The 67,628-nt window shown below is 53.9% G+C and overlaps 4 protein-coding genes, 1 non-coding gene and 1 pseudogene across 18 annotated transcripts; 5 read left to right on the forward strand and 1 right to left on the reverse strand.

Moving 5' to 3' along the window:
• Positions 1–4,969: 4,969 nt before the first annotated feature.
• LOC128564139 (small nucleolar RNA SNORA70) lies at positions 4,970–5,103 on the reverse strand. The gene has a single exon (XR_008374011.1). It is a non-coding gene; the product is annotated as a small nucleolar RNA SNORA70 (small nucleolar RNA).
• Positions 5,104–11,521: 6,418 nt separating this feature from the next.
• GPIHBP1 (glycosylphosphatidylinositol anchored high density lipoprotein binding protein 1) lies at positions 11,522–13,825 on the forward strand. Of its 3 annotated transcripts, none has more exons than XM_053559403.1 (4): positions 11,522–11,781; positions 12,225–12,347; positions 13,223–13,328; positions 13,605–13,825. In XM_053559403.1, the coding sequence occupies exons 1-4, from the start codon at positions 11,730–11,732 to the stop codon at positions 13,795–13,797; spliced, it is 474 nt and encodes a 157-aa protein (XP_053415378.1). In that variant the 5' UTR covers positions 11,522–11,729; the 3' UTR covers positions 13,798–13,825. The 3 variants fall into 3 exon arrangements, with proteins under 3 accessions (XP_053415378.1, XP_053415376.1, XP_053415377.1); XM_053559401.1 differs by having other exon boundaries at positions 11,630–11,781; positions 12,225–12,359; positions 13,215–13,328; positions 13,474–13,825; XM_053559402.1 differs by having other exon boundaries at positions 11,639–11,781; positions 13,215–13,328; positions 13,474–13,825.
• Positions 13,826–24,547: 10,722 nt separating this feature from the next.
• Positions 24,548–44,192, forward strand: ZFP41 (ZFP41 zinc finger protein). 9 transcript variants are annotated; one of them, XR_008373879.1, is made up of 5 exons: positions 24,971–25,915; positions 26,302–26,649; positions 28,226–29,834; positions 40,423–40,653; positions 43,921–44,192. XR_008373879.1 is itself a non-coding variant. In XM_053559203.1 (4 exons), exon 4 carries the CDS (start codon positions 28,401–28,403, stop codon positions 28,995–28,997), a length of 597 nt encoding a protein of 198 aa, XP_053415178.1. In that variant the 5' UTR covers positions 24,548–24,938; positions 25,437–25,915; positions 26,302–26,649; positions 28,226–28,400; the 3' UTR covers positions 28,998–32,483. The 9 variants fall into 9 exon arrangements, 4 of the variants coding, with proteins under 4 accessions (XP_053415178.1, XP_053415176.1, XP_053415179.1 ...); XM_053559203.1 differs by lacking the exons at positions 40,423–40,653; positions 43,921–44,192 and adding an exon at positions 24,548–24,938 and having other exon boundaries at positions 25,437–25,915; positions 28,226–32,483; XR_008373876.1 differs by lacking the exon at positions 43,921–44,192 and having other exon boundaries at positions 40,423–40,704.
• On the forward strand, positions 35,232–36,147 carry LOC128563751 (REST corepressor 3-like; annotated as a pseudogene).
• Positions 44,193–44,296: 104 nt separating the features above from the next.
• On the forward strand, positions 44,297–56,285 carry GLI4 (GLI family zinc finger 4). 3 transcript variants are annotated; one of them, XM_053559198.1, is made up of 5 exons: positions 45,058–45,091; positions 45,792–45,892; positions 46,708–46,869; positions 51,979–52,077; positions 53,457–56,285. In XM_053559198.1, the coding sequence occupies exons 3-5, from the start codon at positions 46,746–46,748 to the stop codon at positions 54,338–54,340; spliced, it is 1,107 nt and encodes a 368-aa protein (XP_053415173.1). In that variant the 5' UTR covers positions 45,058–45,091; positions 45,792–45,892; positions 46,708–46,745; the 3' UTR covers positions 54,341–56,285. The 3 variants fall into 3 exon arrangements, with proteins under 3 accessions (XP_053415172.1, XP_053415173.1, XP_053415174.1); XM_053559199.1 differs by lacking the exon at positions 45,058–45,091 and adding an exon at positions 45,113–45,684; XM_053559197.1 differs by lacking the exon at positions 45,792–45,892 and having other exon boundaries at positions 44,297–45,091.
• A 7,121-nt stretch (positions 56,286–63,406) lies between these two features.
• On the forward strand, positions 63,407–67,262 carry ZNF696 (zinc finger protein 696). 2 transcript variants are annotated; one of them, XM_053559609.1, is made up of 4 exons: positions 63,407–63,602; positions 63,795–63,917; positions 65,050–65,153; positions 66,065–67,262. In XM_053559609.1, the coding sequence occupies exons 3-4, from the start codon at positions 65,138–65,140 to the stop codon at positions 67,174–67,176; spliced, it is 1,128 nt and encodes a 375-aa protein (XP_053415584.1). In that variant the 5' UTR covers positions 63,407–63,602; positions 63,795–63,917; positions 65,050–65,137; the 3' UTR covers positions 67,177–67,262. The 2 variants fall into 2 exon arrangements, with proteins under 2 accessions (XP_053415584.1, XP_053415585.1); XM_053559610.1 differs by lacking the exon at positions 63,795–63,917.
• The last annotated feature ends 366 nt before the right edge of the window (positions 67,263–67,628 follow it).

Genomic DNA, 67,628 nt, shown 5'->3' on the forward strand with positions numbered 1-67,628 from the left:
AGCTTTTTTACTATCCCCTCAGGTCTTCCTGGGTTCCAAACTTCTATTTATCTCTATAAACTCCTGCCTCTTTCTCTCCTTGTGGTTTGCATGCTTTGTTTGAATGTCAATAAAGGATTGGTACTAGCTCTTTCTGGTATTTTTCAGTCAAAAGGTCCTTTTCATTGCCTTTTGCTCCAAAATTAAGTTGAATTGCTTGTCCACGTGTTTGAGAAAAAGCAGAATTGTGTAACAATTAGTGGCCAAGAAGCCGGCTCCAAACAAAGGGCAAAGTGGCAAAGGGAAACCAGGGCAATTACCCAAGGAAAGAATGGTCCTAAACCCTAGGCTAAATTTCAGTCTCTCTTTTTTTTTTATAGAGACAGAGTCTCACTTTATTGCCCTCTGTAGAGTACTATAGCATCACAGCTCACAGCAATCTCCAACTCCTGGGCTTAGGCGATTCTCTTGCCTCAGCCTCCTGAATAGCTGGGACTACAGGCGCCCGCCACAACGCCCGGCTATTTTTTTGTTGCAGTTTGGCTGGGGCCAGGTTTGAACTCGCCACCCTTAGTATATGGGGCTGGCGCCCTACCCACTGAGCCACAGGCACCACCCTAAATTTCAGTCTCTTAAAAAGAAAAAAAGGAAAGAAAGAAAATCTTTAAAATGAAGTGGCACCTGTGACTCAGTGGGTAGGACGCCAGCCCCATATACCAAGGGTGGCGGGTTCAAACCCGGCCCCTGCCAAACTGCAACAAAAAATAGCCAGGCATTGTGGTGGGCGCCTGTAGTCCCAGCTACTCAGAAGGCTGAGGGAGGAGAATCGCCTAAGCCCAGGAGTTGGAGGTTGCTGTAAGCTGTGACACCACAGCACTCTACTGAGGGCAATAAAGTGAGAATTTGTCTCAAAAAAAAAAACTTTTAAAATGAAGAAAGGGCAAAAAAGAAAAAAGAAAAAAAATGAAGAAAGGGCTTGGTGGTTATTGCACCAGCCACATACACCCAGGCTGACGGATTCGAACCCAGCCCAGGTCAGCTAAACAACAATGACAACTGCAACAAGAAAATAGCTGGCATTGTGGCGGGGCACCTGTAGTCCAAGCTACTTGGGAAGCTGAGGCAAGAGAATCACTTAAGCCCAAGAGTTTGAGGTTGCTGTGAGCTGTGATGCCACAGCCCTCTACCAAGGGTGACAGTGAGACTCTGTCCAAAAATAAATAAATATGAAGAAAGGGGGCCAGATGCAGTGGCTCACACCTGTAATCCTAGCACTCTGGGTGACCACTGAAAGGTTATGGAGCAAAATATAAAAGATTATTCTGAGGCGCAAGACAAAAGAAAAATGAAGGCCCTGTTTGTGCAATTAAAATGGCTTTATTCCACCCAGGTGAAGGTGGGGTGAGATTTCCAACCAGGAGGAAATTCACACATGGATAATGGTGAACTGGGGGCAGGGGGGTTAAAGGTCAGGAAGGTGACATTAAGGGGTCGGGACATTCCCTTTCCTGTGTTGGACATCTGTTTTAAGGGTAGGGGTCAGCCCATTTACCTTTCCCAAGTGGGACATCTGGTGGGGTAGGGTAGGGGGTTGACCCATTCAGCTTTCTTAGGTGGGACATCCGGTGGAATAGGGTAGGGGGTTGATTCTTTTGGCAGATCCACCCTGTTTGGGCAAGGTTTGACCCTATCATTCCAATCTTTTTTGTCTATTATAAGGAGGTGGGATGATAGGTGTGGTAGCTCTTTGACTAATTCCTGCAGGAGGAGGGGCTGTATGGCCTGCCTGTAAAGAGAATGGGAAGGAGGAGGGGACTGGGGTAAGGGAGTGGCATTTACAGGAATTCTTTGGCTTTTTCAGTCTGAACTGGTTGGTATCCACTAAGGCAAGAATATGAGGAGCTATTTTCTGGTGAGTGGTTAATAAATCAAGACATAGGGTGGAGGGCTACTGGTTCAAAACTGAGAATGAGAAAAAAATCATAATTAGTGACCTTATCAGATAATAACCAAAGAGGAAGATGGGCAGTGAGAGGCAGGAACCAGCTGGAGTTGCCACGGCCACCAGCAATCCTTAGAGGATATCTAATAACCATTACCAAGATCTCTGCCCATTTTTAGAGGATTTTTACTAGGTGGCAACATGGATGAAGTTGCTCCTGTGTTTGTTAGAAGAGAAAAGATCAGCTGACCTTCTACAAGCAAAAATACCTAGAGCTCAATTTCCAGGATGGCGTCCAGGAAGCATTCTGATTTTCCAGGGGTAGTCCATCTTTTGCAGGTAGGCTCAGGAGGGAATTTCAGTCACGTTCTAAGAGTGTCTACACCACATCTTCAGAAAGTCCTGGGCAGCCAGACCTCTGCAGGCTGGACACCGTTTGGCAGGGGTGGATTTGGGGCACTGCTTTGCCTAGAAGCCTGGTTTGCTGCACTTTAAGCAGGATCCTAAGGAAGATTTTGGTTTGGGGGGATACCTTGTGGAGTTTTAAGAAGCAGCCAGCTTTGCTTAGTGCCAGAAGACAATACTGGAGCCACACCTTGAAGGCCAGATCAATGAGATGTCACTGGGAGGTCTGAGGGCCCTGGGGAAATTCCACCATTTTTTTTTCTACCGTGTTTGGTGGAGGGCGGGTAGGGGGCAGTGGAGAGAGGGATGCTGTATTGTTTAAGGGAAGGATATGGACATGGGGGTTGGAGGACAATGAGAATGGGTGACTGACGAGAGGTTACAGATGGAAGAGAGGTATCCCACACAGAGAAACTTCCCGGGTGTTCTGATCAAGAGAATGCAGGGATTGTAGGAGGGGGCGTTGGAGAGGAGCGATAGGGGCTATGGAAGGGTCTCAGGAGAAGCCAGGAGAATCTGAGAGGGTTCACAGGATAAACACATGGAAGGAATGTTTCAGAGTATGAGAAATGCCTGGATATAAGGGATCTCTGACCATTTGCTTAATTTTTGACAGTAATTATTGAGATCAGTGAGAGTTGAGAGATTGAAAGTGCCCTGTTGAGGCCACTGCAAGCCACTGTCAAGCTTGTCCGTAGACCAGGCAGTATCACAGAAAAAAAGGAGATGTTTTGGTTTGAGGTCAGGATAGAGCTTTAGAGGCTTGAGATTAGTCAAAAGGCAGTTTAGAAGTGAAGAAGAGGGAATGTGTGACTCTGGAGGTAAAAGGCAGCTTAGAGGTGAATAAGGGAGAATCTCTGTCAGAGTAGTGCCCATATCAGAAACTGGAGGTAGGCAAGAAATGAGATTGAAAGGCAGATTGTAGGCTGTGTGCCCATAGCTCAGTAGCCACATGCACTGGGGCTGGTGGGTTCAAACCCAGCCAGGGCCTGCTAAACAAACAAAAAAATAGCCAAGCACTGTGGCAGGTGCCTGTAGTCCCAGCTACTAGGGAGGGTGAGACAAGAGAATCACCTGAGTCCAAGAGTTTGAGGTTGCTGTGAGCTGTGATGCCATGGCACTTTACCAAGGGCGAAAAAGTGAACTCTGTCTCAAGGGAAAAAAAGAGAGAGAGAATGTAGGAGGAAGAAGAAGAAAGTCAGACCAAGTGGAAAAAATGGTGATCCAGGCCGGGTGTGGTGGCTCACACCTGTAGTCCCAGCGCTATGGGAGGCCGAGGCAGGTGGATTGTCTGAGCTCAGAGGTTTGAGACCAGTATGAGCAGCAGTGAGCCAGAGTAAGACCCCGTCTCTACTAACAACATCAAAAACAGTCAGACGTGGTGGTGGGCGTCTGTAATCCCAGCTACTGGGGAGGCAATGGGAAAGAGCACCGCCAGAGGAAGAAGAAAATAAACAAAGAAAAAGAATACTTCAAACGAAGAAGAATGAACAAGCAAGCTGAAATTAAAAATAAAAATAAAATGGTGATCCAGACCTCTGGGAGAGCACTGGACGGTGAGCTTGCCTATCAAAAATGGTCCAATCCACAGTAGAGCAATGGACGAGCCTGGCTTGTTAAGGCTGGCGGTGGGAGATTACCCAGACTCTCTGAGTACCGACATTGGTCAAAAAAGGGGCTGGCCTCTGCACAGGACCTTAACCAGCCAGAGGGGTCTAGGCCCACAGTAGGGCACTAGAGGGGTGAGGCTGGGGAACAAACCGGAGCCCAGGCCTACAAGAGAGTGTCCCCAAACACCAGGCAGCACCACCTGCTGGGCAAGCCAGCCCCTGTCCAGAATGCAAGGGGGACCACTAGAGGGCAGCCTGTCCTCAGAGGCGAAGGCCTCCTGGGGCAGTGACCCCATCAGCCCCCAAACTGGACAGAGGGTGCCCAGGGCAGATTCTTAAGGCTCCAGCTTGTGTCATCACCCCTCAAGAGACCCAGGTTTGCCTCATAGTGGAGGGCCAGAAGACAGAATTTCTTCTGGACACTGGAGCAACCTTTTCTGTACTCCTCTCTAACCCTGGTCTTCTATCCCCCAAATCTGAAAGCCAGTAACCAAATTCTTCTCTCATCCTTTAGGCTGCAATTGGAGTGACTGGCTATTCTCTCATGCCTTCCTAATCATGCCTGAAAGTCCTGCTCCCATTTTAGAAAGGGACATACTAACTAAAGCAGAAACAGGAGTAAGATTTATTCTTGGTAGGCGCAATTGATATGCAACACACTGTAAGTGCTCATGAGTGCAGGGCCCACCACTTGTCCAGGGGGCCACAACTGAGGGTGTATTTGACCCCACAGCCATCTGGGATGAGCCACTTCTCGGCCACCATGTCTTCAAATTCAACTGAGTTAAACTTGGTAAAACCCCATTTCTTGGAGATGCAAATCTTCTGACAGCCAGGGAACTTGAACTTGGTCCTGTGAAGGGCCTCAATCACATGCTCCTTGTTCTGTAGTTTGGTGCAGATGGACATAATGATTTGGCCAATATGAACCCGGCCACAGTGCCCTGGGGCTTTCCCAAGGCACCAGACATACCTGTCTGGAGCCTAGATTAGGAACAGCACAAGGTCTAACACATGAACATGTATTGGAAAGGAATGTCTCCAAGGTCCCTTAGAGCAACCTACACCACCAACAGGCTGCAAACACTACCAAGGAGGCTGCTGTTTGCAGCCACTGCACACCAGTCCCCTATGAGGAAAGGAGCGGGAACAACCATATATATGAATATAGGACAAGAACCTATACTATGCTTTCCCTTATTAGAGACAGAAATTAACCCAAAAGTATAGGCTAGCAAGGGACAGGTAGAAAGAGCAACATATGCTCAACTAGTCCAAATTAAGTTTAAAAATCCCGCCATCTATCCCAATCAAAAACAATACCCTTGGCCAAGCCTGGTGGCTCACACCTATAATCCTAGCACTCTGGGAGGCCGAGGAGGGTGGACTGCCTGAGCTCACAGGCTCCAGACCAGCCTGAGCAAGAGCAAGACCCTGTCTCTAAAACTAGCTGGGCGTTGTGGCAAGCACCTATAGTCCCAGCTACTTGGGAAGCTGAGGCAAGAGAATAAATTGAGCCCAAGACTTTGAGGCTGTTGTGAGCTATGAGGCTCACAAAGGTGACCAACTGAGACTATCTCAAAAAAAAAAAAAAAAGCACACAATACCCTCTAAAAGCAGAGCTAGTCCCCATAATACAGAATCTAAAGTGACAGAAATTATTAATACCTTGCAACAGTCCATGTAACACTCCTAAGAGTGCCAAAGCCAAATGGGACTTGGAGACTAGTACAAGACCTCCGCGTTATAAATGAAGCAGTCATTCCTCTCCATCCTGTAGTTCCCAATCTGTATATTTTATTATCTCAAATCCCTGAAAGAGCTTCCTGTGTCACAGTCCTGGACTTAAAAGATGCCTTCTTCTAAGCCCAAGTGCCCATTGACCCACGAATGGACTAGCAAATTGTGGTACATGTATACCATGGAATATTATGCAGCCTTAAAGAAAGATGGAGACTTTAACTCTTTCATATTTACATGGATGGAGATGGAACATATTCTTCTTAGCAAAGTATCTTAGGAATAGAAGAAAAAGTATCCAATGTACTCAGCCCTACTATGAAGCTAAATTATAGCTTTCACATGAAGACTATAACCCAACTATAGCACAAGACTATGAGGAAAGGGCCAAGGAAGGGGAAGGGAGGGGGGAGGTTAGGGTAGAGAGAGAGTAACAGGTGGGGCCACACCTACGGTGCATATTAGAATAGGTACAGGCGGGGCGGCGCCTGTGGCTCAGTTGGTAAAGGCACCGGCCCCATATACCGAGGGTGGCAGGTTCAAACCCGGCCCCGGCTGAACTGCAACCAAAAAATAGCTGGGCGTTGTGGCGGGCGCCTGTAGTCCCAGCTACTCGGGAGGCTAAGGCAAGAGAATCGCTGAAGCCCAGGAGTTGGAGGTTGCTGTGAGCTGTGTGATGCCACGGCACTCTACCGAGGGCTATAAAGTGAAACTCTGTCTCTACAAAAAAAAAAAAAGATGGGCGGCGCCTGTGGCTCAGTGGGTAAGGCGCCGGCCCCATATGCCGAGGGTGACGGGTTCAAACCCAGCCCGGGCCAAACTGCAACCAAAAAATAGCCGGACGTTGTGGTGTGCGCCTGTAGTCCCAGCTGCTCGGGAGGCTGAGGCAAGAGAATCGCTTAAGCCCAGGAGTTGGAGGATGCTGTGAGCTGTGTGAGGCCACGGCACTCTACCGAGGGCCATAAAGCGAGACTCTGTCTCTACAAAAAAAAAAAAAGAATAGGTACAGGCGAAACTTACTAAAGGCAGAATACAAATGTCTACATACGATAACTAAGAAAATGCCATGCAGGCTACGTTGAACAGTTTGATGAGAATATTTCAGATTGTATATGAAACCCGCACATTGTACCCCTTGATTGCACTAACGTACACAGCTATGATTTAACAATAAAAATAAAAATAAAAAGATGCCTTCTTCTGCATTCCTCTTCATGAGAATTCCCAATACCTTTTTCTTTTGAAGACCCCTCTGACTCTAACACCCAGCTTACATGGACTGTATTACCCCAGGGATTTAGGGACAGCCCTCACTTATTTGGACAAGCCTTAACCCAAGACTTGAGTCACTTCTCATGCCCCACAGTGACCCTTATTCAGTATGTAGATGACATTCTTTTGTGAGCACCAGATGCAGAGAAATGCCACAACGATACTCAAGCCCTACTAAACTGTCTAGCTGATTGCGGGTACAAAGTTTCCAAGGCTAAAGGCCAATTATGTGTGCCTGAAGTGCACTATTTGGGTCTCCAACTTTCACAGGGAAAGAAAGCCTTGGGTAAAGAAAGAATAGAACCTATATTGGCTCACCCTAAACCTTGGACTCTCAGACAGGCTTCTGCAGACTCTGGATTCCTGGATATAGTGAAATAGCTAGTCCACTCTATTTTTTTTTTTTCTTTTTTTGAGACAGAGCTCCAAGCTGTCACCCTGGGTAGAGTGCTGTGGCATCACAGCTCATAGCAACCTCCAACTCCTGGGCTCAAGAAATTCTCCTGCCTCCACCTCCCAAGTAGCTGTGACTACAGGCACCCACCACAACGCCCGGCCATTTTTATTTATTAATTTTTTTTTTTTTTGGTTGCAGCCGTCATTGTTGTTTGGTGGGCCCAGGCTGGATTTGAACCTGCCAGCTTAGGTGTATGTGGCTGGCGCCTTAGCCTCTTGAGCCACAGGCGCTGAGCCTCCACTCTATTTTTTAATTAAAAATGCTCAAAAAGCATTTTTTTTTTTAGATGCCTGGTCACTCTATAATGGGAACTAGAGGTAGATGAGGCATTCCAACAGCTGAAAAATGCCCTTTTACAGCCCCTGCTTTAAGTCTTCCTACAGGAAAACAATTTAATCTATACGTTACAGAACAGAATGGAATTGCACTAGGAGTGTTGACCCAATGCTAGGGTCCAGTTTTGCAACCTGTAGCTTATCTTCCTAAAGCAATTGACACCATGGCCAAAGGGATGGCCACACTGTGAGTTGTAGCAGCTGTGGCCCTCTTAACCCCAGAGACTATTGAACTAACTTTTGGAAGAGACCCAATTACCCCAACTTGGGAGGGTCCCTTTCCCGTTATCTTGTCGTCTACAGCTGTTAAAGTTATGGGACTAGATTCCTGGATACATCATTCACGAGTGAAATCCTGTAACCCACCACCTCCTACAGAAGCAGACAATGAAGGGAATCAACCACAGTCCACCTACACTTGCGAGCCTAAAGATCTGAAGTTATTATTTAGACTCCAGCAAGAGATAGCATCACCAGGCCACAAACAGTGAAAAGGGTTCCAGCCCAAGACCTGACTCTGTTGTGGACCCCCAGATCATCCTTCATCTGGAGAAACTCTAACTGTCCCCTTCTATTGACATAGGGTTCCCCCAATCAAGCCTGGGCAAGAGACCCCAGGTTCCTGAGCCCGGGCAATTTCACGAAGAGAATACCTTAACATTTTGCCCCAAACTAGAAGGATCGATCCAGATTTCCCTTTACTGTGAACCCTGGATGGCCCTCCCCTGAGGAACTTTAACTGCTCCCTATCACCATCCATCTTCAGCAGGAAGCAGTTTGGAGCAGTCAGCACCCCTTTTCCCTAACGGCAGTTAGAGCTTCTATTCTGAGAGGGAGGATGCACACAGAATTCCCCCATAGGGATTTCTCCATTATCTATGCCTAGGTGAGCTCAGAAATCAGACCCCCATTTCCAGGCACAAATAGGCTGCCCTTTCCAGACCACACCCTCTGGGCTCTAATAAGATCAGGAACACAGCAGCCTGAGACTTTTTTGGGGGTGGTCCCACCTTGAGTAGGGAAAACACACCCTGATCCCTTCCCTGAGACAAAAACTGCAAAGACCTAATAACCTTGCCCCCTGGGGGGTGGGGGGGACTGCATTCAACTTTCTTTTTTTCTTTTTCTTTTTGTTTTTTGTTTTTTGAGACAGAGTCTCAAGCTGTTGCCCTGGGTAGAGTGCTGGGGCATCATGGTCCACAGCAACCTCCAATTTTTGTGCTCAAGCAATCCTCTTGCCTCAGTTTTTCTATTTTTAGTAGAGACGGGGGTCTCGCTTTTGCTCAGGCTGGTCTCGAACTCGTGAGCTCAAGCTGTCCACCCTACTCAGCCTCCTAGAGTGCTAGGATTACAGGCATGAGCCAGCACACCCAGACTGCATTCAACTTTGAGAGGATATTTTTCCACCTCCCAAATCCTACCCAAAATGTAATTCTCCAGATAATATATACCACTAGACAAAGCACCCAAGGGAACTTCCAACTTGAATCTTCCTCTTTGCCAGAAGCTCTGGTACTTTTTACTCCTTCCGTATTCCTTTCTGTCTAATAAAATCCTATCTTACCACTTATCTGTGGTCTGTGGGTTCATTTTTTGAATCCCCGAGACCAAGGACCTACTAAAGAAAGAAATTCTGATAACGAAACCCAGAGGCCAAACCCAGGGCCTTGTAGGACAGAGGCTCTAAAGTGACCCATAGTGGGTGCCCTCAGGGCTACCAGACCTCAACCCTGGCCCTGGGAAGACATGGTCCTGCCCTGGAACTCAGGACATATGTCCCCACCCTGGAGTGTCTGAGGACACAACCCTGCCTGGGGGGTCTTGGGAGAGGCAAGCCCTTGCCCTAGGACTGCGTGGGGAGAGGGGTGGGCTGCACACAGGCTAAGCAGAGTCATTCTGCCCTGCAGCTGGGGGCACAGTGCCCCCAGCCTCGTGGGACCATGTGGAACTTCCATGTGTGCTGGGCCAGACCCCGGCAGCCTTTCCTGGGGTGGACAGAACAGACAGGCTGTGCAGGCTGTGGAAGGCATGGGGAAGGGAGCTGAGCACATAGCTGCAGCTCTTTGTCAGCAAGGCAGGGAGAAAATACTCCCAACCCCCAGAGTTGAAGACCAGTAAATTTAATTTTAATTAGTGAATTAAATGCTGCTGATACTCTCCCTAGGTGATTCTCACAGGCTGTGGCTCATCTGGGCTAGATGAACAGTCTGGGCCAAAGAGTCGCTGGGCCCAGAGGGAGGCAACTCACAGGCCTGGGCCTGTGTGGAGAGGTGGCAGGTGAAGACACCCCCACTTCCTGACAGAATCCTGGGAACCCCGCAGGCCACTTCCTGGGAGCAGTTCCCACAGTAGAAGGGGCTGTTGTAAGGCAAGCGCGAGCAGAACAAGGGTGGAGGGACAGGGTCAGGGCAGGAGAGGAGGCCAGCGTGAGGCATGCAGAGGATGAGGGCACAAGCCTGGCCATGGCTTGAGCATCTCTACAGGAGACCCTGGTTTAGAAAGTGACCTTGGCAGACAGGACGGGAAAGGGCTAGAGGCTGGGCACTGGTCCACAGACTAGAAAGAAGGACAGGTTCTGGAGTAATTAAGGAGGGCTTGTCGACTTGGTGACTCAGACACCAAAGAGTGATCCCAGCAGAACCAGAAGGGTGGTCACCTGCACCAGGCTACATCCTAACCCCTAGCACGAGATGGGGCAACCAGGGAAGTCTTCTCTGATTGGGTGACATCTGAGCAGAGACTGAATCCCGGGGTGGGCGGGGGGTGTCAGAATGTGGACTGGCCAGAACAGCGGGGGCAAAGGCCAGAGGTGGGAGCCAGGGGAACCAGGAGGCCAAAGCCCCTGTGCACTGATGATGGGCAGAAAGGAGGTGCGAGGAGAGAGCTGAGAGTGTCACCTTCTCAGGAGAACATGGGTCGTTTTTATTTAAAAGATTCTTGGCTTGGTGCCTGTGGCTCAAGTGGCTGAGGCACCAGCCACACACACTGGAGCTGGAGGGTTTGAATCCAGCCCGGGCCCGCCAAACAACAATGACAACTACAACCAAAAAATAAATAAATAAATAGCCGGACATTGTGGCAGGTGCCTGTAGTCCCAGCTACTTGGGAGGCTGAGGCAAGAGAATTGCTTAAGCCCAGGAGTTGGAGGTTGCTGTGAGCTATGATGCCACTCTCTGTCTCAAAAAAAAAAAAAAAAAAAAGATTCTCAAAGAGGCCCTGGGTATGATGCTGGGGTGAAGATACCTAGCCACTGGTCTGCAGAGGGAGGGTCCCAGACCCCAAGCCCCTGTGGCGGTGCAGCCTGGGTTCCTCAGGCCATGGAGCTCATACTCCAGACAACAGGATGAGGGCTGTTAGGAGCTGCCCCACTCTGCCCCAGAGTAGGTACAGCGGGAAGAGGCTGCTAACTGAGAGTGTGGGTGGTGTGTGCAGGTTGAATAAGAGTTCACCAGGGTGGAGACCAGGGCTTGGCTTCAGTGGGGCATGAGTGGGCTACAGCCGGGCTGGCAACAGATACAGGGCTGGGTTGGTCCCCGCTTGGTGTGGAAGCCAGGGAAGGGGACTGGGAGAAGCAGAGTAGGGGGGAGTGAGTGCCCACCCAGCAAGCCCCCATGGCAGTGGAGGGGCCACCCTCTCCACTCCCTGCACTTCCTGCCCTCCCTGGAGCTCCAAGACCCAGCAAGGCAGGGGGAAGCTAGGAGGCTCCTGTGGCAGGCACTGCCTCTGCCAGCCCCCAAGCAGCAGCACAGGTGGACAGGAGGCTCCAAGGCCAACCACAATGACGACTCCTTCCCCTCGGGCTCCAGAAGTCCAGAAGGGAAACAGCAGTCCTGGCCTGGTGCCTAGTCCCCCATGTTAGGCCTATTGTTTGAGGCTGGACATTGTGGGGGCCACCAGGAAGCCCCCGGCAATGTCCTTCGCCCTACTTACCACAGATCCAGAGTTCAGAGCGAGGACCCAGAGCGAGTGGCGCAGTAGAAACTGGACAGATGAAGGCACTCAAGGCTGTCCTGCTCACCCTGCTGCTGTGCCACCATCCAGGTGCAGGGGCAGGGGTAGGGGCAGCCCTTTGAGACCCCCAGCCTGAGGGCAAGATGTGGGCTTAGAGAGAGGAGGGGATAAGGCTGCAGTCTTAGGACCTCAGAGGGAGGGAAATGTAGGCTTTCCTGGGTTTCTATGGGTCCCCAAACACCTTTGGCCCCAGCCAGGCCCTAGGGGCTCCCCTCTCATCGTTCCCTCTCCTGCCTCGCCCCAGGCTCAGCCTTTCTAGCACTGCAGGGTTTGGGGACCTGACTTTTCTCCCAGCCTTAGTTTCCTCTTCTGTAAAACAGGCAGGCTATAAAGAGGGTTTGTGGGGGGTGGGATCTCACTCAGCTGCAGGACAGGAGTGGGCAAGCAGAGCAGGGACGGGGGCTGGTGCTCACCTGGGGCAGAGCAGTGTCCCCTGTACTAGGCAGTTGTTCACAGTGCTCCTATGTGACCAGGGAGAGGGCAGGCACAGGAGGAGGACCACACCAAGAACGACGAGTTGGAAGACGAATCAGATGACTTCGAAGAGGAAGATGAGGATGAGGAGGAAGAAGAGGAGGCCAACGCTATCCCTGGCGGTAGGGGCAGAGGTACCCCTCCACCCCCACCCCGGCCCTGCGCTGCCTGGAGTGTGCCCTCCACACACAGTGTGGGCACCACCAGCTGGGCACAGCTTATGCAAGAGACCCCCAGAAAGAAGCCTCTACTGTGAGCTTGCCTCCAGTAGAGCGGGAGACACTCAGTGCACCCCTCACCTCTCACCCTCATCGTGACACTCCATTGCCCTCTAGAGTGGGAATGGGCAGGAAGGAGCTGCTAACTGGCAGGGTGAGTGGTGTGTGCAGGTTGAGCAGGAGTTCCCCAGGTGGAGACCAGGGAATGCAGAGGCTCCAGGGGTTGGGTTCAGTTGGACATGAGCGGGCAGCAGCTGGGCTGACCACAAGCAGAGGGTTGGGTTGGTCCCCGCTTGGTGTGGGAGCCAGGGAAGGGCACTGGGCAGAGCAGAGTGGGACTGAGTGAGAACAGACAGCAAATCCCCAGATGGGGGGTCCATCCTCTCTGCTCCCCAATCCCAAGAAAGCAGAGCAAATTGCCACATACCACCTGCACCACAGCCCCACCCCTGCCCACTGGCTCTCTTCCGCTACACCTGCATGGTGTCCCTGCTGGGTCCCCCTACCAGGCTGGATGTCAGACTCACCTGCGGGTCCTCGGTGCCCATGGCAGAGGGAGAGATGAGCAGAAAGCCCACCCTCACCAGCACAGGCTTCTGCACAGCTCAGAGTACTGGGCAAAATGAAGGCTCGCTGGCCCATCTGAGCAGGGGTGCGGGAGGCTGCAGCAGGGCAGGCTTCTGGGAGGTGACAGGGACATGGAAGGACTCCTAAGGGCACAGGGCACAGGCGAGAGGGCCCTCCTGGGCCTGAGCCCGGCCTGGCCTCCAGGTCTGCAGTGCTACACCTGCCCGGCCCTGTACAGGGAAGAGCTCTGCGACAAGACACACAGCTGCTCGGGCAAGGAGACCTTCTGCAAAACCCTTGTCACTCACGGAAACTCTGGTGAGTGTACACAGGACCCAGCATATCCCAGTGACAAGAAAGCAAGGTGCTACCATCCATGCTTGAGGGGCCCGCCCACAGGGAGGTACAGCCCCTTTGGAGACCCCCCTGACCTGGCCTCAGTCCCTGTTCTCCATCCCCCCAGAGTCAGGCCTCCTGACCACCTACTCGATGTGGTGTGCAGACAGCTGTAAACCTATCAGCAGGACAGTGGGGGAAACCCAGATGACCGTGACCTGCTGCCAATCCACCCTGTGCAACATTCCCCCCTGGCAGCACTCCCAAGCCCAGGACTCACCACCTAGTGGCACAGCCCTCCTGCTTAGCCTCCTCACCAGCCTTTGGGCAATGGGGGCCTGAAGACCCTGGCCTGCCAGCTTCTCCACCCCAGCCACCCCACTGGCCCACCCTGGCTTGGCCAGGGCTCTGCCCATGCTTTCCCCTCCCATCCCCACCCTACCAGCTTTGAAGAATAAACTTGGAGGTCTTTAATGATTCACCCTGGACTGGCTTCTCCCAGCCAGGTCTGTTTCCTCAGTTTCCCCACTGCGCAGTCTTGGTCTCCATGCTCCTATGTGAGCAGTGAGTGGCAGTACGTGGGCCTCAGGTCCAGGCCCCCAGGATGGGTCCTGTCGGGGGGGAGTCCGTCAGCCCAGGACGGGTAGAGATGACACCATACTCCTGGTCAGCCCCTAGAGTCTCCCGTTAACTTCCCACAGTGGAAATTCCTCTGTTCTTGAGGAATGCCATGTGGGTCAAGCCCTGCACTTTCCTGACTCTGCCTCTCACCTGTCCACGGGGAAGAGGCTTTGGGAAGCTGCCCATTGGGGAAAGGGGCCCAGCAGTGCTGGAGGGGCTGGGGAGTAGGGCAGGGAAGGTGGAGGTAATGAAGCAGAAGGAGCAGACGAGAGAGGGAGAGAGCGAGGGTCAGCTGAGGTGGGATTTTCCAGCCACCCCCCACCAGGGAAGGGAGCACAACAGATAGAGGGGGAGTGGGCAGCAGCGTCCCACCCTGCCTGGGCAGGTGGGAGGCATGTCCTTGGGCTCCCCAGCTCCTCCTCCGGCTGGGCTGGCCATTGGTTGCTGGGCACTGGCCTTCTTGACTGTACCAAGCTTCTGTCCTGCTGCCAGGACAGAGCCCTGGAGTGGGAGGGAGGAGGCCCAGCCTAGATCTCAGTTTCCCCATCTGAGCAGTATGGCGCAAGATTTAAAGAACCCATAGATCCCTACCAGCTCACCATTCCATGCTTTAGTAGTCCAGATCCCGCCTGCCAAGTTCATCCCAGCAGACAGTGAGTGGCTTCCACTACCTATTGTCTTCTTTTCCTTATTAATAAAAACCTTAATGCCTAGCTGGGGTAGGGGCAAATTCCTTAGGTGGAGGTAAAACATCTTTCTCACTCTTTCTCTTCCCCTTCCTCCTTCTTGCTGGCTGAAATGATGACTGGAGCTCAGCAGCTACTTTGCAACATGAGGCAGCACACTGAGAATGACAGGGCAGTGTGGAAAAAGGGGTTTGCCTAGGTCACTGATGACCAGAAGGCATTTTACCTGCCCTGTACTGCCTGCCTCAAGGTTCCCCTACCTGAGAGGGAAATAAATTTCTACCATGTTGAAGCCAGTTATTAAGGGTTTTTCTGTTGCTTGCATTTTCACACACTCACGCACACACACACTTGTGTATACAGCTCAGGGGTCAGCCCAGGTTCAATTCTTAGGTCAACCCTTTACCAGCCTCATGGCCCCTCAGACCTCTGCCCGATCTCCTCCTCGGTGAAGGGGGAAGCGTGGGCAAGCACTCAGGGTTCAGCAGTCACTGAGAGGCTGTGCGTCAGGCTTTCAGCCCCACACAAGACTCAGTTCCCAGGAGCTATTGTTGTCGACACACTCTTGATGACCCCTGCTCTTTGCTCCCATCTGTGTGCACATTTGTGGTTAATGCTCCACCTGTGCTAGCCAGGGTCCCTTACAAGAGAAAAAAACTTGACTAGCCACGACTGACCTTGACACATTTGTTACCTGCAATCATGAAATTCTGCTTTTTTAACCACTGCCTTAAAGCCCTGTACGGGTCTGAGTGACAGACCCCCACCTCACCCCACCCACACCTCATCTGATCTCACGGAGAGCTGGGGTCTCAGTCTGAAGCCATGAAGCCAGGCACCTGCAGTCACTCAGAAAGCTGAGGCAGGAGGACTACTTGAGCCCAGGAATTCAAAAGCAACAGAGAGAGACCCTGTCTCTAGGAAAAAAGAAAAGTTCTGAAACAATTTGGAGAATAAAAAACAAAGATAAAAGAGAACCCATTGGCAGCAGGGTCTTCCCTGGCCTTGGACTCCTGCTTGGGTGACAACTTCTCTCAGAGTCCTGAGGTCCTGCTGACAGCTATGGTCCCCCATCCCCAGCAGTGAGGAAACAGAAAGTGCAGCCAGGCTCCTCACTGGGGTTCTAGCCTGCCCTTCCCAAAGGCACAGGAAGCAGCTGGCCTTCCAGTGGCTTGAGAAGTGGGCAAGGAGTTGACGCAGGAGACAGCACCCATCCCCACCACTGGTCCCCAGCAGCCAACAGAGCTCTCTGTCCTGGCCACCAGCTCAAGCTCTGAGCAGGAGGAGGGCACTCCATCACAGCCACAGAGAAGAGGCTAAGAGCTGAGGCTGTAACTCTAAGTCACAACTAGGTGTTGGCACATCCAGGATCCAATCCCAGGGATCCTGCCTACCGAAGCTGGCTTCCCGGCAGGGTCAGGAAGGGCCAGAGGTAGGGAGAGGCTGGATGCTAGATTCCCAGGCCTCCAGTTGGAGGCAGGTGGGTCAGAGGTGCCAGCACCGGTTTCAGGCAAGACATCCTGGGGCCTTCCCAGAACCCAGGGCCTGGTGCCAGCCCCAAGAATAAATAGCAGGGCGAGGTGGGGGCCCATGTGGACAGGCAGAGGGGAAGAGCCAGGGGCCCTGCCATTTCCTAGGGCTGAGTAACTGATTCCCACAAACCTAGTGACTTAGAACAAAGCCAGTTTACACTACGGTTCTGCCTCTCTGCTCCTGGCCGTGGCCCCTCTCTCCCTGCAGACTTCACCTCCCCAGGCTCTGCTTCTCTCACTAGAACACTCCCTCCACTCACAACAACCCCGTGATTCCATTCGAGCCCATGTGGACAGTACAGAGCAGCTGTCCCCACTGATCTGAAGGCTCTGAAGATTAGGACTTGGGTGGGTATTTGGGGACCACTATTGGGCCAGCATTAGACCCTCCCTGGACACCAGCCCCACATCTGCTGTGCTGGAAGCTGCAGACCTGAAAAAGATAAAGCCCAGTTCTGGAGACCAAGAAGCCCATGGCTCAGCAGGAAGGGGAGTTGCCAGGACACAGTCCAGGGTCAGACTTGGTCATCGGACCCCATGGGTCATCTTCTAGCAAAGGCTTCCTTCTGTCTAGATGGAATTCAGCCACTTGCCCTCACAGTCTGCTGGATTTAGGCTCCTCAACACAGGGATTTTTTGGTTTTTTGTTTGTTTGTTTGTTTGTGACAGAATCTCACTATGTCACCCTCAGTAGAGTGCTGTTGCGTCACAGCTCACAGCAACCTCCAACTCTCGGGCTTAAGCGATTCTCTTGCGTCAGCCTCCCAAGTAGCTGGGACTATATGCATCTGCCACAACACCTGGCTATTTTTTGTTGCAGTTGTTGTTGTTTTAGTTGTCTGGGGCTGGGTTCTTAACCACTGTGCTACAGGCACCAAGCCAACACAGGGATTTTTAAAGTTGAAATAGGATTGGCCTGGGCAGCGCCTGTGGCTCAGTTGGTGGGGCGCCCGCCCCATATGCCGAGGGTGGCGGGTTCAAGCCCGGCCCCGGTCAGACTGCAACCAAAAAATGGCCGGGCGTTGTGGCGGGCGCCTGTGGTTCCAGCTGCTCGGAAGGCTGAGGCAAGAGAATTGCTTGAGCCCAGGAGTTGGAGGTTGCTGTGAGCTGTGTGAGGCCACGGCACTCTACCGAGGGCCATGAAGTGAGACTCTGTCTCTACAAAAAAAAAAAAAAAGAAATAGGATTGGCCAGTGTGAGGGAGGGGTGGAAAAATAAAAATTACGCAGTGAATGGACAGGCCCCACCCCAGGGTCTCACTGAACGGCCCTTGAACGGCCCTTGAACGGCCCTTCCAGCTCTCTCCCATCAGCATGCACCCACAGGCCCAGGGCTGCCTAAGACCTGGGTGTGGCACCCAACTCAACTTGTAGAACAAGCTCCTGCTGCACCCATGAGCTCTGACCCCTTGCTGGTGAAGATACCAGGAGACAGGGGCGCCTAAACCCTGGGCTCCATCCTGGCTGGTGTTTACACAGAGATGCTGGACAGGGAGACCTGAGTGTGGGCGCACATGCAGGGCTGCAGGAGAGAAGAGGGGGGAAGCAGACTCTGCGCAGCACTCCCAAGGCCGCCAGGCTCTCCCTGGAGCCCACCAGGTTCGTCCGTCCGTCCTCCCCCTGAGGGACTGGGACCTCTAGACACTGTTCCACTACCTCCCTCTGAGGGGCAGAGCCAGAGTTGCCTTGGAAACAGGGGTCTGGGAATAGCTCAACTTTTTGTCTTTTAATTCACTGGCCCTAATAGTGACATCTAAAACCAGCACTGGAGCAGATGGGGAGCTGGGTGGAGAGCCTCCACACCCCCCTGCTCCTGGGGACCCTCCAGGATCCTGTTGCTCAGCTGCACCCAGAAGCTCTGAAATGCGATGCAGGTCACTCCAGGTAATCCCAGGGACCCACCGCCCTCAGGCTTTTGTCCTCCTCACCAAGCTAGGGAACTCATTAAGCCAGGAACACAGGGCCCCACCACATTCAAATCTCCCCTTTCCACAGCTTCTAATTTCCAGCCCTTGGCTCACAGTCACTGCCCCAGGGAAGCATAACCGCCCCCCCCTACACTCACACACACACACACACTCCCCACCCCCGACCTCTGCAGCAAGGCCTTAACACACGTCCACACTGGCTCCCGGCTCCAGCCCAGAACAAGATGGAGGAAAAAGCAGGAAAACTCTGCTGGGTGTCATCCTGCCAGTGCCCTGCACGCGAGTCCCTGCAGGAATGCTACAGCACCCACACCCTTCAGGGTCCAGCCAGGATCTCAGCCCCTCCATGTGGGGAGAGGAAGCTCTGTGGGCACCTGAGCTGAGAGCTCAGCTCCCTCCCTGAGGTATGGCTCAGGGATGCTTCATGCGGCAGGAGCAAAAAGTCCATCTAATCGCACCTTTTAAAATGGAAGCTTGCTTTGTTCTGCTCCATGATGAGGATCCTGGAGGCAGTGGCTGCTACCATGACTCAGGGGCTTGACAACTCCAGGAAGGAGGGGACACACGGGGTTGCAGAACATGAGGGGACCTGGAATGAGCTACTTCTGTTCTGAGTGACCCCCACGGCCTCCCCAGGCCCTCAGCCTTCCTCTGTGTGTTTGCTCACCATTTGCCAGCACCCCTCTCCCCTGTTTTCCTGCCTAGTGTGAAGGGAACTGGAGATCCAGTCTAGAATCTAGAACCCGGGGGGCTCAGGTCTTCTGTTCTCAGGCCCTGTCTCCTCTGGGGCTGGCTTCCAGGCCCTGGGGGACTTGCCCCACTCTGGAGGCTGGTCCCTAAGTCCTCCCCCTTCAGAACTCCTGCAGTTTGCTTCTCCCAGAACTTGCTCCCATATTTGTAACAGAACCTGGACTGTGACCAGGCAACCCCTACCCTGAGCTGCAGCTGCACCTCCTTGAACCAGACCCTCAAAGCCTGGGCTTTCAGTAGCAGAGGGGGCACTGCTGAGTCAAGGCCTGGCTGCCCCCCAGGTGCGGCACATGGTGCCTCTGTGTGCTGGGCGCAGGATCGAGTGCATGGACTGAGATTCCTGCCCTTGCCAGAGGCCCAATGATGGAAATGCAAGGCTGGGGGTGGGGCGGTCAGCAGAGTTAAACACTAAACTGAGTCAGCAGGTGTCTGCCAGAGAGCTTGAGCAGGGGCAGCTCTGAGGGGCCCTCCCCAGCACTCATGGTAGCCAGACAGGGTCACTTGTTCCCCACTGCCCAGGCTGGAGAAGTAACAGTGCAGTGGGGGGGGTCCCAGACTGTGGACCAGCCTCTGGGTGGTGGTCTGGAAGTAAGGCCCTGGTGACCTCCTAGTGCCTACCCCTCAGCCTGGTCACATGTAGGCACCTGGGCCCTCCCAGAGAGCACTATTCCTGAGTCTGGTGCTGGAAGCTTCTGATGCCTGGTGGCCTGGGGTAAGGCCTCTGTCCTGCAGCTGAAGATAGCTGTTGGGGCACGCTGGTCTTTGTAGGTGTGACATGAGGGACCCCTGAGAGGAGAAAGGGAGCCCCGGTAGCCAGGGTTGAGACCTCTAAGCCACCATTGTGATTGTGTCGCTTGCTGGATTTGTGGTCCTGGGCAAGCCGTTCAGCCTGTCTGCACTCAGGCCCTCAAAATTGGAGAAAAAGACCACCTCTCAGGATCAGGCGAAGAATCACTGCCCTGCTGGGGGCCATGCTCATCCGGGAGACTTGTATTTGGGGACCACCCTGCTCAGTGTCACTCATGCTTGTCCCCCAGCAGGGGGGCTCCTGCCCCAGGCCCAGCCCCTGCCCTGTAACAGGTCTTGTGGGGACTTCCTCTCTGCCTCCTGCTCCTTGTTTTAGATGCTGAGAACTCGCTGGTGAAGTAGGTAGTGTCCCCAAAGCACGAAATTCCTGAGGAAGGAGACTCCTGGCATCAGCCCCAGACTGAGACCACAAAGGTTTGCAGAAACCAATGGAACGGGACAGGTCAGTGCCACAGTGGTTGGGGACACAGCCACAGTCTGCAAGCTCTGGTCCTGGCTCTGCCCCTCTCCAGCTCTCTGGCCCCAGGCACATTATTCGACTTTTCTCTTCCTCAAAGTACTCAGCTGTGGAATGTGGGTGCCCTGTCTCTTGGTGGTTATGAGGATTAGATAATCCAGATAATACTCAACAAACACTTAGCAAACATTCAGTGCACATCAGCTATTATCATTGTTTATTAAAAAGTATGTTTGAGGGATTCTGAATGGCCGGGGTAATGGCAACAGCATAAATCTGTTGGGGGGGCCGGGGCTATTTTTGAATCTGCCACCCTCGGTATATGGGGCCAGCGCCCTATTCACTGAGACACAGAAGCCGCCCAAAACAATTCAGAGCTCTGGGATCCTCCACCTATGAGCCCATCCAGAGTAATCACCTAGATGAGCTTCATCCAACCACAGCTGACAAAGGAACTTCACCCAAAGGACTGAAGCAGCTGACTGTGTGCACTGAACTGTAGACCTATCATGAAAAGAGAGTGAGGATGAGACGATGTTCTGCACGTGTGTTATGGCAAAATGAAAACAATGTAACTTCAACAAGAAACTCAGAAGGAAAAGGGAGAGAAGAAAAATCTCATGATTGTTTTCCAGGCAACAAGGCAAAGTGAAAAAAAAAAAACCTTCCACCTGACAAGCCAGGCAGCCACCATCTAGGAAGGATGACCTTCAGCACTGCTGGTGCTGAGGGGCCCCAGAACTGCCTGCCCCATGTACCTGAACAAGCCAGGCAGCCACCATCTAGGAAGGCAAAGGGAAAAAAAAACTTTCACCTGACAAGCCAGGCAGCCACCATCCAGGAAGACGGTTCTCTTCCCTCTCCCTCTAAGAGAGGAAAGCACTCCTCTCCATCCTAGAATCCTCCTCCCTCATGGCTGAACCCTTCAGAAGAGACTGGAGCCCCCACCCATTACCAACAGGACCCCCACATTGGAACACAGGGAGGCCCACAGAGGTGGCCAGGCAGCTGCAGGGAGGCAGCGCACTGCACACAAAGGAAGCCAACAATCTGGGTACGTCCAGCACTCCAGGCACACGGTCAGGGGCACAAAACAGGACTGTCTGAGGGAAAAGGATAGACTGAGGGTTAGTAGAGCCTAGGGATCCCCCCTCCTCCCCTGCGAGGCTGCCCCAGGGGAAGTATTGCAGGAAAAGGGTCTCCTCCCTGGTGCTTCTTCACACATTCAGAATGGCTGGAGGGGGCAGGTCTCAGTGGCAATGGAAGCTTCCAAGTCAGAAGAGCCTCTCAACAGATGGTGCCTCTATGCTGCTGGCATCTGTGGCCCAGCTCAGCCCGGCCACCACACCACCAGCAGGGCTGGAGAAACCCACTCGGTTCACTCAGAAGGCAAAGACTTGTCTTTGGTCAGACACAGGAAAGACATCTTTCTCTCCAATATTTTGTCTCATTCCCTCTGTCCCAGCCCATCAGTTATCAGCTGCTCAAAAAATATTGATTGGGCAGCTGCGTGCTGAGCCCAGGTACTGCAAAGACGAGTAAGCCTCCCTCACTTAGGTGCTGGGCTGCATGTAAGACACAGAGCACCCACCTCCATAGCAGAACGCACCCAGGGCACTTGAGCTGAGCCCCGTCTCAGAGGACGGATGAGGACCACTTGAGTGAGGGCATCAGGGGGCCTCCAGGTCAAGGGAGGATGAGGATAAAGAGAAGAGCATGGAGCCAGCAGCTCCTGTGGAAACACACACACGTGGCCAGTGTCTCATGGAAGGGGAAAGTGGTGAGGGGGTGGGGGGGGCTCAGGCCTCACCGTCCATGTTGGGGGACCCAGCGGCAGCTGTGATGTGGGGGGTGGTGGTTATTTGCTCTTTAGGTCACTTCCTCCAGCTGCTATATGGGGATTTACAGGGGAGGGGGCATTGCAGGGGGTGGGACCAGTAAAGGCAGGAGACAGGTGCCAGCTGTGACATACCAAGAGGCTACACAAGAGCGAACAAAGGGTAAAATACCAGGAAGTGAAAGCAACAGAACTGGAGAGACACAGTGACAGAAAGGAAATAGGACCCAACTGAACTGGATTGGCTGAGATGGAGGGAGCAGAGGGCCTACAGGGAGAGGGCTGGGGACAGGCAGGTGCGGGGGCAGGCAGTGCTAAAGGTCATCATCTGGTACTCACTCTAGAAGGCACGAGCACTGCCACACACCAGGCAACAGGAAGGGTTGGCAGCCAGCAGAGTATGCACGGGTGACCACTCTCACAGAGCTGACTAAAAATTAAAAACTCTTACAAAGAAGTGGCTAACACTTAGAGAATATTTTTTTTTTTTTTTGTGGTTTTTTGGCCGGGGCTGGGTTTGAACCCGCCACCTCTGGCATATGGGACCAGCGCCCTACTCCTTGAGCCACAGGCGCCGCCCTAGAGAATATTTTTTAAATGTCTTGTAAAAAACTTTAATTAATATTTTGTAAATAAACACATTTAGCTACAATTTCCCATTTTCCCTATGTATGGAGACTTTGGGGACACCCTGTATAATAAATAATAAACATAGGAATAAGGAAATTGTACAGAAAATAGAAATTACTATGAAAAAAGGAGGGCATAGCACAGTGATTACGGCGCCAGCCACATATACCAAGGCTGGTGGGTTCCAACCCAGCCAGGGCCGGCTAGAACAACAATGACAACAAAAAATAGCTTGCCATTGCGGCGGGCGCCTGTAGTCCCAGCTACTAGGGCGGCTAACGCAAGAGAATCCCTTAAGCCCAAGAGTTGGAGGTTGCTGTGAGCCGTGACACCAGGGCACTCTATCCACAGCGATATAGTGAGACTGTCTCAAAAAAACAAACAAACAGAGGGCGGACCTGGCGTCCGGGGCAGAGGCACAAGCTGTGGACGATGCGCACTCCCTTAGGAGTGCACATGGTCAGTGCTATGCCCGCCCTTCCCTGGACGCAGGTGGCAGTTCTGACAGGATTCTGTGCAGAACAAGGCACAGGGGATGGGTTGTCACCCCTGTGATTAGGGGATGTTACCTAAGTCTCCCTCTGAGCTGGGCCAGAGAGACTCTCCCGCCGCCCTACAGAGGCAGCCTCTGGGCGCTGGCAGCAGCTCCAGCCTGGCTGGCCCCGCAGCCAGCCCCCCACGGTGAGGACGCAGCTTGGCTGGCACCTGCAGGCAGCCTCATCCACTGAGCAGGGGCCCCAACTAAGCCGGGCCTTCTGGCCCTCAGGAACGCAGATGGGTGTAGTTTTAAGCCGCTGAGTATGTGGAAACCCGGAAACCAACGCACACAGGTGGTCAGGCGACTCGGGGAGCGGGGTGTCTCTGAAGGAGAGCAGCGCAGACGGGAACGCACGGCGGGTAACGTCCACTGGGGCAAGTCGCCTCCCTCCGTGGCCGCCACCGCCAGAGATCACCGAGCCGCCGGGTTCGCCCAGAGGGCGGTGGAAGGGACTGAAATGGGGCTGGGGAGTGGGGGGCGGGCCTGGGCCGAAGGCCTGGACGGGCCGGCGACCGGCGAGGCCGAGAGGGGACGGGGCGGGGACGGGGAAGGACGCGGCACGGAAGGGACTTGGAGAGGGACGGGAAGCGGGGGCTGCGGTAGGCGCGGGGACGCAGGCCGGGCTGCGCAGGGTATGAGCGGGGTCGAGAGACTGGGGGCCGGGGAGGGACTCGGCGGGGAAGGGACGTGGAGCGGCACGGGACGCCAGAGCTGCGGTGAGCGCGGGGACGCAAGCCGGGCTTGGCAGGACGTAAGCGGGGCGAGGAGGCGGGGCCGGGGCGGGAGGCCCGGATCTGAAGCTGAGGCGGGGCCTTGGGCGGGGCGGGACTGAGGGCGGGAGTGGGGCTGGGCCGGGGGGCAGGGTTCGGGAGCTGAGGCGGGGACGAGGGCGGGAACGAGGCCGGGACCTGGGCCAGGGGTGGAAGGATGAGGAGGCCCGGGCTTTGGGCCAGCCTAGGGACCGAGGCGCGGGCCGAAGGAGGAGGCTGGGGTCTGGGTTGCACGAGGCCAGGACCTTGGCCAGGGGTGGAAGGATGAGGAAAGCTTGGTCTGGGAGCCGAAGGCGGGGCCTCCTAACGGGACTGTGCCGAGAGTGGGCGGGGCCTGTAGGTGGGGCGGGGCCGGGGGACAGGGTTCGGGGGCTGAGGCGGGGACCTGGGCCGGGGTTGGAAGGATGAGGACAGTGGGCCAGCCTAGGGGCCGAGGCGCGGGCCGAAGGAGGAGGATGGGGTCTGGGTTGAACAAGGCCGGGACCTGGGCCAAGGGTGGAAGGATGAGGAAAGCTCGGTCTGGGAGCCGAAGGCGGGGCTGAGGCGGGGCCCCCCAACGGGATTGTGCCGAGAGTGGGCGGGGCCTGTCGAAGGGGCGGGGCTGAGGGCGGGAGTGGGGCTAAGGCCGGGACGAGGGCAGGAACGAGGCCGGAACCTGGGCCGGGGTTGGAAGGATGAGGAGGCCGGGGCAGTGGCCAGCCTGGGGGCCGAGGCACAGGCCGAAGGAGGAGGCTGGGGTCTGGGTTGAATGGGGCAGGGGCGGGGTCGAGGCGGAGGCCTGGTGGGTCTTATCCGGGACGGTGCCAGGTGGGGGCTCTGACCCGCGCATCATCACCGAGAGGCCGAGCCTCGGCTGCTAGAGTGACACCGGAAGGGGCGGGTCTGTGGGCGGGCGCTTCCTGCGGCTGGGCTGACCCGGCGGGGTCGGCGCCAGTAGGACTGGAGCGGCCAGGGATCGGGGAGGCGGCGCGGTCTCCAGCCGCGGTTCCCAGCTAGGGCTCGCCTGCCCCGCCCACCCTCCGGCCGTCTCCAGCCAGGTACTTGGGGCTCCTGCCGCCGCGTCGGGTCCGGGCGCACGGCGTTAGAACCCGCCCGGCTGAGGGTTGTTCGCGTTCTCTCGCCCGCTGCCCTCCGCGCTCCAGGCGGGAGGGGGTGCGCGGCTCTTCCAGGAGCGCGGGAGGCCCTCGGGGCTCTCTCCCCGCTGGGTTTGAAAGGCTTGCATCGCAACTACCTGGTGGGCTGTGGACCCAAAGGGCTGTTTGGCCTTGAATCACAAGCCCACTAATAACGCAGTCTGCCTTGACACCTGGGTTCCTGGAGGCGGGAGGCGATAGGGTAGATGAGGTTTCCTGGGGACCTCCCAGCTGATGGAGACCCGGAGAGGTAGAGGAGCTCCTATAGGGTTATACAGCAGGCCCAGAGCCTTTGGGTCAGGGCTGTCATCTGCCCGTGCAGGCGCGGGTTGAGTTGGCTGTGTAGCTGTAGCACTCACGTCTGCGGGGTCCACTGTTTTTAACATGTATTTTACTTCTCAGCGTGCACAGTAAGCAGAGAAGTGAGAATTCCAGTCTCCGCCTTTAAGCACCTGCCAGCTTGAGTTGAGCAGACAAGACTGTTACCAAGAATGGTTTCTGAGGGTGGGTGCCGGCCACATGCACTGGGGCTGATGAGTTCGAATCCTGCCCGGGCCTGCTAAAAACAAACAAGAAAAGAATGGTTTCTGAGCACAGTCTTTGACAGGGATTTGGAGAAGAGAAAGACATGCTTCTTGCCCTCAGGAATCCCTGCCTGAGTAAACTGGCACATCAGTGTTACTTCACATGTGGAGTGACAGGTGTCCCGGTGGAAGAAACTCAGTGCTGTGGCGCACAGCGGACCCCCACAGGCCTGGAGCCAGCAGTGTCTGGTTCCCAGGGTTCACAGGCCACTCCCTTCCATCAGGTGGACTCCATCTAGAGCCCAGTGGCCCAGCAGTGGGCTCCTGTAGTTCAGCCCCCACTGCCGGAAGCATGAGGTTTGTTGCCCTTTTATACTGGTTCTTGGTTTTTACCTCTCTTTCCCACTAAAGCTAGACCCCATGCCTCAGTCCGCAGCCTGGTTGACTGGGGTTGTGATTCTCTGCCCCCAGTCACCAGGGTAGCCCCTGCCCTTCCCAGCAGAGCCGCCACCTGATTCCTGCATCTTCCCTTCAGCCTTTCTGTTATCTTCAGTTCTGGCTCCAACTGGAACCTGAGAACTACCTTCTCCCAGAAGCTACCTCCAGATAGAACACCTCAGAAAGTGATGTTGGCCTGACACTAAAACCAGTCTATCTAAACACACTTATTCAAAAAAGACTAGACTCTCAAACTCCTTGTTGAGATATGACTTTTTTTTTTTTTTTTTTTTTTTTTTTTTTAGGGAGAATCTCATTATGTCACCCTTGGTAGAGTGCCATGGCATTGCAGCTCACAGCTACCTCAAACTCTTGGGCTTAGGCGATTCTCTTGCCTCAGCCTCCCAAGTAGCTGGTATAAGGGCATTTTATGTATTACCTGGGAAAGAAGGTGCATGGGAAAGAAGACGAGGAAGGCCAGGCATCCCCCCTCAGTTGGAGAGGATTGGAAGTACTAATGCAGTGAAGCCTGTGAGCATATGACTTGTGTCTCAGCTCCATTTCCTACTAAAGCTCAATCCCAAGCTGCCTGGTTGACCAAGAACTAATACAAAGAATTTGGAATATTATTACTGAGAACACCACATTTTTGGGTAAGAATGGCTATCAAGATTGTGAACCCCTAGTGGGTAAGAGCAGCCATCCCAGGGCGGCGCCTGTGGCTCAAGGAGTAGGGCGCCAGTCCCATATGCCGGAGGTGGTGGGTTCAAACCCAGCCCTGGCCAAAAAAAAAAAAAAGGCTCAAGAGCAGCCATCCCATGACATGGGGCTTGTCTGCTGAGAACACCGCCTTCAAGGTGTTGTGTGGGGTCACACCACGACCTGCTTTCCCTGGAGTTTCAAGGGAACTCCTAATCTTGTAGCAATTTCTATCATTGTCAGGTAAAAGAGCCTGATGTTTTTCAATGCATTACAGTGGAATTTCATTAGTTAGCACCAAGTGAAAGAGACAGGCCAGAAACTCAGAAATGATACGGAAAAGAAACTGTGGTGCAGAGAGATACATTTATAGACCCCCGGGCCTGCCCAGTCACTGGGATTGGCTGATTCTTACCTGAATTTGTGGTGAGATAGAAATGCTGTTAGATGGGATGATGGACGGGAAATATGAGATCTTCCCCTGCCCTCAGAACTTATGAGAGACAATTTGTGCAGAATAATGTCCAGGTAGTGTAAGCAGGTCCTGGCTGATGGCCACGAGGGGCTTTGACCCTAAGTCCAGGTGAGAACAGCCCTGGGCTGCAGAGAAGGGAGGTGCTGCTGCCCATTCCCATGTGACCTGAGCAGATGGTGGGGAGGACAAGGACTGAGCACACTGATTCCACATAAGTGCTCTAATTGGGCTGTGTGCTGTAAGTGACAGCGTTGTTTCAATTTTCACTCATTCGGCAGACGTTTAATGAGGCGCTTCTGTGTACCAGGAGCTGTTGTGGAGCACAGTGAACAGGAACTACCCACGCTAGTTAAAACATAACGAGGAAGGCTGAAGCCCTGTGAAGTGCCAGGAAAAGGGGGCAGCATGGGGGGCATGTCACTAGTCAGAGGCATCTCTGAGAAGGGGCCATCCGAGCAGAGCTCTGGAGGGTGAGGGGTTGGAGTGAGCCCAGCACAGAGGCAGGGAGGATTAGGTGTGTTCAAGGAACCCAAAGAAGGCAGGGATGGCAAGGGGGTTGCCAAGAGAGAGGCACACAGTGCCCGTGCATCTCAGCAAGGCCACCACGGGGCTGAGGTGGCTGCTGTGGGCCAGCTAGGAGTCCAGCCTCCAGAATACAAGGTCTCCCCATGGGCATGAGGCCCCTGCAGCCTGTAGCTCCAAAGCACATGACTGTCCCCAAGCACAGGATAGTGGAGGAGGAGTGAGACAAGAACAGGCAGATTTTTGGGGACATAGAGCAGGGACAGCCATGGAGCAGACATTGGTACATGTGCCTGTCAGATCCTGATGTGGCCACAGGGTGGGCAGGCCTGTCCCATGGCAGAAGAGTAAGGATTCCTTGGGCAGCAGAAGAGTGAGTTAGGTGGGGCTCTGGGAGGTCAAGAGTTCAGTTTGGGATGCTCACTGGGGAGCATGTGGGAAGGTAGGGGCCGCCCCCATGTCCCCTTTCTAGCACTTGCCATCCAGTTCCCTTACACATGTGTGAGAGCTCATATTTGTGGTCTTCTCTGCAGCAGCAAGAGGACAGGCAGCCCTTTCCTTCCTGGTGTGAAGTGTCAGTCACACACTGGGAACATGGAACATTCCCAAGGAGGCGGCACCACAGAGAGGGGTGCCAATAGTCCCAAAGTTCTAGCAGCTCAGGCTGCAGACCCTTAGTCACACGGCTTCCAAGGAACAGAGAGAAAGATGGAAAAGCCTGCAGGCAGAAAAAAGAAAACACAGCTGCTAGGGGAGGAAGCAGACATGCAGAAAGATGCTCCTAAAGAAGAAAAAGCAGCTGGGGGAAAAAAGCCAAACAAGAGATCCACCCTGGCCAAAAAGCACAGTAAGGAGCCAGGCTTGAGTCCTGAGGACGAAGAGCACATCTTTGACGCCTTCGATGCTTCCTTCAAAGATGACTTTGAAGGAGTTCCTGTGTTCATTCCTTTTCAGAGGAAGAAACCTTATGAATGTAGTGAATGTGGGCGAATTTTTAAGCACAAGACAGATCACATCCGCCATCAGCGAGTACACACCGGAGAAAAGCCCTTTAAGTGTGATCAATGTGGGAAGACCTTCCGGCACAGTTCGGACGTCACCAAACATCAGAGGATTCACACGGGAGAGAAGCCCTTCAAATGTGGGGAGTGCGGGAAGGCCTTCAACTGCGGCTCCAATCTCCTGAAGCACCAGAAGACACACACTGGAGAGAAGCCTTATGAATGTAAGGAGTGCGGGAAAGCCTTTGCCTACAGTTCCTGTCTGATTCGCCATCGGAAGCGCCACCCGCGGAAGAAGCCCTGAGCACAGGGAAGCTGCTGCTCACTCCTCCTTGGCAGGCCTGCGGGGGGACTCCCTCCTCCTCTTTCCTTCCATGTCCAGTCCAGGCCTGGAGTCACATGCCTCAGGCTGCTGGTCCCTGTTGTGCCCAGGAAAATCAACCCCATGGGATATGGGAACACCCAGGCAGGCCAGAGGCCTTTCTCCTCCAGATGACCCCTTTAGGTCAAGACAGCAAGATCCTGTGGAAGCTCCTCAAGGCCCCATGCAGCTACAGGCCACTCTGCCGGGCTTTGCAATGCCCTTGGGACCAGCAGCAGAGACAGGTGAGCATAACAACTGCCATGATGCTGCACAAGCCCACCCAGCGGGAGAGGCCCCGGTGCCAGGGACCAGCTTCTCCTGCCACCACCTCTGCTTGTGGTGTCCACTCTGCTTGGACCCTTTCAAGGCTCCAGCCTGTGGGCCCTCTGCCCTCTGGGTCCCCACGGTAGACAGAAGTGCACTGCAGTGAGCTCTGGTGACCCAGGTGCCCACTGGGCTGTGCCAGACCCCACTGATCTCTGCTCACCTGGTTTCAGTGACCATCCTGTGGTTTGTCTTCTGGCGGGAGCACCAGCTGCCAGAACTGGGCCACACCATATGTCCTGGCCCAGCAGTCATGCCAGAGGGATGGCTTGACTCACCTGGAGAGACCACCCGGGGACCTGGGCTCCTCAGGCCTTGAACCCACCACTATGGGTAACTTCCTCGCAGCCATGTAGTAGGACCCCCCCGTGTTGACAAGCAGCCTCCATCCAATCTGTGTCACACCTTCAGATATGAGTGGTGACCCCAGCCCCATGACAGCCCTGCACTCAGGTAAGTTGGCTTCCCCTGTATCTCCCTCTTCTACAAGGCTCCTCCCTTGGTGTCCAGCTAAGAGTGGTCTGTGTGGGGCGCCTTTTGTCCAGTGGACCTGTGGTTTATAAGAGGGCAGTGACATTATTTGACTTTCTCAGCCAGGAAGTAAATAATGGCTTTTTACTGGGAAAAGTTGGCACCTATGTTTTCAGCTGGATACAGAAAGCTAGTAATAGCTGTAGTCTTTGAGGATTCTGAGAGAAGGGTCTCAAGTTGGAGCCACAGATGGGCTTGTTCCTCAAGCAGTCACAGAAATCATCCAAGGGGACAGTGCCTGTGGCTCAGTCGGTAAGGCGCCGGCTCCATATACCAAGGGTGACGGGTTCAAACCCGGCCCCGGCCAAACTGCAACCAAAAAATAGCCGGGCGTTGTGGCGGGCGCCTGTAGTCCCAGCTACTCGGGAGGCTGAGGCAAGAGAATAGCTTAAGCCCAGGAGTTGGAGGTTGCTGTGAGCTGTGTGAGGCCACGACACTCTACCGAGGGCCATAAAGTGAGACTCTTGTCTCTACAAAAAAAAAAAAAAAGAAATCATCTAAGGGAGGGGGCCACCCCAAATGATAGAGAATACTTGTGATCTGGTGGGAAACTATCAGGGTCTTCCTTTTTTTTTTTTATTAAATCGTAGCTGTGTACATTAATGCAATCATGGGGCACCATGCACTGGTAGGGTCTTTCTAAAAGCTGTAACACGCTAAGGCCTCTGCGTGGGCCCAGCTGGCCCCGGACAGCATATGAAATTGCCACTCCCCTTCCACTTCCAAGAACGTTTTCAATCCCTGTTCTCACAGATTTATTTAAAGAACTTTCCTAGGGCGGCACCTGTGGCTCAGTGAGTAGGGTGCCGGCCCCATGTACCGAGGGTGGCGGCTTCAAACCCGGCCTCAGCCAAACAATAACAACAACAAAAATATCCAGGCATTGTGGTGGATGCCTGTAGTCCCAGCTACTCTGGAGACTGAGGCAAGATAATCGCCTAAGCCCAAGAGCTGGAGGTTGCTGTGAGCTGTAACGCCACGGCACTCTACCGAGGGCCACAAAATGAAACTCTGTCTCCAAAACATAAAGAAAGAAAGAACTTTCCTAAATACACACCAAGCATCTGTCTTCTTCTGACTGCTCACACTGGCCAGTGTAGCCCAAGGAATCCACCTTGTGGCTCACGGAACCTGGGCACTGTGTGGGGCCTTAGCCCCAGCTTCTCTCTCTCATTTCCCAAGGGGGTGCACTGACAGGTGGTGAGCACCAGTTCTCCCCCCACCACCAAAAAAAATAATAATAAAACAGCTAGAACTAGAAAATAAAATTGACGTAAGTCCCAAACTAAATGAAAACTTGCCATAGTTTAGTCTCTGGCTCAGTCAGCTTCCTACACCACAAGTCTCAGAGCCCAGCCACATGCACCCAGTCAGGTCCTGCCCTAGGCCATCATCACAGGCCCCTAGAGGGATGTCCAAGGTCAGGAGCAGCACTCATGCCCTGGGCTGGCCGTGAACCTCAGCAGGCTGGTCCAGAAGGAAGGTCCTCAGAACACATGCTTTGTTTATGTAGTTGTGGTCACCTGCTGGCCCTGCAGTGTTGGGACCGAGGTTGTGTTGGCCTTCACTAGACATGTCCCGGGTGTTCTGTGCAGATGACCACACTGCAGGGGTCACCCGTGTCCAGGTGCACAGGTGATTCTCAGCTTCCATCAGAGGGAAGCCCTTGGGCCTGCAGCCTCCTCACTATCCTGCACCATGGTCACCACTGGAGGCAGCACCATCAAGTCCTCCCTCCTGGTAGCTGGGGGAAGGGGACATGTCCCGTACTATTGTGTGCCTGCCCATGCCATGACTGGGTCCCGCACTGCCAGGGCACAGAAGACCATTCTTCCCAGTCTGGCTCCCTGGGGCTACAGTCAGCTCACTGCTTTCTGCATGGGGGTAAGGAAAACGAGGTGGAGGGCAGCCCTAGTTCATCTGGACTGTTCCTGGATGCTGCAGGTGGACCTGGGCAGCACTATTCCTCCCTAGGCCAGAATGTTCATGTCCCAGATCTCTCTGGAATCTCCTTGTGCCATTGTTCCCTGGAGCTGCCCTGCCTGGGCTGGACTCCTTAGATAGCTGTCTTCAGGAGAGGAAGCCTTGTGATCCCAGAAAGAGAGAACTGATAAGGTGAAATTATGCAAAAGCAGGTGTCATCTGCCTAGAAGACACAGGTCACATGCAATCCTGGAATGGAAGAGCTGCTGAAAAGGCTTTGGGGGACCTGGAACCTGGACTGTGGCCTGGGTGGCAGCTGGACCTGTGGCCTGGGTGGCAGCTCAGCATCAGCTCTTCATGGATGACGGCCCTCTTAGGCAAAGGCCTTGCTAAGATGCATGCTAAGGTTACCAGGCACAGATTATGATGTCTACAACTTACTCTGAAATGTTCAACAAAAAAATAAAGTATGCCGATGGGTACTGAGAAAGTGACAAAGCAGATTGGCTACGTGTCAGTCATTCATGAGTCTGGGGCAGGAGTTGGCTGGCGTTTTTATATAAAGGGCCAGATAGTAACTGTTCTTGGCTTTGCAGCTGTTGATCTGTGCCACCGCTCAACCACTGTGTAGGGCAGCAGCAGTTGCAGACAGTACATGAGCAGCAGGCATGGCTATGTGCCAGTAAAACTTTGTTCACAAAAATAGGCAATGGGCCAGATTTGGCTTATTTGCAAATCTCTGTTCTAGGAGGAGGGTGTGTGAGGGTTCGTTACCTATCCTTGCGAGCTTTCTGAGCGTCTGAGAGACCTTCAGAGTCACATACTGCAGAGAGGAGCTGGCCTAGGGAGTCAAGAAGCCTGGATTGGGAGGTGGAAGGAAACTTGGGTGGGGACTGTTCACAGCAGCATCCTCTGCTATGTCCAGGTGCCTGAAAGGGTGACAGCTATGGACAGTGGGTGGGGACTGTTCACAGCAGCATCCTCTGCTATGTCCAGGTGCCTGGAAGGGTGACAGCTATGGACAGTGGGTGGGGACTGTTCACAGCAGCATCCTCTGCTGTCTCCATGTACCTGGCAGGGTGGCAGCTACGGACAGCCCAGGACACACACTCTGATGCCCTGGCAGCATCTGCATTTAGTTTAATTTTAACTTGTTATAATGTTATGATAATTTTTCCCAGTTAGAATGAATGGGAAGCATTACTTTTAATGACTTTTAAAAGCATTACTTTTATGGAGATCCATGGAATAGAACAGCCAGAGTCGATGTAACTGTCTTTATACAGGTACATAGGCTCTTTCTGGTTGAGGTGACTATAAATAATGGTGTGATAAAGATCTTTTCTCCATTTAAGACTGTAGGATGGACCCCCAGATGCAGAATGACAAATTGCCAAAGACCTTGCCCAGATGTGCTCACTTAGACGCCTGCGGCATGCACAGATGCAGGTCCACCTCTGCTTCTCCAGTGGTGGGTCCTTAATCCTTGCCTTTTCACTGGGAGAGATAAAAATGTATTTTAACTGATGTCTTTGGTTTGTGGAAAGTGGGTAGGTGGTACAGAGCACAGGTCTGGAGTCACAAGTTGTGGGCTTACTCTGGAGCTGTGGGACCTTTGCCTCAATTTCCTCAAATATGAAATGGAAACACTGACATTGCTTAGCCTCATAGGGGTGCCAAGAGGCTAGAGACGCAATATGTGAAGTCCTGAGCTCAGAGTGGCTCCTACTGATTGTTTAACAGGTGTCAGCTCCAGTCAGGGGTTAGTGTTCTTAACGAGTCCAAGTATCTGTACCTGTGTGCAGAGCAATGGCCATGACAGCTGCCGGCACTAGATACCTTTTCCAGAATAGACAGGGCTGACATCGACAAAATCAGTGTGGAAAACAAAAGATAACATTTTTCAGGCTGGGCACAGAGGCTCATGCCTATAGTCCCAGTACTTTGGGAATCTGAGGTGGGAGGATCACTCAAGGCCAGGAGTTCAAGACCAGCCTGAGCAACGTAACAAGACCCCATCTCTACAAAAAATAGAAAAAATCAGCCAGGTGTGGTGGTGGGCACCTGTAGTCCTAGCTAACTAAGAGGCTGAGGCAGGAGTATGGCTTGAGCCCAGGAGTTAGAGGCTGCTATGAGCTATGAATCACTGCAATCTAGCCCGGGCAACAAAGTGAGGCCCTGTCTCAAAAAAAAAAAAAAGTGTAATTTTGATTCATAGATAAACCTTGAAAACAGGATTGACAATTGATGCTTAGAGAAATAAACCAGATATAGGATATATACAGTATGATTCCACTCACAGGAGGTACCTAGAGTGGGCAAATACCAGAAAGTAGAGTGGTGGTTACGAGGGGCTAGACTGCAGTGGTTCTCAGCCTTCCTCATGCTGCATTGTATTTTCGCTGTTAAAAAAGGGTCACGACCCACAGGTTGAGAACCGCTAGACTAGAGTTGTTGTTCACTGGGGACGGAGCTTATATTGGGGGTGATGGATGCAGGGGAAATGAATGTTTGTTCCTCCCAAAATTCTTGTGTTGAAATCCTGACACACAAGTAATGGTGTTAGGAGGGGCCCTTGGGAGATGAAGAGGTCCTGTGGGTGTTGCCCTCGGGAGCGAGATTCATGTCCTTAGAGGAAGCCAAGAGCTCCCTTGGCCTTCTACCATGTGACACAACAGGAAGATGGCCGTCTGCAACCGGACCCTGTTGGCACCCTATTCTCAGACTTCTAGCCGTGAGAACCCTGAGAAATAAATTTCTGTTGTTTAGAAGTCACCCAGCGTATTGGGTATTGTCGTAACAGCATGTGGGTGTAGACAGTGGTGATGAGTGCATAACATTGTGTGTAATGCCACTGTATACTGAAAATTAGTTAAAATGATAAATATTATGATAATTTGCTACAATGAAAAAATTAAACTTGATATGCTTTTATTTTTAGAGACAGAGTCTCACTTTGTTGTCCTTGGTAGAGTGCTCTGACATCACTGCTCACAGCAACCTCCAGCTCTTGGGCTTAGATGATTCTCTTGCCTCAGCCTCCAGAGTAGCGGGGACTATAGGTGCTCACCACAATGCCCGGTTATTTTTTTGTTGCAGTTTGGCTGGGGCTGGATTTGAACTCGCCACCCTCAGTATGTGGGTCCAGCGCCCTGCCCACTGAATCACAGGTGCCACCCTCTAAATACAATTTTTTAAAGATTATTATAACAATAAAAATATGCAAGGCCTGGACCGGGGCCGTTATGGCGGCTCCATATTAACAGCCTCCTCTTCTTCGGCCGCCACCGCAGCGTCTCCTCCTCCTCTCCCTCCCTCTCCAGCTCTAAGCCGTCTCCCCCTTCACCCTGAGCCTACCTCTTCCCCTCACCTTCTTCCCGCACACACACTTCTACCATGCCCGGCATGATGGAGAAAGGGCCCGAGTTACTGGGGAAGAATCTATCGGCCAACGGCATCCAAGAGCCCTGTGGGTGGCGGAGGCAGCAGCGCCTCATCCACCAAGGGCGGGCTGCACTATTGGGAACTTGAGAGCGGCTGCAGCAGCGAGACAAGACAAGCACACTGATGTTGGGATGAGAGTCAGAGCCGAATACCCAGCTAGGGTCCCTGAATTTGATCCAGTGCTACAAGGTACACAGATAAAGACAGTGGAGGACGCTTGTACGGTCTCCATGTCACAGTATCCCAGATGCCAAATTGGATGAATATATTGCAATTGCAAAGGAGAAGCATGGCTATAATGTGGGACAGGCACTTGGCATGTTGTTCTGGCATAAGCATAACATTGAGAAGTCCCTTGCTGATCTTCCTAATTTCACACCTTTTCCGGATGAGTGGACAGTGGAAGATAAAGTCCTATTTGAACAAGCCTTTAATTTTCATGGGAAGAGCTTTCACAGGATTCAGCAAATGCTTCCAGATAAGACAATTGCAAGTCTTGTAAAATACTACTATTCCTGGAAAAAAACTCACTCTAGGATAAGTTTGATGGATCTCCAGGCTCGTAAATTAGCCAATAGACATAACCAGGGTGACGATGATGATGTGGAAGAAACACATCCAATGGATGGGAATGATAGTGATTATGATCCCAAAAAAGAAGCCAAAAAAGAGGGTAGTACTGAACAGCCTGTCCAAACCAGCAAGAAGGAGAGAGTATCAGAGTTTACAACATCGCCATCGTTCTCAGCGTTCTAAGTTCCGTCCACCTAAGGGCATGTCTTTAACCCAGGAAGATGTGGTTGCTGTTTCCTGTAGTCCCAAATCAGCCAACACCATCCTGAGGCAACTGGACAGAGAGTTGATCTAAAACGTCAGGTTTTAGAATGCAAAGCAAGTAAACAGTGCACTTAAACAGAAAATGGAAGGTGGAATTGAAGATTTCAAACCTCCTGAGTTTTTTGCCGGGCCAGGTTTGAACCCACCACCTCTGGTATATGGGGCTGGCGCCCTACTCCTTGAGCCACAGGTGCCGCCCCCAAAATTATCTGAAAAGAAAAAAGCTGAATCATATGTCATCATTACATAAAATAAAGGAATAATTTAACATTTTTCTCTTATAAGGAAATACCAGACCAAGACAATTTTAAAGAAAAATTCTCCAGCTATTGGACACAATGTAAGGGTGTATCTTGTGTATATATACTTTACCTCACAAATGCAAAAATTGTAACCTGTAGTTTGTACCTTCATATTCATCTGAATTTTCAAGGAATGGATAATTATAATGTCATATTTTCATGAGACCACAGGACAACTTCACTCATTTACATTATGTAAAGAAAAACATGAAAGTACAGTAGCAGCTGATAACTTTGCTCTGTGCTACCTCATTTGATCTTTACATAAATTCATACAAGTACTTGAAGCAGATACTACTGTTTTGCATGAGAAAACTAGGACTCAAAGAGGTTAACTGACTTGTTCAGGATCACAGAAGTAGTAAGTAATGAAATTCTGGTTGTATCATAGATTCTTTTTTTTTTTTTGTAGAGACAGTCTCACTGTACCGCCCTCGGGTAAAGTGCCATGAGGTCACATGGCTCACAGCAACCTCTAACTCCTGGGCTTACGCGATTCTCTTGCCTCAGCCTCCCGAGTAGCTGCGACTACAGGCACCCATCATAACACCCAGCTATTTTTTTGTTGCAATTTGGCCGGGGCTGGGTTTGAACCTGCCACCCTCAGCATATGGAGCCGGCGCCCTACTCACTGAGCCACAGGCGCCGCCCCTTTTTTTTTTTTTTTTAATCATAGATTCTTAGGAGTCCCTGATTGTAGGGATTATATATGTATATCATGCTGCCTCTTACTTTTTGGATCAAATAATAGCAAAGTTGTTATTATATTCTCAGCTTTTACATACAGTTACTGATTAGAAATTATCAAAACATTTATTATATCTTTTGGTTTATAGTAAAAATAATGAAAAAATAAAATTACCACAATTTTAACATCATAAAAAAAAGGCCTTTATGTAGAAAATTTTTTTGCATACCTAAGAAAATGAAGGTGATGCACCATTTCATTGATAGTTGATGGAAGGTTCTAAATTATTGAGATGTTGATTCTTGGCTCAGTGCCCATAGCTCAGTGGTTAGGGCACCGGCCACATGCACTGGGGCTGGTAGGTTCGAACCCGGCCAGGGCCTGCTAAACAACAATGACAACAACAACAAAAACAGCCAGGTGTTGTGGCTGATGCCTGTTGTTCCAGCTACTGGGAGGCTGCGGCAAGAGGATCGCTTAAGCCCAAGAGTTGGAGGTCAGTCACCGTGAGCTGTGACATTCCAGGGCACTCTACCAAGGGTGACATAGTGAGACTCTGTCTCAAAAAAAAAAAAAAAAAGATGTTCTTCCCCAAAGTAGCTTAGAATCAGTGTAAATGTAATCAAAATCCCAGCCAGTTTCGTTGTGGATCCTAAATTAACAAGACATTGAGGACAGCCAGATGAAGGCCTAGGGAACCTGCCCTGCCAGAAACCAGACCTTTATAAAGTAGGAGGCTGAGGCTGGTGGCTGGCCCTCAGGGCAGGTGGGATGGCTTATACCCGGCAGTGAAACCCAAGGTCATCCTCACAGAAAGGAAGTTAGATGGAATCCGCAGCTCAGCCTGTTTGAGGAAAAGTCTCAGATAGATTAAGAGACTTTCAAACTTTTAGAAATAAATAGAGGAAAAGAGCTGTACAGTTTCAGTGTAGAAGAGGAATTCCTAAACAAGATATTAAAAGGTACAAATTATAAAAGAAAAGATTATATTAGATCTTTTTTTTTTTTGGAGACAGAGTCTTATTATGTCACCCTTAGTAGAGTGCTATGGCGTCACAGCTCACAGCGATCTCAGGCTTAAGCAATCCTCTTGCCTCAGCCTCCCGAGTAGCTGGGACTATAGGTGCCTGCCACAACCCCCAGCTATTTTTTTTAGAGGTGGGGTCTCTCCCTTGCTCAGGCTGGTCTCAAACTTCTGAGCTCAAGCAATCTACCTGCCTCAGCCTCCCAGAGAGCTAGGATTATAGGCATGAGCCACCATGCTCAGCTAGATCTTTTAATCATATTAGAATTCACGGCTTCTGACTCGGCACCTGTAGCTTAGTGGCTAGGGCGCCAGCCACATACACCAGAGCTGGTGGGTTCAAATCCAGCCTCGGCCTGCCAAACAACAATGACAACTACAACCAGAAAACAACTGGGTGTTGTGGTGGGTGCCTGTTATCCCACCTACTTGGGAGGCTGAGGCAAGAGAATTGCTTAAGCCCAAGAGTTGGAGGTTGCTGTGAGCTGTGATGACATAGCACTCTACTGAGGGCAACATAGACTCTGTCTCAAAAAAAAATTATCCAGTCAAGCTACCGTTGTCACCAATATTCCCGAACACTAATCACAAAAGTCACACACACAAAAAAAAGAATTCACAGCTTTGTTCATCAGAAGAGAGAAAAGACAGATTGCCAATAGGAGGCTGGCGCTGCGTTCCCAGAGCCAGCAGTGGCTGAGCACACGCTTGTTGTCATGCGGTCGTCTTGTTTAATTTCTGGACATGAAGACCACAGGTCCCAGACCTCAGTGCTTTTCTGGGGCCCGTGGGACTGAGTTCTGGCCAGCAAAGTGTGAGCAGAGGTGATGAGGCCTCCTCCAAGTCTGGCCTCCTAGAAGGTTCCCCACAATCAACCACTCTCCCTTCTATAACTGAAAGAGAAGAGCTCGAAGAAGGCAGAGCCACACACCAGAGGAAGGAACCAAGACCCCACGTCACACTTGGGGGCAGTCTCAAGCCCTGGGAGGGGGATGGGAGCGAGAAGTGAGCGTCCCCGGTGTTGGGACAGTGAAGTTGCAGGTTCTTCGTCATCCCAGCCAGCGTGCATCCCGTGTACTGCAGCCATAGCGACTGATGTTCAGAATATATAAAGAATTTGTAGAAATTGGGTTTTGTTTTTTGTAGAGACAGTCTCACTTTACTGACCTCGGTAGAGTGCCGTGGCGTCACACGGCTCACAGCAACCTCCAGCTCTTGGGCTTATGTGATTCTTTTGCCTCAGCCTCCTGAGCAGCTGGGACTACAGGCACCCGCCACAACGCCCGGCTATTTTTTTGCTGCAGTTTGGCCGGGGCTGGGTTTGAACCTGCCACCCTCAGTATATGAGTCTGACGCCCTACTCACTGAGCCACAGGTGCCGCCCGGGGTTTTTTTTTTTTAAAGACCAAAACTGGGCTAAAGACACAGGCATTTCACAGAAGACAAAACATGAGTGGTTCATAAGTGCATGAAAAGAAGCTCAGTCTCTTTAGTAATCAAGGACTACAAATTAAGGAGCAGTGAGAGAGATACAATTCGACACACACAGCATGGTAGAAACGCAAGAGGCTATCATTCCACACAAGGTGAGTAAAGGGACGCTCATGTGGGCTGTGGTGAGGCCACCAGGAAGATAGTCTGGACTTTCCTGGCCAGGGGAAAGGCACTCCCTGCCAACCTAGGAGCCTGTGCACTAACCCAGGGGCACCAGTAGTCACAGCATGTGCCCACTTTCCGGAAAGCAAGCTGTCAGCAGCATGGTGGACACAGTACTGCCTGGCAGGGAGACAGCCACGACGCACTACCACCACGTGGCCCTCAGATATGACAGTGCAGAGACACACGAGATGATTCTGATCGCCATCAGAGTCAGAGCCAAGTAGAACCACACATATGGCAAACGCTAGTGTAAAGCAAAAGCCAGGCTCACCCTAGACTCCAGCAGAAAGGCGCACAGTGGCGGGAGAAGGGTGCCTGGGGATGTGACTGCTGACCTCTTTGGCCCCCCACATGCACTCTTACTTTGTGTGCATTGAATTTTCTCCCGACTTTCTTAGATTCTTTTCCAAAAATAGGAAGTGCTTTCCCATGAATGTGTTACCATCAGGGTGCCAAGCTTGCACCCCGCTCCACTCCCATCCTGAGTTGCCACCCGGCTGTGGTTACTGACGATGCCAGTTTTCTAGCTGCCCAAAGCCATTTTTGTTGCCTTCACAGCCTGGTTTTCATCCACAGGGAACTAGGTAGTAACCGTACTTCCTTATTGACTCAGGTCTTTCTCCTCCTGTCCAGGCTGTTAGAGCGGATCGCCCCTGAAGCAAGCAGCTCCTGATGAAATGTGCACAGAGGGACCAGCTTCACTCCTGAGTTCAGAGGCAGAGCAGAGACCAAGAACGGACAGAAGGAAGCTGCTCTGGGAAGAAGACAGGAGGCCCAGTCCGGAGCAGGCTCTCACCCAGGACCAGCCCAGTATCGGGCTGGGCCACCTTGGCCCCAGGGAGGAGTTGGGGAGGGTGAAGCAGGGTAAGTGCAGGGGAGTTTTATCTGAGAGGCCTAAAGCCCCTGGGGGGAGCTCCATCAGCCGGCTTCTGCAGAGCTGCACTAGCAGGGATGCAGGTAGGCTCCATCTGCTCCTCAGTGTGGCCTCCTGGAGGGGAGTTCTGAGAGCCAACTGGATGTTCAGAACCTCCTGAGGAATGTTTGGGGGAGACGTGAGAACCCTTCAGCCAAGCATCAGGATTCTCATTGCAGGGAAATGTTAAAGCAAAAGCCCAGAAGCTTCTCAGAGGCACAGTGTCCAAGCCAGCCCTCCGTGACTGCCATGACCAGCAGGCTTTGCCCACTGGGTCTCATTCCTCAAGACAAGCAGTGACCAGGACTGCTCCAGCTGGACCTTGGAGCACAAAGAACCTCCCACTGTTTCATCTCTGCCTTAGGGACCTGCTATTGAGCGTCTGTGCCAGCATCTGTCCCCACAAGCCTTGGCATGGCTGTGGGGGAAGTTAGCAGGGGCACCTGTCCCACCACCAGAAGTCTGGGGACACGTCCAGCTGTAGGTGGCACAGCCCTCCCTGTCCTCTTCCACGCTGGGGAGGGAGGGCATTTGGGCTTTATTCCTAGCAAATTCTCACATTAGTCTCCAGTTCAGGCACCAGGAAGTAATTGTTCCTTTTCAGTGTGAGTGAGCTGAGACACCAAGACGTGCTGCAGAGGAAGCAGGACTGGCCATAAGGTCTTGTGGCCTCAGCACCAGGGAGAAAGGCCACAGCCTCTGGGGAAAGTCCAACATTTGCTCTGAAACAAGGATAGAGTTGGTGTTGAAGCAGGGTTCTTGGGGAGCCATAACAGGACAAAGGCATCTCCAAGGTCACTGGAGAACAGCTGAGGGAAGTGGAGTTGGGCCCTGAGGAAGATTGAGTGGACTCTGGGTCCTGCTCCAAACATGCTGTCCCTCAGGCAGAGAGACTGCTCTGGGCATGGCAGCCTGTGCTTTCAGGAGCTTTGTGCATCTGGAGTTCAGTATCTGCTTTCTGCTGATTTCCTCCTCAAATCCAGTACACCAAGGGCAAGCAGTGTCCTTGCCACAGTCCCCCTGGGATCCCTGCCAGGCCATGGTGGTGACTTCCCTGCCTAGTGGGGAGGACGCTGCAGTTGTCCTTGCAGATGGCTCCAGGGGCCTTCAAGGGATCCTGGACAGAAGAATCTCTAGCCTGTAGCCCCTCAGCCCCCACCTGTCTGTCTCCATCTCCCCTGGTCCTGGTGCCCCGGTACAGTTTAGGAAGCACTGAACACAGGTCCGTCCCTGCAGCCTCGGCCACTGCGATTCAGCTGGTGGTCTGTGGTGTTCGCACCTCTTTGTCTTCCATGTGTCTGTTTCCTGGTTAAGTTGAACACTGGCATGTCCAAGTACTCCTTACGTTCCCTCATGGCATGCATGTCAAATCATGCAGCTCACACCCTGTGGATGCTCCTGCGACAGCTGTGGTCATGGCCTCTTGTGTTGGTGGCAGGTATTGTCCCTAATCAATGTTCTTACTGTTAAATATTTTGTATTGTGCAAAAATTTAACTTTCCTACTAGCCAAAGTTGTTGCACTTATACTTTTATATTCTATCTTTAGTCCTCAGTAAGTGTCCTCTACATTTGGGATAAATATTGTTTTCAACTGCTTTTTCCATGGCTTACTTTCATTCTGCACGGACTGCTGTGTCTCCACAGGTTTGCTGCAGAACCCTTCCCTTTGCTTGCTGATACTTCCTCACATCATTCCTGACTTGCCTGCTGTTCATTGGTCTCCCCACAATTTGGGGGTACAGTCTAGATTACCCCAACGAGGCCACTAGCTTCCTCCCGGGACATGACATTGGTGCCATTTCCTGGGTCCAACCCTGGCTGCTGCTGCCTCCAATGACCCTTTTCAAGACTGGTTCCCATGAACCAAACTCATAAGAGCCTGACACATAAATCAGAACAATAGTTCACTAACTTATGAAGGGAGTGGCCCCTTTTCAGGGACAAAATGGCCTCACTGCCTCTCTGGCCCCAGATATCTGGGATACAGGTTCACTGGGAGGCTTAGTGCCTGTGAGGGGCCGAAAGGCCTCCTTAGACCCTGTAACCTGGCCCTCACTGGCCCTCTGACTTCTCGAGTGCTCAATTTCCTCCAGCGCTGTCTGCCAGCTGGCTCATGCTTCATGTAAGGTAACCATTCTCAATTGGTGACTGCTCTGCCCTCCAGTGCACTTGGCAATGCCTAGGCACAATTTTGGTATCTAAAAGCTAGAAGGGGGTGCTGCTGGAATCCGGTGGATGCCAAAAGAATGGCCCGGCCATAAATGCCAGTTTAGACCCATGAGAACGAAATAAATCACTGACAAGATGATTCAAAGGACACAGTGTACGCGATGTCTGAGGTTTGGGAAGCTGAAAAACAGTGGAGTAGCCTGTCAGGCACTGGCCTACAAGGGCAGGAGGTACAGGAGGCTGGAGAGCATTCGCAGAAGTGATCAGGACCCTCCCAGCAATCCCTGTCCTGGTAAATAACTCCACCAAGACTAAACCAGCAAAGTGACACATGGTCACCCGGCGCAGTACGGTGAGGACCAGACTGAAGGGCAAATGTGTCATCTTGGCTTGGCAGTTGTACCGTCTCTTTCCTGGGAGACCAGGGTGGGGTGTGTGTTCAGAAGCCCTTACCTGGCCCTCAGGGCCTTGGTTGCCCTCAGGTTCTGCCTAAAGCTCCTGTCCTGCTGAGAAAAGTCTGAGCTCCATTTCATTCACTGCTCAGGGCAGCCCCAGAGGTCCCCACATGTAGTCCGGAGGGCCACCCTGAAGAAATGGACACAGGCCCTGCAGCCTTAAGAGATCAGGGACTGGAACTGGCTCCCTCCTGGAGTAGTGTCATCAATCAGCAGACACACACCAAAACTACAACGCCCCAACTCGGTCTTCCTCCAAGGGAACAGAATTTGCTAACTCCAAATCCACACGCTGCCCAGCTGGAGCCAGTGCAGGCTTTGTGACATGCATGGGCCTCCTGAAGACAGGGTCCTTGGGGACAAGACCTCATCTGAACAGGGCTTTCAAGAGCCTGGGATGCCTAGTGATTTCAGCAGGGCTGTAAAGGGGCACACAGGGTAAGCCTCCCAGGCCCAGGCCACAGACGACAGCCCTTCTCTCGCTTCTACAGAAAATTTGCATTGTCTATCCTCCTGGGGACCCAGGATGTGTTTTTCCCCAGGGCCTGGCGCCCTCCTCCCCTTGCTCACCACGTGCCTTCTCCCACTCCAGGTTTGCTTCACCCTCTGCCCCAGCTCCTGTCCTAGTCACCCCCTTGAGCCAGTGTCACCCACCATGAGCAGCACCTCCCACATACTCGTTTGCCCTGGGGGCCCATCCTTGCCACAAAGCCCAGACAGCCCAGCTTCTCTCCTGCCTCAGCACCCCATGCGGACGTGGGCTGTCTCTCTTCACCAGCGATGGTAAGGTCCTGACTCCAGGATGCCCTCCATCAGCATGCCTCCAGCTTGAGGAAACCCTGCTCCTGCTCCTGGCTGTCTTCTTACCAGGAGGCAAGTACTCCCCCCTGGACAGGCTCCAAGAACCCTCTTGGTCCTTTATTTATCCCAACAAGGAGTGACATAATTTGCTCTTTTCAGGTTATAAAAACAGGAGCTGAGAAACCGGATGAGCATCAGGAAATTCAAGAACAAAGAGAATTCCATGAAAAAGTTTTGGGCAAACTTGTAACAGCTACTCCTGAGGCCCTAGAGAATACACGTGGATGGAAGGGCAGTTTGGGGCATTCAAGACACCCGGGACTAGACCGTCTTCCAGAGGAAAGAAAGGCCATGCGGAGCGCGACATGGGCGTAACTTTCAAACTGAACCTTACTCCGATTACAGACAAGAAACCAAGGGGTCAAAAGCATCTGGCCACCTCCGTGGCAGCTCCAGCCCCTGCTCTGCCGCGCGTGTGCGGGGCACTTGGAGTGTGTGACAGGGGGACCGGACTGCGTGTAGACGCTCGCACAGCACACACAGGGAAGTCATGGCCGCGGGGCGGGCGTGCCAGGTCTGCAACCTGCGGACGCGGACCCCCGCCCTGGCACCGAGAACCCCCAGCCTTAAGAGGGAGACGGAGAGGAGACGACTCAGCCCCTGGCCTAGGTGCCGCTTCCAGGGCACCTTCCTCACGCACTCCGTGATGGGCGTGTGGCCCGCAGCTCCGGCCACTGGGAACAGAGCGGCGGCGTACCACCCCAGGCGGTCAGCTCGGCCGCCCGTCACTCCTCCCCAGCCGGAGGGGACGCGAAGGACACGCAAAGGTCGCGTTCCACGCCCCGCGGCCACTGAGGCCGGGCCTCCTGGCGCCCAGAGCGTCCCGGAAGTGCGCGCAGCGGGGCCGGGGCCGGGCTGGACGCGCTTCCGGCCGGCGTGCGGCGGCCTCCTCCCGCTCCAAGGTGAGTGGGCGCGGGCTGTGGCGGCTTTTCCAGACGCTCGGGACCCCGCCTGGCCCGCGCTGGGGCACCGTCCCCCGCGGTGCGGCCCCTCCCGGGCCGGACTCGCCGCCCCTCCCTGCAGCCTCCCCTCGCCGTGACCTTGGCATCGGGTTGGGCCTGGGGGCTGGGGTGGGCTCCGCCCGGCCCCGCAGCCGTGGCGCGCCGGTCCTCCGGGAATCGCGGGTGGCCGTTTCCAGGGCGCCTTCCTCACTCACCTGTTGGTGGGGGCTGTGGTCGTCCCCACTTTGCAAGCGAGAGACAAGCTGGAAGTCCCTGTCCGAGGGTCCGCGGCTGGGTGTGTGGACCCGCCGCACCTCAGCCCGGCCAGCTGCGCTCTTCGGCTAAACTCACGGGACTGGGAAAAGAGGGGGTGCAAGTTGCCCCAGAGCCGGTGGCTAGTGTGCCCCCGTCCCTTCAGCCTGTTGAGGCGGCGTGGGTGTGGAACGCAGGGTTTGTGCTCACATCCACGGGGATAAAATGGTTTGCAACCTGTGACGGCCACATCTGCTCAGTCCTGGGGCCAGCACCGGGATCTTTCTCCAGATGAGTCCCTAGTAAGTTAACTAACTGGAGATGTGACTCGCGGTTGAGCACCCAGCGTCATGCTGCAGCCCTAACCTGGACTCACTTACCTGGCTGCTCAGTCGCTTTCCATCTTTAGGCCACAGGGGCCGACCCAGAAGGCTGAGCACCTTGTGGTGGCCCTATTGGCCGCCGCTCCGACTCACTGGAAGCAGGATTCGTCCCTGACCCTTGCTGGAGGTGTGTTAACTTTTGTCCTTTCCTCCCCATCCGCTTTTTTGCTACCTGCCCCAAGTAAGGAGTTCCTACTTTATCGCAGTATGAAAGAAAAAAATCATTTCTCACATTGGATTCAAGCCATTCTTGCAAACCAAGTTAAGAAAAAGTATCTTTGTCCCACAGATGAGTGTGAGAGCACTGTGGGCAGTGTGGGACTTGGGGCATTACAACCTGCGGCCTCTGAAGGCTCCACAGGGTTTGAGAAAGAAGATTCTCTTTGGGGCGGCGCCTGTGGCTCAAGGAGTAGGGCGCAGGTCCCATATGCCGGAGGTAGCGGGTTCAAACCCAGCCCCGGCCAAAAAAAAAAGAAGATTCTCTCTGGCAACATCTTCCCTTTGCTGTTCAGGAAAACCTTTGCTAAGATTTCATCAAAAACATTAATACCACAGTGGGCATGGCCAGTTTTTCACCCTCCTATGGGGCCAGTGGTCCCCAGTTCAGGTCTTTCCAAAAGAATCAGCATGCTTTTCTCTGTGGGTGATGCCCTAGGTTGGAAAGACATTCCAAACCCTGTGCTGGGATGAGAGCTTTGGTTCAAGCCCTGCAGGTCTGGATGGTGCCATTTCTTAAGCACTTCTTACTGAGTGACTATGCCAGGCCCCAGATCACCTAGTACTCCAGCCCCACAGGTCCCCGTGGATTGACCTTTCATCCTTACTGCCCACTGAATGAATGAGCCTCTTTCTCACCTCAGAGGCTGGCATGCTTTGCCCTCATCTGCCCACCCCAGCATTTTTTTCTACCCCCCTCATCTGCTGTGGTTTTCATTTTCCCAGGTCCCAGGTGTGCACACCTTTGGCAGGTCTCAGGGAAGATGGCAGCCCTAGGGGACATTCAGGAGTCCCTTCCTGTACTGTACCCTGTCAGTCTCTCCTCACCGGGGACACCTGGAGCCCAGCACCACGAGACACGGCTTCACTTCCACGGGCATCAGCATGGTACTCACCCACCTGCCATGTTCCTTCTGCCCTGTCTCTGCCACCATGGAGCGCTGCCCTGAGCTGACACTCTGGCCAACTGAGCAGCACCACCAGACCCTTGTGGAGCTCATCAGGATGCTGAGGCTCCCACATGCTTAGGCCAGGGAGTGGGGCCAGGGCCTTGGGACAGAGCCCTGAGAGGGTGACATTGACTAGGATGGTTGAGGCTGGAGCCAAGCCCAAGCTCCGGCTCCCTAGGGGACAGTCCCCTGAGACTTGTTTCTTTGCTGGGTTTGGGGTATGGGAGGAAAAGTAGTGTCAAAATTCAGGCCCAGCGTGACCAGGAGTAAGTCATCTCCCTGAGTCTTTGTTCTCATTCTAGGAATATAGAGTGTCCAGAGTTCTTGCCACCCTAGTTTGTCCCTTCCTGAAGGGAACAGAGCTGTGGCCTTGCTCCACACCCAGTGGTGTGGCCTCACTGGTGATCTAGTGGAGTCTGGGGATCAAGGCACAAGGGGAGTCCCAGGCTCATGGTGCTCATGGGCCCAGCTCCCTCTCAGAAGTCAGGGGTCCTGAGGTTCTCTCTCTGCTGCATGTCCCAGGGAGCCCAGCTGCACCACCCTCACAGTCAGGATGCCGGTGTTGGCCAGGTCCTATGTAAGACAAACCTGGCGAGCTGGTGCCTAGCCCGGGAGGTGGTCTCACCCCATGCCAAGGGTCCTCCCTTGTGGTGGGTCTTGGCTCTGTGCTAGATGATGAGGCATAGTGACTACTGAGGATTGTCGCAGGTGGCTACACTGGGTGCTAGGCCCTGTGCCGGGCTGTGTGCACATTATCTCCAGGTGAGGTAAGCCCTTCTGTCCTATTACTGATGGGGATGTAGAAGCACACAAAAGAGGACATAAGGCCAAGAATCCATTCTACATTGGTCTGACTTGAGCCCACACACTTGACCCCCCTCTCAGGCCTTGAGATGTGGCCCTTGTGAGGGGACCAGTATCTGGGGAAGATGGGCGGGCCAGTAGATCGTCTGGGGACAGCAAAAGACACAGCTGAAGAGAAGGCCAATGCCTAGGATGCAGGGGGGTGCAGGGTTAGGTTTCCTCCTACTCTGTCTCTACAAGCCCTTGGATCACAGAAGGCCAGGCTTGGGTCCCAGAGCCGGAGGCTTTAGGCCAGCCCATGCACACCTCTTGGACACTGGAACCACCTCCAAATGTTGTAAAACTCCTAAGAGCTTTGCTGTGGAGGCAGTGTGGGCTATAGCAGCAGTTTCACACCTCTCCCTGCTATGCCAGAGTTGGAATTCAGGAACACAGAGCAGGATGGCCGTAAAGAGCAGGTGTGAGGCCAGGAGACGCTGGTCCTGCGGCAGGGCAGGGCCCATAGGGTAGGCCCCTTCCTGGGCCCCCAAGGCCTGTAGGTGGCCCATGGTAGAGTAGGAGATATCCCAGCATAGATGGGTGATAGTAGTTCCTGTCCAAACTTCGAGCAGTCAGGAGAGGCAGGGCTGCATGGAACTCATGTCCTCCACTGGTTCCTTGGGAGCATTTTGGGATCCACAGATTCATTAGCACAGGAGACCTCAGCATTTCTGGAACCGCCCAAGGCTTTCATGCCAGTCAGGGCCAACCCAGGATTTCTCAGAGCCCACAAATTCCAGACCAGAGTCTGTGATAAGCCAGAAAGAGATTGTGGGGACCCACTGTTTAATACCTGGGTCTCTCTCACCCACTTACTGGGCCCAGCAATCTCCTGAGCCCACCTCACATGCCTGGTCATTTCAGGAGCCTCCCTGGCTGGGCACCTAGCTAGGAGGCTTTGGGGCACAGAGGAAGTCTTTGGGGGAGCCATTTGTCAGTGGGGAGAGGGAAGGACCCCGCACAGGTAGAGGGGGCCTTGCAGCGGCCCTGTGGGCATGCAGCTGCAGTCCTGTGGCAGTGCTGAAGACTGCCAATTGGCCTAGCCCAGTGGTTCTCAACCTTCCTAATGCCGCAGCCCTTTAATACAGTTCCTGTGGGTCGCGACCCACAGGTTGAGAACCGCTGGCCTAGCCCAAGTCTCTCAGAGCAGGGAGGCCTGGCAGGTAGGGCAAGACATTTCTTCTCCCAGGACCTTTCTGTCTCATGGAGATATGGATCAGGAGCTGGGGTTGAGCCTGGGGGCTAATGGGCCTGGCCTGGAATGTGTTATGCCCACCAGAGCCAGCACTACCAGAGGAAGGTCTAGATACAGTGGTCCTTAAACTTTTTAAACAGGGTCAGTTCACCATCCCTCAGACCATTGGAGGGCCGGACTATAGTTTAAAAAAAAAAAACTATAAACAAATTCCTATGCATACTGCACATATCTTATTTTGAAGTAAAAAAACAAAATGGGAACAAATACAATCACACTGCCTCATGTGGCCCTTGGGCCGCAGTTTGAGGACCCCTGGAAGGTGTGATGAGGAGCCCTGCAGGTAGAGGGGCAATTTGTGGGCCAGAGGAAGTGACAGAGGGGGCCTGGGACCCTTACGCATGCCTAGGCTAGTGGGCAAGGGTCTGTGGTCAGGGCATCATTCCAGGTCAGGCACCTGATACATGGACTCCAGGTGCCCACTGGCTGGCCCAAGCCAGTTGCCCCTCCTTTGCCTCACCCTGGGCCATGGCCAGGCACACTGCACTTGCTGTGCCATTTTACACACAAGAGAAGCCCCTTCCAGCCAGTGAAATACCCCTTTTTTCCTGTCCCCTGAGCATGCACAGTCTCCTTGCTCTCCACCTGGACAGCCCCTGGCAGGTGGGCGGCCTGGTGTTTCTCCAGTTCAGGCCACACCATTCCTGTGTCCCAGCATGGTGGGGAGCACAGCAGTGCAGGGCTTGGTGGGAGGTAACTCTACAGATAAGTGGGTTCATCAGCCAAGGCCGGGGCAGTTCAGGACAGCAGGAGCAAGCTGTGCACCTAGAGGGGACTGGCTCAGCCCTGCATAGGGTGGCAGAGATGGCAGCTGTTTGAACTCTGCAGAAACATCCAGGTTTGCAGGCAAATGCTGGGAGCTGGGGCTTAAGCAGTGCGATGACAGTGACCCATGCTGTGACCTGCCTGTACCAGACCCTAAGGCAGGCCCTATCTTCTCCCAGAGAAGGGCCGAGAAGGTGCTGTATTCAACCTAAAGGGGTAACTTGGGGCCCCAGGGCTGTGCTGAGTCCGCTCCTGCCTGCTCACATCCATCCCACAGCTGAGGGAGACTGTTGACAGTGGCTTGGGCTTGCTTTGTTCCCTGGGTTGTGTTGGTGATGCCTCTGTGCCTCTGACAGTGACAGCCTAAGGGACATTCTGCCTGTCCACGTCCCTGCATGGCCCAGGAACAAAGCTGGAGGCCAGAGTCCTGGGCCATTTTCATTCCCAGACTGCTGCCAAGTTTCCTCTGGTAATATCCTAGCTCGGGCGGCAAGGGTGATGAGGGTGTCTGCAGCCGTGTAGGCACAAGTGGCTTTGGGAGGCTCACTGACCCACCCCTCTGCAGGAGTATTTCTGGGAAGTTGGCCCTGTATTTGTCCATGGAACCAGCTTGCTCCCCTGGTCTCCCAGTGATAGCAACAGGGTGGCCATGAGTGAGGTGTGCAGGTCACAGCTGAGAGGCCAGTGCTCTGGGCCTGTCCTTACCTTGGGGAGGGCCCAGAGGAGGTTTTGGCTTTAGGACACTGTAACCTGCTTTTAGGACAGACAAGCAGCTCTCAGGGAATGGGTATCTCAGGCTGTGCCACCTCCTGAACTTCCAGCTCTAAGTGGCTCTCCAGAGGGGAACCACCCTCAACAGAGGAGTTCCAAAGGGGACAGATGAGAAGGGCGAGTGGGTGTGCACAAGTGCCCAGAGCACAGGAAGCCACAGCAAAGGCCCTGTCCCCATGGTGAGGCAAGCCCTCAGAAGCCTCTCCCTTATTCTGTTCATGAAAAGCTCACCAGGGCAGCACCTGCTGAAAGTTGGAGAGCTCCATGAAAGCTCACACCTGGGCACTGTCGTAGCCAGCTGGGGGTCAGAAGCCTGTGCCCACCTCTCCTTTGGCACCACGTGACACTGGAGCATCCAAGCCCAGCCAAGGGAGGCTCCTGCCTTTGTGCTCACGAGACCTAAGCTGCCCTCCATTGCTGTACTCAGTGGGCAGACACCCCAACCACCACCCCCTCTCCACCAGAGAGGTGACTAGCCTCAGGCACCAGAGCCTCAGGGCAGGGCCCCTCCCTGGGAACACTGAAGACCCTGTTCAAAAGCAGTGTGCCCCTGTGTCCTGCTGTCGTCATGCTCTTTTAACAGCTAACATGATGTGCTGGAGACTCCTGCACCAGCTTAGCCGTGGGCACTGAGCCTGGAGTGTCCATCCAGTAAGCCCACCCTGTTCCTCCATGCCCCAGAACAGGCAGCACCAGCCCCACAGTGGACCTCAGTTAATAGGAGGTAGCCTGGGACTTCGGGGCACGTTGAAAATGGCTGCTTCCACCTGTTCTGGGTGCTGGTCAGGGTTTGGCCCTATGTGGTCAGGGTCCTAAGACTTGGTCAGGCAATGGGAAGCCTAGGAGGGACAGCAAAAACCACCAGCAGAAAGAGGGCAGCTTTGTGAGGCAGCAGCGCACCGGCTTGAGAGGCCCTGGGGCAATGGGGTGGGGCAGGGGGCCAGCAGAGATGCAGCTGATGGAGCTCTGCAGAAATGTCCACGTGGGGGCAGGTGCTGAGAGCTGGGACTTCTGACCCATTCTGTGACCTGCTACACCTGACCTTAACGGACCTTGGGGCCAGGGCTTGTCCAGAGCAATATGACGGGGTGGAAAGGTCAGGCGAGAGTCAGCCAAGGTGACAGCCAATCTGGAGGAGCAGGGGAGCCACTTTGAGGCCGCCCTGGGATTTGCCTCTGCTTACTAGACTAAAAGGGGGTGAGCTCCCAAAGCTGAGTCTTCAGGAGAGCTTTCTAGAGGAGGGAGTCTTGAACCAACTGGGAGTGAAGATAGGCATTCCTGGATTACAGGCTGGCCTATTGTTTGGGGTGACAGGGCAAGGGAGTGTTGGGGGGCATGGCTGCCAGCCCACACTAATCTGAGGGAGGTGGCACTCGAGGGCCAGAGGTAAGCTGTGGCCTCCCTGCCCCCCAGGCTCCCCCAGCTCCAGCCCTGAGGTGCTCTCCCAGCCATCTGACCTGGATCTCGAGGACATAGAGGAAGTTGAGATTGGCAGAGACGCCTTCTGGCCTGGTGAGTGAGCAGAACCCTCCCCAGTGGCCTGGCCTCTGGCTGCTCCCAGGGGCTACTAGGGGCTAGAGCTCTGGTTCCTGGCAGGTTCTGTGCCACACCCACCCCTGTGGCACCCCTACTGGGATCTCTTTTGGTCCCTGGCTCTAGCCCCCTCCCCCATCTAGTCCCAGCCTTGTTACTGGCACTTCAAGGCTATGACTGCAACCTAGACCCCTCCTCTGGAACCCAGGCCCCCATGGCCACCTACCCTAGTGGCCCCATGTGGACTCTTGCTCAGCCCACACTGGACATGAAAAGCAGGACTCCTTTTCCTCCCTTGCCTTGGGCTGGGGTCTCTGACTCAGGGGTCTCTGACACTGTCCCCTGCCAGGCCAACTGGGGAGTCATACTGGACCCCTTCTCCCCTGTGTGTGCCCTGGGACTGCCAACTGTCCCTACAAGGAGCACTTGGCTGAGCTGTATTAATACAGATCCCCGCCACCTTTCCCCCACTGTGAGAAGTCCTCAGGATTCCTCCTCAGGGTCTCTAGCCCCACACATGGTCAGCATTTGGTCAGCTGAATTTAATGGCACTAAGCTCTCCACCCACACCTGGATGGTGGGGGAGGGGAAGATGTCTGCGGTCAGGTCCCTAGGAAGTGGACCCTACAGCAGAGATTGGTGCAAGGAGGTCCCAGGGTGGGCCAGAGAGGTGGGCAGCAGTGCAGTTCCACCCAGGCCTGGCCAGCCCTGTGAAAAGCTATGGAGCAGGACCAGCTGCTGGGACTCCACCCTCGGGTGAGGGCAAGCCTCGGGGTTCAGCAGCTGGCCTTGTTCCAGCAATGGGAGTGTTCCCAGTGGGGTCCTGGGCGGCCCCACAGCACCCTTTCTTTGGAAGAAGCTTCACTTTTTTTTTTTTTTTTTTTTGCTGGGACAGGGTTTGAACCCGCCACCTCCAGCATATGGGACCAGCACCCTACCCCTTTGAGCCACAGACACCGCCGAGGAAGAAGCTTCACTTCTCCTTGAGCTCTGCTCCCTCATCAGTCCCTGGGGTGCAGGACCACTTTCCAGAGCCCTCCCAAGTTCCAGACCCTCACTGACACTCATTGTCTACCTAGGCACTTCCTTCCTGTCACAGGTCTCATTAGCCACTGCAGGCTCTACACATGGGCTCAGGCCACGGAGATGACTGGGCCGTCCCTGCAGCTCTGGGTCATCCTGCGGAATCCCCTAGCCCTCTGCTGGTACTCTCCTGTGGCACGGGGATCCAGCTCCTCTCTGCTCTGAGCCCCTCTGATCAGGTCACCCGGCTCAGCCCTGCTCTTACCCTGGTTCCCAAGCCTCACGGCAGGGCTCTGCAACCAAGGACTATCTGCCTCTGCCCTTTCTCATTTCAGATTCGGAGTCCCAGCCAGAGCAGGCTGCCCCTCTCCCCTTGCGTGTCCCTGAAGACGGGGTGGGCCAGGACGGGGGTACGCTGCGGGGCCTCCTGAGAAGCCTTCCGCGGGGAGCCAAGTGCCCCAGGTTGGAGCAGCCGGCGGGCCAACTGCCAGGGACTCAGCACACGGGCGCGTGGCTCTCGACACTCGAGACACGGGGAGCCCCCGGGGTCGAGGGTGGGCCCGAGCTGGGGGACAGCTTCGGCCAGGTCGCAGGCCACGGGACGCGGCAGAGCAGCGCGCGGGAGACCAAGCTGCACCGGTGCGAGGCCTGCGGCAAGAGCTTCAAGTACAACTCGTTGCTGTTGAAGCACCAACGCATCCACACGGGCGAGAAACCTTACGCTTGCCACGAGTGCGGCAAGCGCTTCCGCGGCTGGTCGGGCTTCATCCAGCACCACCGCATCCACACAGGCGAGAAGCCGTACGAGTGTGGCCAGTGTGGCCGCGCCTTCAGCCACAGCTCGCACTTCACGCAGCACCTGCGCACCCACAATGGCGAGAAGCCCTACGAGTGCGGCGAGTGCGGCCAAGCCTTCAGCCAGAGCTCCAACCTGGTGCGCCACCAGCGGCTACACACGGGGGAGAAGCCCTATGCCTGCAGCCAGTGTGGCAAGGCCTTCATCTGGAGCTCCGTGCTCATCGAGCACCAGCGCATCCACACAGGCGAGAAGCCCTACGAGTGCGCCGACTGCGGCAAGGCTTTCCGCGGCCGCTCACATTTCTTCCGGCACCTGCGGACCCACACGGGCGAGAAGCCCTTCGCCTGCGGCATCTGCGGCAAGGCCTTCGGCCAGAGCTCTCAACTCATCCAGCACCAGAGGGTGCACTACCGGGAGTAGCCGGGGCTGAGACCGGCCCGCTGGGGTCCTGCGCCCCTTCCATCCTGTCTGGCGCCGCTGCGCACGGCATGCCCACCGTCCCTAATAAATTCTCTCTTGGGATGGACATGGGAGCCAGCTCCTGCCTGGGCGGGACTTCTGGCTTCTTCCCATCCCGGAGGGAAGATGGGAGACAGGGCTGCTCCACTCAGACCTACCTCGTTTGTCCCCAGGGGGCTGGAGGTGCCCTGACATAACGCTCACCCAAAGGCAGAAATCCAAAGAAGGCGGGATGAGGACAGGGCTGGCTTGCCTAGGAGTAGGAGCGCAATGCTTGTCCTCCACGCTGGGCATGGGATCTCTTTGGCAGTTCATCCTTGAGTATTTCGAAGGTTTCTGGTTCTAGTCTTTTTTTTTGAGACAGTGTCAAGCTGTCACCCTGGGTAGAGAGTCGCAGCATCACAGCTCACAGCAACCTCAAAATAATAAGGTTAAGCAATTCTTAATAAGGCTTAAGCAATTCTCTTGCCTCCCAAGTAGCTGGGACCACAGGCGCCCGGCTATTTTTTGTTGCAGTTGTCATTGTTTGGCGGGCGGGGGCTGGATTCGAACCCACTAGCTGCAGTGTATGTAGCTGGCGCCCGAGCCACTTGAGCTACATGCGCCGAGCCTGTTCTAGTCTATTCTAAATAGTGCTCTGTTCTTTCCACACAGCTCTCAGATCTGGGGCCCCTCACCCCATTGTCTTTCTGCCTACCTTTACCCTGTCCTGGGGAGGGGGCCCAGTGGTGCACAGGTCTTGACAAGGGCAGGCTGCTACAGCCGGATCAGGGCTGTGACTCCTCTCCCTAGCTAGGAAGGGCAGTCAGGGGCACACAGCCCTGGAGCTTCCAGCCCCTATGGTAAGGAAAGAGGTCAGCAGAGTGGGGGTGGCCCTGAGTGTTAACAACCCTTCTCCCTGCCCCACCTGCTCCTTCTGGGCCCACTGGGGTGAGGTGGGGGTGCTCCTGGCAATGTTAACTAGTCCCCAGACCCTCCTAGAAGTCCTGCTGTGACCTGTCCTAGCCCCCAGATGTCCCTGTGGCAGGTCGTTAGTCCTGTTGAAAGGAGGCTTAGGGCCTTACTTTGCGTCAGCATCTGCAGGCACCTGCACTGTGCACGTCTGATGTCATCAGTCTTCAGCAAGCCCATTTTCCAGAGGACACCCAGGGCTTAGGCCCCATTTCCTCCCCTCTGGGACAGAGGGTCTTTGACGGCCTAAAGTTGGACTGTGCCCTTATGGCTTCTCACAAGCCTCCACGTGGCTCCCCTAGGCTTCTTGCCACCTGGGGCTCCCTTCCAGCTTCTTAGAGGCGGCACCTTCCTTGCAGAGACTTGCTTCCGTTTGGGGTGGCTCAAAAGGTTGTGGGGAAGCCACAGGTGTCCCTGCAGGGCCTTACTGTCTGTCTGCAGCTGGTCCATTTCTTCCCTCTGGTCCAGCTCCTTCAGGCCATGGACTCAGCAGGCTCCGCACCGTGCCCAGATGGGGGTCGCATCTGGTCTAGGGCAGGTTCCGCCAGATGCGGCCTCACCCTGGGTCAGACCTCACATCAGGCTTTTCCCCTGAGTGTGGCGTGAGGAGGTCAGTAGAGGCCAAGTGTAGGACAGGACCTTCATCCCTGACCCCGCACCAGCACGCTGGCAAGGCTGAGCCTGCAGAGGAGGCCTAGACCAGCAGCCAGGCTCCTGCAGGCTGGGAGAGTCTTCGTCCCAGCAGCGCGGCACCCACTGTGACCTCACCTCTTGCTTGGTCCTTTAGGCCACCTGGCTCTGCCTTCTGGAGCCATGTTCTTTGTCCTTTGTCCCTATTCTTTGACCTTGAATAGCTATCACAGGCCCTGAACCCAAAAGCTCCGGTCTCTAACCCCTACAAGAAGTCAAAACACCTGGCTGAGTCCCAGGCTGTCTTGCTGAGCACAGGTTCTTAAAAAACAATTCTTCCCGGGCGGCGCCTGTGGCTCAGTCGGTAGGGCGCCGGCCCCATATACCGAGGGTGGCGGGTTCAAGCCCGGCCCCGGCCAAACTGCAACCAAAAAATAGCCGGGCGTTGTGGCGGGCGCCTGTAATCCCAGCTACTCGGGAGGCTGAGGCAAGAGAATCACTTAAGCCCAGGAGTTGGAGGTTGCTGTGAGCTGTGTGAGGCCACGGCACTCTACCGAGGGCCATAAAGTGAGACTCTGTCTCTACAAAAAAAAAAAAAACAATTCTTCCCAACAGCATTTATTTGTGCTCTTTAGAGGAATTTGGAAAGTAGGAAAAATAGAAGAGACAAAAAAAATTCTCTCAGCAGCTACAGGTTGGGCATCCCAAATTAGAACATGGGAAATTCAAACCTTTGACTGCACCAACATGAGGCACAAGGGAAATGCACATTCAAGTATGTGAAATTTCAGATATTTGGATCCAGGATGCTTAACCAGTAAGTATAGTGCAAATACTCCAAAATTGAGCTAGGTGCAGTGGTTCTGCCTGTGATCCCAGCACTCTGGGAGGCCAAGGCAGGTGGATTACCTGAGCTCAGGAGTTTGAGACCAGTCTCTAAAAAATAGCCAGGCGTTATGGCAGGCACCTGTAGTCCCAGCTACTCCAGAGGCTGAGGCAAGAGGATCGCTTGAGTCCGTGAGTTTGAGGTTGCTATGGCTATGATGCCACAGCACTCTTACTAAGGGTGAGCTTTGTGTCAAAAAAGCAAACACTCGGGCGGCGCCTGTGGCTCAGTCGGTAAGGCGCCGGCCCCATATACCGAGGGTGGCGGGTTCTAACCCGGCCCTGGCCAAACTGCAACCAAAAAAAAAAAATAGCCTGGCATTGTGGCGGGCGCCTGTAGTCCCAGCTACTCGAGGGGCTGAGGCAAGAGAATCGCTTAAGCCCAGGAGTTGGAGGTTGCTGTGAGCTGTGTGAGGCCACGGCACTCTACCAAGGGCCATAAAGTGAGACTCTGTCTCTACAAAAAAAATAAATAAATAAATAAATAAAGCAAACACTCCAGAATTCAAAGAAATCTGAAATGCTGGTCCCATGCATTTTGGAGAAGGGATAACCAACTTCTATAGGAATGTTTACACATACATTCAGCCAGTTCTTGCTTTTAAAACAAGTAGGCTCAATGTTTAACGCATCCCTAAAATAACCTTCATGTCCTGAGGTCTCAGATTTGCCAGAGGCAGGGCTGGAAGCTTATGCCCTCAACTGTGTGAGGGACACTGGCATCTCCGACTCAGAACCTACCCACAGCCTCGACCTGAACCCATGTCTCAATTCTGTGCCCCCTGTGCTTCCCCACCATGCCATCCCACCTCTCCCACCCTCAGGTTGCTGTGGAGGACTTCTGGAGGTACAGAGGGGTTTGTTGGGTCTGCCACACAGTAGTTCCAGTTCTGTGTTGGGGCACAGCTCCCTTTTGGTGGGTCTTTTACTGCAGTTGGGGGAGCTGTCCCCAAGTCTGTCCTGTTGTGGGAGGAGAAGGTGAGCCAGTGTCAGGCATTGCTCAGCAGACAGCTCAAAGTCCAGAAGACACTCCAGTGAGCACAGCTGTGGGGCAGCTACAGCAGTCTCAGCAGCTAGTTTATTCTGCTCACTCTGTCCCATGTTAGTCACTCACTAGGTCAACACAGAGTCCAGCCCCAGTGTGCTGAGGTGAAAAGTGGTGGTTGCTGCCCTGGAGGGGCCAGACAGTACCCCACAGTGCTGTGGAGGAAGAGTGGGGCATTTGTCCAGATGTGTGCATAGGGTGAGAACTCTGTGGGTTTCTAGCTTGCCCTGGGTGACTTCTGGCCCTGTCTTGGGTCTCAGGCTGAGACATTTGCCCAGTACTATGGCAGTGCCTGCTGATGCCAGCCCCCAGACCCCAGCATGCCTAACCCTGGGCTCGGGCAGCACTTACAGCCCCACTGGATGAAACGCCCCCTTTTCACAGGGTACATTGTCCAGCCCAGGGAGCCCCAGAGCTGCTGCTTGGGGAGAGGGGCTCTGTAGTGACAGAGCTGGAGGGTGCTGCATCTAAGTTCTGAAAGCTCTGGGATGTTCTCTGTTGCTTTACACTCAAAGAACAGCGTGGGTGGTATAAGTTCCTGGGGCAGGTGGTTTGGGTTTGGGGCTTTTTTCCTAGCAGAACTTTGCTTAGCCTGCCCCCGACCTCACCATGGGGAAGCCCTTAATCTCTGTCTTTCCTCTGGAATGTGCCTCTTTGCCTGGATACCGTAATCATTCTTTCCCTATCCCTGACCTTGACTAGCTATCACCAAGATGTTTACCAGGTGTGGTGATCAGCTCACGAGGCCGAGGCAGGAGTATCGCATGAACCAGAAGTTGGAAGTTAGAGTGAGATATGATCACACCACTGCACTCTAGCCTCCCTACCCTGTCAGTGTCCCTTAGTGTCCTCTATTCTAGCTTTTATTTATTTGTTTGTTTGTTTGTTTATTTTGAGACAGAGTCTCAAGCTGTCACGCTGGGTAGAGTGCCATGGCATCACAGCTCACAGCAACCTCCAGCCCTTGGGCTTGGGTGATTCTCTTGCCTTAGCTTCCCAAGTAGCTGGGACTATAGGCACCCGCCACAACACCCAGCTATTTTTTTTTTTTTTTTTGGAGTTTGGCGGGAGCTGGGTTCGAACCAGCCACCCTTGGTATATGGCACCCTGAATAAACACTGAGCCACAGGTGCTGCCCGAAATAAACATTGTTAAGGAACCAAATACATTTTCTTTAACAAAAATATTTTAAGGGGTAGTTACTAAGAAATTAACATACACTGAAATCCAAGTAAATTATTCTAACTTGTAATTTGAAGATGACTAAAAATTGTAAGTATTTTCTCAGGCTGAATGTCTAATTCCCCCATCCCTTATTTAGAGAATCTCAATGCCGTGGCATCACAGCTCACAGCAACCTCAAACTCCTGCACTTAAGCAATTCTCTTGCCTCAGCTTCCCAAGTAACTGGGACTACAGGTGCCCACCACAATGCCTGGCTATTTTTTTAGAGGTGGGGTCTCGCTCTAGCTCAGGCTGGTCTCAAACTCCTGAGCTCAAGGGATCCTCCTGCCTGGACTTTCCAGAGTGCTGGATTACAGGCGCAAGCCACCACGGAGCTCTTGATAAAAAAAAAAAAAGAACAGAGCAATTGATAAAAGATGAAGATACTTCGGGCGGCGCCTGTGGCTCAGTGAGTAGGGCGCCGGCCCCATATGCCGAGGGTGGCGGGTTCAAACCCAGCCCTGGCCAAACTGCAACAAAAAAATAGCCGGGCGTTGTGGCGGGCGCCTGTAGTCCCAGCTGCTCGGGAGGCCCCAGCTGCTCGGGAGGCTGAGGCAGGAGAATCGCTTAAGCCCAGGAGTTAGAGGTTACCCGAGGGCGGTACAGTGAGATTCTGTGCAAAAAAAAAAAAAAAGATGAAGATATTTCTAGGTGGTTCTTCTGAAGAAGAGGACCAGCAAAAGGGCAGAATAACTTTTTAAAAGTTATTCTTCTGGAGGATGTAAGACCAGAGCCTCGCTGGGAGCAGGTGGCCAGCCAGGGAAGACGGCGGGGGGAGCCGGGAGAGCCGGGGAAGCAGGGTCCCCTTAGGGGCCGGGTGGGTATCAGAAAGCCCTGCGCGGGGCCGACGACCTGGAGTCCCGGAGGCGCGCGGCCAGTGCCACGGACCTTTGTGGGGAAGGTCGGACGTGGGGAGGCGCCAGCGCACGCACTCGGGCAAGCGGCCGTCTGGGCGCATCCCCACGGGCGAGCAACAGCTGCGCTGCTCCGAGTGCAGCGGGGCCTTCCCTGGGTGCCCACTTCCCGCAGCACCCGCGGGTGCGCAGCGCACAGAGCCCGAGAACTGGCCCGGCCCGGCTGTCCTGCTCCTCGGGAGGCGACGCCTTGAGCTAGCAACTCCCTGCTGTGAGGCGCTCCCACAAAGGTGGCCCTGGCCGAAGCCCTTGCCTGTGGGTCACCTGCAGCCTGGCTGCCAGTGGCCTGACCCCATACAGCCTTCAGGCAGCAACGGGTTATTTAAGGGTTTTTGTTTGTTTGTTTGTTTTTAAGGTTTAATCCACACAGAATACAACAGCTGTCTGGCCTTTTACAAAAATGTGCGCTATTGTGCGCTAAGCGGACTTGTGCCCGGCAACTCGGATTTTACCAGAGGGTGGGGCGCCACCTGGCCTTGGGATGCCCCCACCCCTCCGGCGAGCAAGGAGGCTGGAGGGGTGAGGTCAGCGACTGCAGAAGGGGAGGCCCAGGGTCTGGGTCAAGTCCCTGACTCTGGCATGTGGGGAGTGGGGGCCATGGCAGCACAGAGAATAGCAGGACACAGGCCCAGAGCTAAGGAGAGAGAGTGCAATTGGAAAGGGGCTAGGAGGGGGCAATGGCCTCAGGCCTGTGTCCAGGATGTAGCAGGGGAGCTCCAGAGGGTGACACACCTCAAGTTCAGACTTGCCTTGGAATGATGTTCCACTGGGGTGCAGAGCGAAAACTTATATTTACATTAGCTCTACCACCCCTTCTAGATGCTTTACTTTATGTAAGTGCTTTATAATTCCATATAATTTATAGGCAGCATGTGCTGCAAAGTGCTGAGTGCTGCAGGGCGCCGTGAAAAAGAAGCCAGACAGGAGCTGTGGGTGAGCAGGTGCAGGAGCAACTGTGCAGCATGTTGGGGACCCAGATCAGTGAGTGAGGGTCTGGCCTTCCACTGCTGCCTGCCAGACCTGACTAGCATCATCTGAGCCTCTTTGGATCCTCCAAGGACTTGCCAACCCTCTGATCCCTCTGGGCCTGGTCCCTTGGAGTGGAGCAGGCCCCCACTGAAGTGAAGCTGCAAGTGACAGAGGCTGCTCACCACTGTCTTGGGCAGCACAAGCCAGGGGTCTGAGGCAGCTGTTGGTGGGGAAGACCTTCAGGAGCTCCAGGTTTTCTGGCTGGGACCAGAGCCCTGAGGCCACCTGGCCTTGCTGTCTGCTCCAGCCTCTCAGCAAAGGCTCCATGTGACCTCAGTCTCTGTTGATAGGCCTTGTCCTGATACCATCTCAGCCCTGGGCTGCAGATGATCTTGATAGACCCTCCCAGCTTCTGGGAAAACCTCTGGAGCAGTGGTTCTCAACCTGTGGGTCATGACCCACAGGAACGTATTAAAGGGCCCCAGCATTAGGAAGGTTGAGAACCACTGCCCTAGAGAGGCTAAGCCACAGTCCATCCTGGGGGTGGGGTGGGGTGTAGAGTTTCAGAATGATCTGGTGGCAACAAAGTAGAGGGGCCTTTCCCAGCCCAGTTAGAAGGGGATGCTGTTAACAGGTTGCATGATGAGTGGACCTGAGCAGGGCCAAGCAACTGGCCTGTCAAAGGCATCCCAAATCTGGTGGAAAGGCAAAGCCAGCACATATCCAATGAGTAAGTCCTCGTCCCAGCCATTGTGATAACTGAACGACACATTTTGTAATAAAAAAAAAAAAACTGGGGTGGTGCCTGTGGCTCAAAGGAGTAGGGTGCCAGCCCCATATGCCAGAGGTGGTGGGTTCAAACTCAGCCCCCGGCCAAAAACTGCAAAAAAAAAAAAAAAAAACAACTGGGAAACTAAAGCCTGTGAAAAGGAGAGTCACTTGCCATCTTAGGTCACTAGAGGACATAACTTGTATGTTATGGAACACAAATGAAACAGCCTTTCCATAAATGTCTTCTTTTACTTGTGTTTGTCAAGACTTCACATTTGTAGATAAAACTTGTGACAAAATTCATAGGAAAATTGGAAAATGAAGAGTAGAAAGGAAGTCATACTACTCTCACATCCATGGAAGAAACACACTCTCAGTTTATTTTTTCTTTCCTTTTTTCTATCTTTTGTTTTAAGACAGTCTCACTTTGTTGCTCTGGGTAGTGCTGTGGCGTCACAGCTCACAGCAACCTCTGACTCTTGGGCTCAAGCGATTCTCTTGCCTCAGCCTCCCCAGTAGCTGGGACTACGGGTGCTGCCACAACGCCTGCCTATTTTTAGAGACAGGGTCTCGCTGTTGCTCAGGCTGGTGTTGAACTCTTGAGCTCAAGGGATCCACTCTTCTCGGGTCCTCAGAGTGCGGGGATTACAGGCGTGAGCCACGGCGCCTGGCCTGTTCACACTAATTCTTAGAATCTATACAATTTTCCCCTAATCTTCTTACAATGTTTTGCATACCCATGTCCGTGGCCCCACGGCACCTGCGTGTGTATTTCCTACGCTAGAGGATCATGTCTTACAAAACCACAGTGCAGGTACCAGACTCTGGGCCTAGAGCGGGGAAACCCAGCCTCACCCAATCCGCCTTTCCGCACCCACGTCCTGGGCGGTGCTTCGCGCTGCTGAGGGTCACTTCTTCTGCCCTCCTTTTCTCCTCGGAGATGGTCTATCCGCTGCAAGGGGAAAATGCCAATTATACGTTGGGAAAACCAGGCGACACTGTGCCTTCATGATAAATTTATCCCTGGCCAGTGAAGAGCCGATGACACCCCACTTTCGCAGCGCTCCAGCTGGAGGCGCGAGCCCTTGTCCAAGGACAAGGGAAGGGGGCGAGATCGTGGAGACTGGTAGTGGCAGGCAGACACCAGGACTCTTACACAGGGAAGGCCCGTGGGGAGCAGTCAGGGCTAAGGACAAGGGCCTCACGGAGAAGCCAGAGAGGACACCCGCCACAGGCGCGCCCGGTTCCTCAGCCTCGGCGAGACGCCAGAGCATCCGCGCCGCGGAGAAGCCCCGTCCACACCGCGGCGTCTTCGGATCCCGCGACTACCCGCCTCGGCCGACAACCGCGGGAGCTCGCCAGGGGGCGGCCCGGGGGCCCGAGCAGAGCGCCCAGCCGCGCGCGCAGGCGGAGGGACGGGGCAGCGGTTCGTGCGGCCGGGTGACAGGCGAGTGCGCCCGCCCGCTGCGGCCCTCTCCTGGGGGCCCAGGGGAGCCGCGGCCCAGCTGGAGGGCCGAGCACCCGCACCTCGGCAGCCCAGCGCGCAGTCTCCGCGGCCAGAGCGCCGCCGGAAGTGCCGGCCCGGGGGGCGGGGCGAGGCCGGGAAGCTTCCGGCGCGCAGGGCTGGTGAGTGGTGGTGCGGGCGGCGGCGCGGTGGCGGGTGTGGCCAGCGCGTCTGGACCCGGCGGCCGAGCGGGCCTCTCTTGGCGGCGGGAGGTCACCGGGGTGCTGCTGCAAGCGGCCTTGGTCGGTGGTCGGCGCGTCCCGGCCGGGCAGCCTGCGGCTCTTTCCCTGCGGCTCAGCAGTGCCTCTTAGCCGAATCCTTGCTAGTTAGGTATAGCCATTTAAAAAACCTACTTTCAGAGTAAAAAATGGTATTTTAAATTACATGTCTTAGGCCGGGTGAGGTGGCTCATGCCTGTAATCCCAGCACTCTGGGACTGAGGTGGGAGGATCCCTTGAGCTCAGGATCCGCCGTTCCTCAGCCCCAGCCTGAGCAACAGCGAGACCCCATCTCTAAAAATAGAGAAACTAGCCGGGCGTTGTGGCGGCGTGGCTACTTGGGAGGCTGAGGCGGGAGGATCACTTGAGCCCAGGAATTCGAGGTCGCTGTGAGCTAGGACGTGACAGCACTCTACAAGGCAATAAGGTGAGACTGTCTCAAAAAAAAAAATAAATATATAAATAAATTAATGTCTTAATGGCACATAAAGTGGGACTTAAAAAATATGTTGCCCTCTTTTTTACTATTTTGTGAGTTAACTGTTGATCTTTGGCAGTTTTTCATACTTTCCTGTTAATATTTAGAGGTCTGATTTCTTTATGTTGCAAGTTTTTCTCTCCCTTTTTTAGTTTTTTTCTTTTTTTTTTTTTCTTTGTTGCTGTTTGGCCAGGGCTGGGTTTGAACCCACCACCTTTGGTATATGGGACCAGCACCCTACCCACTGAGCCAGAGGCGCCACCCTAGTTGTTTTTTTTTTTTTAACGTTAAGTTTTCTTCTTCTTCTTTTTTTTTTTTTTGTAGAGACAGAGTCTCATTTTATGGCCCCCTGTAGAGTGCCGTGGCCTCACACAGCTCACAGCAACCTCCAACTCCTGGGCTCAAGTGATTCTCTTGCCTCAGCCTCCCAAGTAGCTGGGACTACAGGCGCCTGCCACAACACCCAGCTATTTTTTGGTTGCAGTTTGGCCAGGGCCAGGTTTGAACCCGCCACCCTCAGTATATGGGGCCAGCGCCCCACCGACTGAGCCACAGGCACCGCCCTAACGTTAAGTTTTCTTATGTCAGTAACTCTGTAAGGCTTTGCCTTTGATTTCAGATTTGGAAAAATCACTCCTCAATCCAGATTTGCAGAATTCAAATCAAATCATTTGTTCTTATTTTTTGTTGTTGTTGTTTCAGTTTTTTACATTCAGATTCTTAGGATTATCAAGAAAATTTTAAAATGTACAGAAGTTTCTCTAGGCATTTAAGTACTGATTGAAGGCTCTGGGTGTGTTTGGTGTGAAGCTAAGAAGCCCACAGCAGGCAGCTTGTGGACGAGGCCACCTCCATCTGTGCTCTGCATCTGCAGAGCCTGAACTAGAGTCCCCAGGGTAGCCCATAGAACACCAGTTTCTAGACGTGTCTGTTTAGTTGGGACCTTTTTGACTGGTGATGACTGAAATGAGCCCAGCTGAGTGCCACAGTTCCCTCAGGGCCCCCTGAGCCCATTTTGACCCTCTCTTCTCTAAAGGCATCCTGACCTCACTGCCATTTTCTTTCTGCTTTTACCCACCAGAAACTCTTCCCATTGCTGTTCTGTAAGCTGGCGTGAGGAGTAGAGTCCCCAGGCCTGCTCTCTAGACACCAAGGAGAGAGGTTCCCTGATGGACACCCACACAGGTGAGGGGACACATTCACAATTGGGCCCAGAGGCATTGGCGAGGGACCTTCCTGGATTTAGGGAGGTAGGGACAGCATAGAAATTTGCTCCCTCCCTCCCCCAATCCAGCTAGTCCCTGGCTACTACAGGGACATAGCTGGGCTTAGGGGCATGGCCCCAACCTCACCCCTTCCTGTCCACAGCCTGCTGCGCCCTTTCTGCTGCCCAGCAGTCCTCCCTCTTCCTGCCACCCCTGCCAGGTGCTCCCCTGGCTACACACTGTGCTTCTTTCTCTCTTTTTTTTTTTTGGAGACAGAGTCTTACTTTATCACCCTTGGTGGAGTGCTGTGGCATCATAGCTCACAGCAACCTCAAACTCTTGGGCTTAAGCAATTCTCTTGCCTCCGCCTCCCAAGTAGCTGGGACTACAAGCGCCTGTCACAACGCCCGGCTATTTTTTGGTTGTAGCCGTCATTGTTGTTTGGTGGGCCCAGGCTGGATTCTAACCCACCAGCTCAGGTGTATGTGGCTGGCGCCTTAGCTGCTTGAGCCACAGGCGCCGAGCCCGTTTGCTTCATTTTCACTGTTATGCTGCCAGCCGGTCTCCCATGTGTTCCAGGCCAGCTGGTGAACGAGGTTGTGCCAGGGATTGTGCTCTGACCCCTCTTCTGGGCTGAGCAGGCCGAGGCTGGGGGCTTAGCCCTCTTCCAGCCCCTGGAGGGCTCCTGTGACCATGGGCATTAGGAAGCGGGAGGGAAGCTGGGCAGGAACCAGGCAGGCCAAGTACCAGGTGGCCACTGCACACTGTCTCCATGGCCCTCACTCGTCATGATCGTTGACCACCATTGCCCTCTTAGACTCACACACAGCTTTTATCATGTCATGGAGTATTCTTATACCTAAAGTCATCCATATCTGACCTCTTTTCCAGCTACAAGAACTGCTGTTCCAGCACAAGCCTCGAGGGCCAGCCAGGCTGCCAAGTGTACCACGTCAGCTCTTGGGCACGCGGCTGGGAGCACAGGGTCGACACCAAAGCAGGCTTTAGAAAGAGAGTGTTATGGGGAGGCTAGGCCAGGCCCAGAACAGGGGCCTCCCAGAGCACTGGGGTCTCTTGACCTTGGCAGAAACAAGGATGCTGGGGAGACACCTGGAGACGCCTCTTGGACCCTGGTCATTTGTGAGGAAACTGGAGGGCAGAATGGCCCTGAGAATTGTGTACCCAAGCCAGACGTCACTCTGAACACAGGCTCCATGGCAGAGGGAAGAAGCCACTGGAAAGGGCGGCCCTATCCATGTGACACCTGCGACCGGAGTTTCAAGTGCTACTCAGATGTGGTCAAACACCAGAGCATCCACTCCGGGGGCAAGCCATTCGAGTGCAGTGACTGTGGGAAGGCTTTCATCCACAGCTCGCACGTGGTCAGGCACCAGAGGGTCCACAGCGGGGAGAAGCCCTATGTGTGTACGGAGTGCGGGAAGGCCTTCAGCCAGAGTTTCAACCTCATTCGACACCAGAGGGTTCACACGGGAGAAAAGCCCTACGAATGTGGGGAATGTGGCAAGTCCTTCAGCCAGAGGTCGGACGCAGTCAAGCACCAGAGAGCACACACTGGGGAGCGGCTGTATGCATGTGGCGAGTGTGGGAAGACTTTTGTTCACAGCTCCAATGTGGTCCGGCACCAGAGGATTCACCATGGGGAGAACCCCTATGAGTGCAAGGAGTGCGGGAAGGCCTTTGGCCAGAGCTCCAACCTCATCCAGCACCAGAGGGTGCACACCGGGGAGCGGCCCTACACCTGCGGCGACTGCGGCCGTGCCTTCAGCCGCAGCTCCTTCCTCAGTGAGCACTGCAGGATTCACACGGGGGAGCGTCCCTACCAGTGCAGCCACTGCGGCCGCACCTTCCGGGCCCTGTCGGGCTTTTTCCGGCATCAGAGGATCCACACGGGCGAGAAGCCCTTCCGCTGCACTGCGTGTGGCAAGGACTTCCGCCTCAGCTTCCACCTGATCCAGCACCGGCGGGTGCATGGCCCGGAGTGAGCCCAGCTGCAGGCTCCTGGGCCGAGGGTGGGAGCGGTCTGTACCCGGCCATGCAGCACAGAAGCAATAAAGCTGTCTTTTTGTATTTAATATATACTGTATTTATTTATCAGTTAAATACATGGTATTTTAAAATTTTTAAATAAAATAGAAGTGACACTGCATGAATTACAGATCAAGAAGGAAAATAGCCTTGAGGCTTCTACTCCTGTTAAAAACACCAGCCTCGTGGAAGCCTGTGTCCGACCAAGCTGCTGCTATGTACAATTGTGACCACATAAATGCTGCTTCTGTTAAGTCTAAGTTTGGGATTATTTGTTAAATAGAAAGTGGGTATTTGGGCCCATATTCCTTTTCACAAATGAGGTCTGATTGTAAGATGGTGATTTAGAGTCCCATGTGGCACCCAGTGTTCTCTGCTGTCCAGCTTATACCGTGACCAGGCAGTCATG

This window comes from Nycticebus coucang, chromosome 13 (genome assembly GCF_027406575.1).
Source record: "Nycticebus coucang isolate mNycCou1 chromosome 13, mNycCou1.pri, whole genome shotgun sequence".
Taxonomy (NCBI): domain Eukaryota; kingdom Metazoa; phylum Chordata; class Mammalia; order Primates; family Lorisidae; genus Nycticebus; species Nycticebus coucang.

Excerpts from the sequence above, each read along its gene's own strand:
- ZFP41 (XM_053559203.1), top strand. The coding sequence starts at position 28,401 with ATGGAAAAGCCTGCAGGCAGAAAAAAGAAAACACAGCTGCTAGGGGAG.
- GPIHBP1 (XM_053559401.1), top strand. The coding sequence starts at position 11,730 with ATGAAGGCACTCAAGGCTGTCCTGCTCACCCTGCTGCTGTGCCACCAT. Across the intron at positions 11,782-12,224 it reads GCTGCTGTGCCACCATCCAG|GGAGAGGGCAGGCACAGGAG; the intron begins GTGCAGGGGCAG and ends CTATGTGACCAG. Across the intron at positions 13,329-13,473 it reads TGTCACTCACGGAAACTCTG|AGTCAGGCCTCCTGACCACC; the intron begins GTGAGTGTACAC and ends CCATCCCCCCAG.
- GLI4 (XM_053559197.1), top strand. The coding sequence starts at position 44,680 with ATGGCCGCGGGGCGGGCGTGCCAGGTCTGCAACCTGCGGACGCGGACC. Across the intron at positions 46,870-51,978 it reads CTTCCACGGGCATCAGCATG|GCTCCCCCAGCTCCAGCCCT; the intron begins GTACTCACCCAC and ends CCTGCCCCCCAG. Across the intron at positions 52,078-53,456 it reads CAGAGACGCCTTCTGGCCTG|ATTCGGAGTCCCAGCCAGAG; the intron begins GTGAGTGAGCAG and ends TTCTCATTTCAG.